This window comes from Rhinatrema bivittatum, chromosome 13, assembly GCF_901001135.1.
Source record: "Rhinatrema bivittatum chromosome 13, aRhiBiv1.1, whole genome shotgun sequence".
In the NCBI taxonomy this organism is placed as follows: Eukaryota; Metazoa; Chordata; class Amphibia; order Gymnophiona; family Rhinatrematidae; genus Rhinatrema; species Rhinatrema bivittatum.
This window is the reverse complement of record NC_042627.1, coordinates 64,976,708-65,037,054: the sequence shown is the minus strand read 5'-3', so window position 1 is coordinate 65,037,054 and position 60,347 is coordinate 64,976,708. Positions and strand designations below refer to the sequence as shown.

Sequence of the window (60,347 nt, the reverse complement as noted above, 5' to 3'; positions counted from 1 at the left end):
TGTCCACTCAGATGTTGAGAAATAAAGGGCCACGCTCTCGCCAGCCAGTCACAAATATCTTTCAGCCACTTTGAGTCCTTATCTCCCATCTCCCCCGCCCCAGCGATGAAACGATTTCCCAACAGGTGCGAGATCGTAAAGGGGCCGTCCCAGCAGCGTCAGCCGCCACGCCCCCTCCGAGACTCCTCCCACTCCCTCCCCTTGCGCGAGCTCTCCAGCCCCCTCTTGCTCCCCCCCCCCCCCTTTCTATTTTCCCCAGGTCGCTTCTTCTCTTTCTACCCGGTTCTTTTTTTTTTTGTTTCCTGTCTCCCCCCGCCCCATCTCCAGCACTCCCAGTCCTTTCCCTTCCTGCTTCTCTAGGGTTCCTCCCAGTCCCTCCTGCGCCCCTCCCCACCCTTCCCGAAGAAAGGCTCTCATTAAGTAAAGCGGCAGGAAAAACAGACCGACAGCACATCACTTCCCCCTTTATCTCTGCCCCCTACTCCGGTCCTTCCCCCTGTGGTCTACCCCAACTCCTGCACCGGTCTTCCTCACTTGGTCATGATGCCCAGTCCCCCTTCCCGCATCTTCTGCCCCTCCTCTCCCAGATCCCGCCTTCCCCTTCCCGCATCCTCTGCTCCTCCTCTCCCTCCTGCGTAGCCCCTCCTCTTCTTTCCCGTATCCTCTGCTTTCTCTCCCCAAGTCGTGATCCCTCCTCCCTCCCCTCCTTTCCCGTACCCTCTGCTTCCCCTCCTCGCGGTTGGCAGCCCGGGAGGCGGTGGGGGAGGCCGTCACTGTGCGCGATGTCGCGGCCGCGGGAGGAGCTGTGCGGGCGGCTCTCGTACCGCACCGAGCCCCGCCGGAGCCCCCGGCTCAGCCTCTTCCATCTGAAGCTCACCGACTCCGCGCTGCGCTCCCTGCTGGACTTCCAGCGCATGCAGGTGAGTGCGGGCCGCCGGCGCCCGGGCGTGGTCCCTGCCGCGCTCCGCTCCGCGGGGACGTGGGGCTGCCACGCGTGGGCTCTTAAAGAGGGGACGCGCAGGGCGATTGCGGCTTTCGGACAGCGCGGTGCTAGGGTCGACTTGAGGTGCAGTTTCGTTTAGTGTTTGGGGTGGCCGCCGTTAAAAAAAAAAAACAAAAAAAACCCCAACAAACCCTGGAGAGGGAAGGCTTCCGTTTCAGCTCAGCTGCAGGGGTCCCTTTAGTCAAAGTGCCCCTGCCGTTTTCTAGGGAGTCTCTTCTTCGGGGTTGTGTTTGAGAGTCTGCTCATAACTAGGACATATCCTATGCAGGTAATGAAATAGAAGGTTTAGCAGAATTCTGCCAGTAACCTGTTTGTCAGCTAGTCTGGTAATGGATTTTATAAGGAAGATTTATTTCCTAGAAGGGAGTTACTTGAGCATTAGGTATTCAAGGGGCATTAAAAAAAAAAAAACCAAACAAACATCGATTTGGTGTATTTCTGGATCTAAGCTGGTTTATTCTGGAGGTGGTGCATGGCATGGGGATAGTTTTATAAGGGGGATCCGAAACCAATGATTCAGATATTGTTTTCAGTCATGAATTAACACACTCCAAGTCTTCCTTAACAGTTTCTTGGTACAAAATTAATAATGGAGGCTGTGGGATAAAGGAAAAAAAAAAAAGAAAATCCAAAGTGGTTCAATTACATAAAGAGAGAGCCGTAGAATAAATTCCAGACAAGGCTCCGCTTTCGGATCTGTTACAGCGACCCCTGCTGGGAGAAGCTGGAGCTGCAGGAGCTTGGAACCCAAGCACGGTGCCTGCACCTGCATCTTAAGGCAGCTGGACCTGAACTGCAGAAGCTATGAACTCCCCTGGAGGCAATAGGGAGATAAGCGTAGACACCCCAATATACTTTATTGCTACCATAGTCCCTACAAATGAGAGGGAGTGGGACTGTGTGCATTGGGTTGGAGTGGCAGTAAACAACTCAGTAAGTGTTTTTCTAATTGGAGTGGTGGAAGCAGGGACAGATGGATTCGTGGTCATGTAGAAAGGCTGCAGGGTTCTATTCAGTGGCCTTCCAAACATGTTTTCTTCTTGGGTTTTAGAAGATTCCCTGTCACTTGTGAGTTTGCATCTGACTGGTTCATCAGTCTCTTACTCAAAACGAGAGTGTGAATTAATAAGCATTACACTTTCAGTATCTTTGAAAGAACATCAGATTCCACATGCTGTGTGGTTTGTTTACTGTAACTTGATGTCGTCTGTCAAATTGGTGTGTTTTTACAGCTGGGTGTATTTTACCCCATGATTGCAGGGTACGGTGTCTATACTAGGAACATAAACTTTGCAATGTACATTTTACAGCTCTCAGCAGCAGCGCATTTCTCAATGCAGTCGGTTCCTGAGACCAATCCAGTATCTGCTGGGACCTGGGCAACTTCACCCGCAGAGTGGCTAGACAAAGAGGGGGAGGGGGGACAGGGAGGATGCAGAATTGCTTTGCTGAGGAGCCCAGCAGCAGCAGTCACCGTTGGTTTCTGTAGTAAATTTTGTGAAAAGGAGAAAAGGCAATGCAAGAAAACTTTAATCCAAAACCTCTGTGTAGTGGGCCAACCAGATCAAAAAACCCATTTTCTCCCCATTCCAAAATCAGTAGTAAGGACAGGGGCAGCTGTTGTATGTTGCTTTCAGAGCTTGTGCTAGGCGAAGGAGTTGCAGGCAAGTGCTTAAGTTTCAAATTTAATGCGAGGCACTCATCAGGTGGCTCTGAGGGTGAGGGAAAGATTTCACCTCACTGATCATCAATTAATGGTCAACCTCCAGGACACTGCAACCAGTGATCCTATATAAAAAAAACCCAACAAACAAAAAAAACCTCTTGAGGGAGTACTCAGAATGAGAACATGGAATGATGAACTGGATTTGTGTTACCAGTTGCTTGTTACATTCATATATTCCTGGAAACTATAGTCCAGCCAGTGTCTACGGTAAAGGTTTATAGAACAGGGCAAAATTGAGCAAAGATCCTTCATTTCAGGAGACCCAAAGTTTTTATAAAGAAAATAGAAAATCATTTATTTAATGTTTTAGTCTAATGAATGCATTTTGGATTATGATTTATTTTATGTTGGTTTACTGTTTTCAAGAATTAAATGGAATTCATTCATGCCATTTTTGAGAGCCTTTATTAAAAGCCCCCAAGCAGCTTACAGATTGGCAATATAATGTACAGAAAACCAACACATTAGCCCTAAAATTCACATACATAATCCAAATAGATAAAATAATTTAATATACAAATAATAACCTTGTTAAAAGTTCAGAGTAGGGATGGACCCAGAAAACAAGTCGGAAGCCGATCCAGTTGCCTGTGTAGCAGTAAAGATAATGAGAATCGGGTAATGGAAAACGTCCTTTATTGAATTTGCCCGAGTCTGGCCGAGTTTCGCCCTTTAGTCGAGCGCTGCCTCGGGGGCAATCGGCGTTAGCAGGACTCGTTGTGCGCCTGCAGGGCAAATTCAATAAAGGGCTTTTTCCATTAAAAGTTCAGCGTATTCATGCCACACATTTTAACACACACATTAACACGCATTAAATAAGTAAAAGTAAACCCCAGTGGTTATTTTCAGTCTTTGTTTTGTTTAGATTAACACACCCTTGTGACAAAACTGACACACACAGAGCAGTAGAGGAAAATGCTCTTCCTATAATACTAAAGGCAGATAACCCCTGTCCTTAAAGCCCACCCTGTCATTAAAGCTCCAGGAATAGGTCCAGCTTGACTTGGCAGGCCTACCTGTGGTGACTACGAAGTCGGGGGCCACGGTGCTGGGTAATTCCAGTCATCTGGGAAAACTACTGCTTGGAAGAGACTTAATGTACAGAGTGTGGCTGTACCAGCTTCCCACAGCAGACGCGTAAACATGCGACCACATAAACATATATTTCCCTCTACTGTGAAAAAGCTGGTGGCTTGCTGTGAAGGGTTTATGTGGGCTTAGGCACAAAAATCCATCTTCTTTTCAAGTTGCGCAACGTGGGCCGTCTTTGCTGCTTGGCTTTCGTTGTTTTCTGTTGTCTGGGGTCTGACATTCTGCTGCGAGCCCTGCTAACGTGTCTGGCTTCATCGGTGGCCCCGGGTTTGAAAGCTTTGCACGGTGCGCTCTGCTTGGACGGTAATAATGCGGTTTCCCTATCTGCATTTCGTAGTGACCTAAGTACCTGGCCCTTTACCGCCCTGGCTGGAAAGAGAAGCAGAGAGTTCTGTGAGCAGGGCAGAAAGAGGAGGAACCAGTTTACCTGAGGGGGGGGGGGGTGAAGCTGCTGTGACCGTCCCCTCCCCACTATATCTGTGCTGCAACACTCGGGGCCCAGGACGTATGTGAGACCCATTAGATTGACTTGTGAAAAGGAAAGGGAGCTTGGGTTCTAGCAGGAGGAGGAGGTAGATACCTAACGGAGCTTTTGCAGTTGTGCCCGGGGATTAATGTCCGCGCTTCCTTACCTTTCTTGATTGTTCCCTTTTCAGGGGTCTGGATCCCAGCTGTTGTGGCCAGTGATCTCCTTCCAGGGCAACCAGGGGGTGAGTAAAGAGGAGACGAGACTCAGAATCTGAAAAATCTCAAGTGCTTGTGCATGTTTTTGGTTTTTTTTCCCCCAGTCTCTCTCCTTCCTCTCTTTTTAATTATGAGAGAGCACGGGAGTGAGAGTCTAAGCTTTTGGGCTCCGCACTCACCTTTTCACTCATGCTTAGGCCAATGTAATGAGGTCAAGGTGCGCTTGGCTGTGATCACATTTTAATGCATAGCTGTGCATACGATTTTGCACGCACAACTTTATACTCCCAATTTAAGGAGGAGTATGGTGCACAAACGTGAGTAACACTGCACCCAAATTAGCCCTGCTGCATGCAAGGCATTAGCTGTTACTCTGTGCAGAGGTGTGGAGGCTTAGCTCATGTTTAGTTAATGCTGGGAACTGAACTCCTGGTCAGAGGTGGAGTAAGGTTTCTCAGGTCGGTGTTAGTCTGTGAGGCTGAGCCTGAAATCTGTGATGTAAGGGGTTCGGTACTCTGCATTCGTGTGCATAAAACATTATCGCATTTATTTGTCCAATACAGCAAAACACAGCATGTTACAAATTCAGCAGCATCTGGACATTAACACATTGAGCAATTCTCACTGAAAAGGCATTAAACGTGGACATTACGTTTTTCCACCTTTTTCCTCCCTGCTTCACAGTTGAGCAATAGAACTGGCAGAATGGGGTCACTATGCTCAGAACACAGTCATTGCCCTCTGAAATCTCCCCACCATCTACCCCTCTAGAAAATGTCATGAATCATGTTTTACGCACAGAGAGCTTGCTCTGTGCTCAAATCGTGCTTTCAGCCCAGAAAATATAATTTGTGCAGAAAACATGGTTTATGCCTCCTAAGCATATTTCTGTGCACACAGTTTTAGGTTAGCATGCTTTTTATTTTTAAAACTCCCGATGCATTAGCATATCATTAGCTTACTGCATCAGGACTTAAATCTTTTTTTAGCATGTGAATAATGAAAATGTTCATTGCAGCTCAGCACGCATTTTTTACATCAGTGCCTCTGTGACGTTAACTTCTCCTCAGAAAACCAGTGTAGCTCCGAAAACAAACCTGCAGGCCAGGGTGCATGATTAGCCATACAATGAAAAAAGGAACCAGGTTGGGGGAGGAGTGGGATCTGTGCTGACTCTTTCCCTCCCCTGCCTGGCCCAGACCACCTTCTTCCTCCTCTTCCCCCCACCCTTTTCCAGGTCTATCTTCTCATAAGGTTGGGTGGGTAGTGGCCTCCTCCTTTGGTGGCTGGGGGGGGGGGGGGGGAAAGGAGCTTCGCCAGCTGCCACATGGGACAGGAGAGTGGTGGACAACTGTCCCATCTCCGGGCTGCAGGCATTGTGGAAACTCATGGGCCAGTTGCTGAAACTTCCTGGCTGCTGATTTTGTGGATCAGCAACCAGGAAGTGCTGACATCCTACCCCCTCCTGGGTGGTAGGATGTCAGCTGGTGGTGCCTTAAATATGTTGGACTATGGCAAATTCATGAAAGATGAATCTGCCACAGTTTATAAAGCTCCCGGGTCAAGAAAATCACCTTTGCAGCTACCCCAGAAGTGATTGTGTAATGCGTACACGCTGTATATGCTTTTCAAGTGACATCACTATAATTAAAAGCCTTCTGGGATCATTGGCTGGTAGAAATGCTAATCAGATAGTCAATGCAATCAATGAAGAAAGTATAGACTCGGAAGTTGACTTTATCATCCCACTCGGAACCAATGACCTTGCTAGAAACAACATCCAAGCGGTACAGAGAGATTTCCAAACTCTGGGGAAGCAGATTAGTCACACGGTGAAGACCATTGCCTTTTCAGAAGTGTTACCTGTTCATGGAAAGGGGAAGGAGAGGCTAAGCCATACAGAAAACTTCAATCCATGACTCAAAACTTGGTGTAAGGAAGACAATTTTTGTATATATTGGGGGCGGGGACCATGTATGGAACAGTAAAAGGTTCTATGTCAAAGATGGCGTACGTCTGTACCACAAAATCAACTCAATCGTACCACTGGTAAATCTATCAACATTCACAGGTCAATGCCAAGTACTATATGTAGGCCTCTCACTCACAGGGTCTGCATAATGCAACAGACTCCTAATTAGGTACAAGGCCACCTTGCTTTAATTATAAATATTTTTGTTAAAGTTTTTATTTTTTTGTATATTAAAACTGCCCCATATCGATTCTTCAATAATCCTCTTAATTTTCACACTCTGTACTCCAAAGATACGAGAGAAACGATCAGTACTTATCTTGCCAATTTTGGTCAGTCACCCGACACGCGCGTGTTTCGAACCAACGGTTCTTCTTCAGGGGAATTTTCTTCCGTATCCAATCTCAGAGACGAACTTCTGAACTTCAGTTCCACGAATTTGAGGCCTCCATATCTCTTCTCCTGGCTCAATTACCACAATTTTTAATCTTGCCGCGGCTCCCTTACGCCGCGTCCATCTTTGAATCTTTCAAAGATGGCCTCAAATTCGTGGAACTGAAGTTCAGAAGTTCGTCTCTGAGATTGGATACGGAAGAAAATTCCCCTGAAGCAGAACCGTTGGTTCGAAACACACGCATGTCGGGTGACTGACCAAAATTGCCGAGATAACTACTGATCGTTTCTCTCGTATCTTTGGAGTACAGAGTGTGAAAATTAAGAGGATTATTGAAGAATCGATATGGAGCAGTTTTAATATACAAAAAAATGAAAAACTTTAACAAAAATATTTATAATTAAAGCAAGGTGGCCTTGTACCTAATTAGGAGTCTGTTGCATTATGCAGACCCTGTGAGTGAGAGGCCTACATATAGTACTTGGCATTGACCTGTGAATGTCGATAGATTTACCAGTGGTACGATTGGGTTGATTTTGTGGTACACATTGACGGTACACTGGAATACAGTTGTAAACGGGTAGAAGGTTGTGATTGATATCGTACATCTGTCTGTGGCAGGAAAAAGGATCCTAAGAGAGAAATTCAAATCCTGTGCCTTAAGGCATTTAAACTAGAGGATGAGGGTGGCAGAAGGAAATTGGAATGTCACCTGTGACTTCTCTAAGAAATGGGTGAAGAAAATAACAAAAGTCAGCTGAAAAGGCAGAAAAGCAGTCCAAGCACAGCAGTAACCTGAAGGAGAGAAGCTGGAAAGCTATGAACACAATAAAATCCTAGACCTGCAGGCTGTAATGGTGGAAGTGGACCTGGACATCGTTGCCGTTACAGAAACAAGGTTCACAGAGTCTCATAACTGGGATATGGCCATTCCAGACCGTAACTTATTAAGGAAGGGCAGAGAGGATGGGAAAGGGGGAGGAGTAGCACTTTATATCAGAAACAATATCCAAGCAATTGAAATGCAAGGGACATGGGATAGAGAAGAAGCATTATGGGCTATCCTAAAGAAAAAAATGCTTCTGTTTACATCAGTGTGGTCTACAGGACTCCAGTTCAGGCAAGAGCTGGACAGAGATCTAATTGGAGACATCAAAAAGATGGGGAAGAAGGGAGAAGTGTTGTTCGTTGGAGATTTTAATCTGCTGGATTTAAACTGGAGAATCCCTTTTGTGGAATCTGAGGAGTGGATGCCTTTCAAGGGACTCTGCTCAAACAAATGGAAATGGAACAATTGAGGGAGGGTGCAATACTTGACTTAGTGCTCACAAGTGGGGGATAATGTCTCTAATGTCTGGACAGGTATCCAGCTGAGTACAAATGATCATCAGATGGTAATGATTTGATATTGCAAATAAGATGCAAAAGTCACAAGATGAAATGCGTTTTGAATTTAAAAAATGGGGATATACCTGGAGGAAGAACTAGAAGACTGGAAGACAATGGATGAGGTGGAACAACGGTGGGCTAAATTAAAAGGAACTATTACAAAGGTAACAAATCTATATGTTAGAAAGGTAAACAAAAGTACAAGGGAAAAGAAACCAATTTGGTTCTCAAAGGAGATGGCTGCAAAAATAAAGGCAAAAAGATCAGCGTTCAAGAAGTATAAAGGATCCCAAAAAGAGGAATACAGGGAACACTACCTGGTGACACTGAGGGAGAAGAGAGAAATCAAAAAAGCAAAAGGTCACGTGGAAGAAAGGATTGCCAAAGAGATAAGAGAGGTAACAAAACATTTAAGGTGACAAGGAGCAATGTGTCGAAACAAGACAAGGAAATGGTGGAAATATTAAACACATACTTCAGTTTGGAATTCACTACAGAAGACCCTGGAGAAGGACTGTTGCTGGTTGACAAGACCCTAGAAGGGAACGGGATAGATACAACCCCTTTTTTACAGAAGAGTATGTATGGGAAGAGCTAGGAAAACTGAAAGTGGACAAGTCCATGGGGCCCAGATGAGGTACATACCAGGATATTAAGAGAATTCAGAGAGATCCTGATGGGTCCGCTAAATGACCTGTTCAATAGATCCCTGGAAAACTGGAGTGGTGCCATGAGATTGGAGAAGAGCGGTTGTGGTGTCGCTTCATAAGAGCGGTAGCAGAGAGGAGGCTGGACACTACAGGCCGGTTAGCCTCAACTCAGTGGTGGGAAAATTAATGGAGACTCTGCTGAAAGAAAGGATACTGAACTATCTACAATCCGGTAAGTTGGCAGCTTGGATTCCCCAGAGGAAGGTCCTGTAAGATACATCTGATTTTTTTTGATTGGGTGGCTAAAGAATTGGATCGAGGAAGAGCGCTCTTCCATCATCTACTTGGATTTTAGCAAAGCTTTTGATACCATCCTGCATAGGAGGCTTGTGAACAAGATGAGAAGCTTGGAAATGAGTGCCAAGGTAGTGGCATGGATTATAAACTGGTTGACTGATAGGATGGTAAATGGAACCTGCTCTGAAGAGAGATCCATGTTAAGTGGCGTGCCACAGGGATCGGTGTTGGGACCAGTTCTGTTCAGTATCTTAAGAACATAAGAAATTGCCATGCTGGGTCAGACCAAGGGCCATCAAGCCCAGCATCCTGTTTCCAACCGAGGCCAATCCAGGCCACAAGAACCTGGCAATTACCCAAACACTAAAAAGATCCCATGCTACTGATAGACGATCCCATGCAATATTGGCCTGCCTGGAGTACCCATATGTCTCAGTCCAATCCTGATCACACAGGTAAATGTTCAGAGCATGAACTGGGGTGTAGGCTCAGGGTAGAAGAGTTGCAATTGCTGTTTTATTTTAGGTGTGTGTTGTATTTTTATATGGCTGTTTCTCTTATTGTACACTGCCTTAGGCTCCTGGAAATGTGGCATATAAATGTTAAATTTAATGGAAAAAAAAGGGTGTTACCATAGTATTTTTAGTAAGTAATGTATAAACCTTAATCTCTAATAAATCAGATAAACAGTTGGATACGAATCAAAAACTGTATATTGTCGGAATAGATTTTGTATCCATTGCAGAGGGCTGATAAGATCTTGCGTATGGGTGCCAAATAGATATTAAACGGCACGAATGATAACGCAGAGCCTTGAGGGATGCCAGTATTTACACGTGACCTCTGTGATTGCAGCCCATTCTTACTTGATGAAAATGCTCGGATATGTAGGAGCCGAATCATGCAAATCCAGGGTGTTGAAAGCTGATGAAATGTCAAGTGAAAGCAAAACACAGCCTGCACCACCGACCAAGCCTCTCCTTAATGTGTCAAGAAGAGCAACCATAAGAACCTCTGTGCTCAGTATTTGCCTAACCCTAACTGATGGGGATAGAGTATCTGATATTCTTCCCTGAGGGCCTTACTAAGGCTTTCTTAACTGATGATGGTACTGAACCCTCAGCCAGTCCAATGCCAGCGATCGAGCAATAATATATCTCTGGATGCCTTTTGAAATAGAAACATCTCAGGCATTCAAAGCATAAAGCTCTTTAGGATTATAGCCAATGGCTCATAAATTTAGGAGAATAGGCTTTTTGGCTTTAATAACCTTTAATTCTATATTCACTGAGTAATCGGGTGCACCTTCAGTTCTAAATCAGTTTACAAATAAAAATACACGGTCAAAATAAAGGAGACTTGGGGATATGACCAAGGGTGAAAGCAGTAGACTCGAAAAATAGGCACATGTACAGGACATACTATAGCCAATCATTCCATCCTTTTAGGAGCCCTGTGCTAAACTTTGCTAGTGGTGTGGATGAACATTGAACAACCCACCCAGCTCTATCTGATCAGATGCTCCGAGTCTCGTACTGAAGGAGAGCGTACCTCCCGAAAGCTTGTCAAACTCATGAAGTTGGCTCTGTAAATAAGGGATCACCTTATGTTAAGAACATAAGAAATTTCCATACTGGGTCAGACCAAGGGTCCATCAAGCCCAGCATCCTGTTTCCAACAGTGGACAATCCAGGCTACAAGTACCTGGCAAGTGCCCAAACACTAAATAGATTCCATGCTACTGATGCCATCAATTCAAGTGAAGTAACACGGCAGTTGCATCACTTTATGCACTAAGAATCGCAGTGAACAAAATCCACTGGAGATAGGCTTTGACTTCAGGGACGCTGACCACATCAGCCCTGTTATTTGTAACACCCAGATTTATAAAGAAAAATTGACTCATTTCATGAGGTCAGAAGATCCAACCATAGATTCATTGTGCTATTGGTCTTGTAAAACAAATTCCTCGTTTTTGATTATGGGGTGATGATCTGAGCCTGATGTTTGTTGTCATAGCATTCGGCTTCACATTACCTCTCTATGCCTGAGGTTGGTAGACAGCGATGTGTTGGCATGGGTTGACTTAAGTCACTTTATCATCAGTGCATCGTCCTCACCTTTATTTACTGGTTGACTGTGATGCTGTGGTTGCTGGAAGTCAAGCTAACTTCTTGTTGGGCATAACATACAAAGGTGACCTGGAGGAGAAGATACTGTAACAGAATGTACTCCAAGCCATTTGAAATATTGGAATCAATGATTTCAATAAATGTCAGCCATACGTCTAAAATTGAATTACTAACTCTGACTGATATTAAGTTTGTTGTAATGAGATGAAATGAAATTGCAGACTTGCTATTGGAAATTTGTAAACTATCAATAACATCTATGGTACCTGAAGACTGGAGGTTGCCCATGTAATGCCAGTTTTTAAAAAGGGATCCAGGAAATTACAGACCAGTGAGTCTGATATCTGTGCCAGGCAAAATGGTAGAAAATGTCATAAAGAACAAAATTGCTGAACATATAGATAAGTATAGTTTTTAATGGGACAAAGCCAACATGGATTTAGCCAAGGGAAATCCTTGCCTCACGAATTTGCTACATTTTTTTTTTTGAGGGCATAAATAAATGTGGATAAAGGTGATCCAGATGATATAGTCTATTTGGATTTCCAGAAAGCATTTGACAAAGTCCCTCTTGAGAGACTTCTTAGGAAATTAGAAGGTCATGGGATGGGGGCAGTGTCCTATTGTGGATTGCCAACTGGTTAAAAGAGAGAAAACAGAGAGTAGGGCTAAATGGTAAATTTTCCCAATGGAGGTAGCTGAATACTGGAGTGCCCCAGAAATCTGTCCTGGGACTGATGCTTTTTAATATATTTATAAATGACCTGGAAATGGGAACAAATGAGTTGATCAAATTTGCTGATGACACAAATTATTCAAAGTTGTCAAATGACAAGAGGATTGCTAGAAATTGCAAAAGTGGGAGATTTGGCATGCAAATGGCAAATTCAATTTATTGTAGACAAGTGCAAAGTGATGTGCTTGGAGAAAAGTAATCCAAATTATAGCCATAAAATGCAAGGTTCCAAATCGGGAGTCACCGCTCAGGAAGAGGATCTAGGTGTCATTGAAAATACGTTGACATGTTCTGTTGAGTGTGCAGCAGCAGCCAAGAAAGCAAATTAGAAAGCTAGGGATTATTAAGAAGAGAACACAGAATATCATATTGCCTCTGAATCGCTCCATGGTGCGATCTCATCTTGAGTATTGTGCTCCGTTCTGGTTACCACATCTCAAGAAAGGTATAGAAGAACTTGAAAAGGTACAGAGAAGGGCGACCAAGACAATAAAAGGGATGGAACAGTTCCCCTATGAAGAAAGGCTAAAGAGGTTAGGACTCTTCAGCTTGGAGAAGAGACAAGCTGAGGGGGGGATATGATAGAGGTCTATAAAATGAGTGGAACGAATGAGTAAACAATCAGTTGTTTACTCTTTCAAAAAGTGCAAAGACCAGGTGGGGCACAATGAAGTTACTGGGTAATACATTTTTTTACTCAAAGCATAATAAAGCTCTAGAATTTGTTGCCAGAGGATGTGGTGAAAGATATTAGTATAGCTGTGTTTAAAAAAAAGTTTTGGACAAGTTCCTGGAGGAAAAGTCCATTAACTGTTATTAAGGTAGTGTTGCGGAAATCCACTGCTTATTCTTGGGATAAGGAACTTGGAATCTCTCTACCCCTGGGGATCCTGCCAGGGAGTTGTGACCTGGGTTGGCCACTGTTGGAAACAGGAGACTGGGCTTGATAGACCCTTGGTCTGACCCAGTATGGCAAGCCTTAATTTCTTATGATGTGATATCTTGGACTGATTATTAACACCAGCCTTCCAGTTAAGAATTTTTATTGCATTCTCTGTAGAGCTGTTTAATGCTATCTAAATACTCCTCTCAGTATCTTTCCTGCAGTTTTTTTCCCGCTCAGCTTGTTAAACTTGACACCAGTGATCTTCATCTTAGCTTATCTGAATCTGTGACTTTAGACTCTCAAAGCCACTTACATAAAGCACACACACACACTGCAAAGTATCCCCAGACAATTGTTTGAATCAGGAATTTGGCTTCATCTACTCCATTCTTTTATTTCCCGCTCCAAGCCTATGCCAGCTACTTTTGCGTCCTTGAGAAAATAATGTAAAGCTTGGCCATTTATTTTTAAGAACACATGTGGCGTTCTACCCTGGACAAATGAGCCTTAGAAAGGCCCTTGTGGAAGAATATCAGAAATTCGATCCCCATTCAGTTAGGGTTTAGGCAAACCCTGAGCACAGAGGTTCTTATGTTGGCTCTTCTTGACACATTAAGGAGATTCCTGAAGCTGACCAGGGCCTCACCTGGGTGAGACGGTACTGAACGTACCATGATGCAGGGGGTGGTGCTGGCCTTGCTGAATGTTGAATCGGTGCCTAGAATGGTGTAAGGGCTGTGCCATCTTTCACCCAGGGGTTAACATGAGGTCCATAATTGGCAGTAGTGCAGCCACGGCATTTCATGCAAGAGCGAATGTTAGTCACGGTGTCGTGGTAGAGTTTGGCCTGCTACAATTCCCTCTATAGAAACAACTTTCATCTACTTGCCTAAAACTCTGCCCTCTCTCCCCGCAACTGCATGCATGTTTTTTATTTTATTTTATTTCTTGATATATCATAGGAAACAAAAATGTGGGAATGTAAAAAAAAATACAATAAATGTAATCCTTCAACTGTATCCTGCTCTGGATGAAATAACTATATGGAAGGTTTGTTAATGCAGGAGCGATTTGGTGACCATGGGGTTGCACAAACTGACTTATTGAAATGCTGGCACTCAAGAACATTTTTCTTTATTTAATTCAATGTATTTGATTTGGTTTTTAATCCTGTCCTTAGGAAACCCGCCCGGGGCAGGAAACATTAAAATCATAAAAAAATTTCAGCTGACATACAGTAAACACAAAAGCAATAGTGAGCCAAGCAGCACCAGAAGCCTTGACAGACTGTGCATTCCCCAAAGCCGCCCCTCTCGCCCAGCTTAAACCCAAACGTTGGTGAACACGGAGAGAGGTCTCCGGGTGCATTTGCAAGTGTGCGTTGTGCCCTGTAGGTGTGCATGCTTGATGGGGTGAGATTGATCCATGCTATTGCTACCAGGTTTTCAGCATCAACGTTTTTGGCTATGGGCTTTTCCTTCCCGGTTAAGATGATTCATGAAGGTCGCAGGGTCAGATGGCACTGGTGTCAATGCTGGCCTCTTCCTTCTGAAAGCCAAGCACTACCCAAACTGTTCCTGGGTACAGAAGCGGGTGCCTGTGGTTCTGTACAGTATTTAGTATTCAGTAACGTTTCACTCTGAGGCATGGAAGTGCCGAGGAAGGTGCTCCTCCCGCATCCTATTTCTCTCTCTGCATTTTTTTATTTTTTGCTGACTAAAGACATTTTTAAAGCTTACACTTTCTATCATTAAGGGCTGTATTCAAAGAGGATTTTTCCCCATTTGGGTGCTTGTGGAAAAAACTCTTTATTGAATCGGACACTAACTTTTTTTTGTCAAATGCCTGAGGCTTTTGAGGGCAAGGTTCCAGAGAGACCTTGGAAATTTTAAATCAGGAGGATCCAGAATCTCAGCTGAGAGGAAGCCATGTGCACATAATGTAAGTGAGCACACGGTTCAGGATCCTAGTCCCAAGTGGCACTTTGTGCTCTGTCTGTGCATGCCCTGCATTAGTGAGAGCCCCCCCGTCTCTCGGAAGTACTGTTTTCGTCAACACTTACATTTTGGGAACTCAACCCGGAGTGGCTCGAGCAGGCCTGCAAGTAGTAGCTTGTACACTTGTTATAGCGATCAGGATGGTGTAAGAGCCCTGAGCATGGATCCTGCCCAGGCCTGAATGCCTCATTTGCAGCCTTGACAACTGAAGCTCTCCTTGATTAGGAGATTAAAGCAGGGCTGGTCCATACAGATCCACGTGGAGACGCACACACAAGAATCCTATTTGTATTGCAGAGAGCGAGGCTTATGGGCTTCTTCTGCTTGTGTACACTCCCATGCACTATTTTACACACACATACGTGTGTGCACCCAGATAAACCGTGTGTACAATCCCATGCACTCTCACAAACAGAAGGAAAAAAAAAATGTCTGTGCAGACTTCACAAACAGAACCTGCAACACTGATGCATATGGTTAGAGCCAGGGGGTGAGAACCAGGGCTCAAATCTTCCGTCCTGCCCCAACAGTCCTTGTGACCTTGGGCAAGTCACTTTGTGTCCTCTTGTTTCAGGAATCAGGTTGTAAGCTCTTTGGGCAAGGACGTTTTGTAACCCGAACACTAATAATGCTGTAAGCAGCCTTGAACATGAATGGAAAATGTGGGCCTACGGTGCAAAAATGATTCTGTTGAAGGGATGGGCTTGCATCGTGATCCGCACATCCAGGCAACAGGGCCACGCTCTGCCGCGGAGCCTGGGAATACTTTTCCTTCCCACACACCTTTTCCAAGGCTTGCATGTGTGTGAGCTGCAGGCCCGGAACAGCTGGGCCTCAGACCTTGAAGGAGGGGGCGATACTGTCCCAGCCTGTCAGAACAGATTGTTTTTCCGCTGTATGCTTATTTGCCCTCTGCTCAGGGTGGGGTTTTTAAATGCCTCGTTTCTGTTTCTTTTTCTCAGGGTCCTGCTGCTCGGCTGTGGTACAGCTAAACCCCTCAGATAGAGCTTTCTGGCTCAAACAGTCACACTTTTGGGCTGTTTTCTGTCCTTTAATCTTCTCCCAACTGGTGGCTCCCTGGTAGTGGGGGGGCGAGGAGGGGGAGGGTCAAAATAATGGGGCTTTGCAGGAAATCTCCAGAATAAGGACATTTTAAGGATTAAGGGGCTGAAGTACTAATCCAATCAATGTTTGTTTTTCTCCAATTTATATCTGTGGGATAAATGCATAATATGTTTGGCTAAAAATGTTGAGTTGCTTTCCTTACATACAATGGGTGAAAGAATTAGAATATAATCAAAAGAGCTCTGGTGCAGTCAGGAAGTACAAATAACCAATAATGCCAATCAAATGGTCTCATACAGACTGCAACTTGAGTCTGTGAGCAGCAGCCTTTGCTAGTGATTGAATGCAGCTGGTACCATATAGGAATTTCTTAAAGAGCACAATCTTTTGTGTGTGTGTGTGTGTCTGTATTTTCTTGCAAGTAAAACAAAGTGATCAGTGCAGAAATACTTAGATTTTAAAAAGCTGAAATCCAGCAACACCACCAAGAAAGGCAAGCCTGCTGCTATTTCCCGACACTGACGGTGTTTTGGCATGCAATGCCTGCTTCAGGGGCTTCTTGACTCCTATTCTATAGGGATCTATCCAACCGGTCACACATCTTTGCTTATCAAACCTTCGGGAAAATATACTGAAGTGCATTAAAATCAGCTGTTTAATCAGTGTAGACATGTGTTGTTTTTTTTACATGAATATTAATGGCCAATGTTGATCTGCAGATGAGGCAGGTGGTAAAAGTGGACGGTAACACAAAAGAAGGTGTAGTTTGTAGTGCTAGTGCATCTACATTACATTTTGCATGTTCTAACCCATAGAAATTTTCACTGTGCTCATAGGTAATGAGCTGTTTTGCATCTCATTCCCTCATTGGTGGTATATTTCACATTAATACTAACACAAGCTAGTTTACAAGCGTTATCTGCTTGCAATTGATAATGCAGGCATTTAATACACATTAAGGCTCTTGAATACACTGGCCCCACAGTAGCTACCATTACATGGATTTTCCTTGGAGAGCTCTTGTCCAAATGGACAGCTTACATAGAAGCATCCAACATGCAGATGTGCAAGGGGAGGTAAACTTGTAATCTGCCATGCATGCACATGTATGGAGCCGGCATCCAAATTCAGTTCTTCTATACAAATACATCTGTTGCTGGTACAACCTATCTTGCTGAGATGTTGTATATTTTACTGAGATGTTGTATGAGATATGTTATGTACTTTTAAGTTTAGTCCTGTTTGGTCCTTATTCTCCAACTTCTCCTTCAAATTAGAATAAAGTTGCTACACCTATAAGGTTGTTGTATTTTACCACACTAATATGTTGTACTCCACCTTGGGTGAATTTCTTATCCAAATGTTCCAGAAATTCAGACCGGGCCATGTTCTAATACCTTTTTATTGGGCTGACATAAGAGTGATACCTATGAAAAAGGTTTTAATATGGTCTTAAAAGCTCATGTCCAGGAACAAATTTATGTAATCTTCATGACGTCCCAATTAATGATGCCACGACCTGCAAAGAATGTTTTTTTTCTAGGACTAATTCAGCAGTTAGAATTGTGCATAGCTCTTGGACACACAAAAGCAAGCACTCGTCCTCATCAGATGCCTCTGTACCCGAGGGGGAAGAACACGAATCAACCATCAACTCTCTCAATATGCCTGAGCCTCCGTCTTTCTAAGCTGTTTAAAAAAAAAAACCAAAAAAAAAAAAAACCCCAAACCTGATCGAATTGTCAATTAACAGAGGTCAGCTCTGGCAGAGCTTCGGGACCAGCTTGCTTTTGCATACAGCTGGTTTCTGCACCCAGCTGAGGCCCATTTCGGAGATCTCATGGCTTTCCACAGTTGGATTAATGCTTCAGAGGGTGACGGCTTTGAACGCGTCAAGAGGTGAATAACTTGGTTAAGATGATGAGGGCCAAGGGGGCATTGAGGTGAGTGAAAATGCCAGGGCAGATATTTAGGGAGTCAGTTTAAACAGAAAGAAAGCACATTCTATAGGTTCTTACCAAGGAGTGGAAAGGTTGGAGATTTTGTGCTGCAGCGATGCCTCCAGTCTCAGCTGTGCACCCAACTGGCAGCTGTATAGGCATCCGTATCGTAAATAGTAGATGATGGCAAATAAGTCTGCCCACTGAATATGTGCTGCTCCAGCGCTTGGCCATGCAATGTTCTGCACATATTCTCAGTTTGCACACACACAAGGTCAATTTCAAAGCCATTTCCATGGGTAAAAGAGGAATTTACCTATGGAGATGGGATTTTAGAAAATTGCCTGCCCTCTGTGCATCTACAAATGTGTGCATAGGACTTCCATGTGCCCACTTTTGCCCACCGTGTGAAAAGGTGTGTTTTTGTTTGCAAGGTTTGGATGTATGTGCGTACTTTCAGTGTGAAAAAAAAGTGTAAAGTGTGGTGGTTAAAAAGAAAAAAGTACCGGCAGACGCTGCCCATATGTGGGAAGTTTAAACATTACCTCCAGAATGCGTGCCAGATGTGCCTTGCATGCAAACATCTGCACAACTGGAAACTGCAGCATTGGGCACAGAAATGCGGAACTGAAGCCTGCATGAGAGACACATCTGGCATTATTGGAAATTCATAAAATTAGCAAAAAATGTAGTAAAACTATTTAAAAGGAAGCCCTTTAGGAAGGTAACTAAAAACCATAGAGTGATTTCCCCTCTCAGGTAATTCCTAACACTGGAGAGCATCTTGAGCTAGCCTAGCTGTTCAGCGTGACAAGTATCAAGGACATCCCCTTTACATCTGGGCGCTAAGGTTGCCAGCTAAGCCAGGTTACCCTGAACAAGACAAGACTGATCCCAGTCCTGGCTTTTATTTTGTTCTTTTTCCTTGTTGCATGCAGGGAGGTGTGGTTTTGCTTTCCCCGAGCAAAGCAGAGCTACATTTCCATGCCTGCAATGGGGACATCTCAGATTCTTGAAATTTTCCATTGCTGGCAGCACTGATGTTTGTTTAATTTTGGTTTTGCATATTTCGTGGTAAAGCTGGTAACCCCGTGAGCTTGCCAGCGTCCCAGGCTGGTGCCCAGCAGGTGCCGAGGCCCTGCTGCTGTTGCTGCAGTGTGAGGCGTATTCTAGGCCAAAGGATCACGTTGGACTGCAAAGCACGCACTTGACGACAATTGCTGGAGGACTGTGAAATGCTGGGGCCGTTCTCCAGAAATCGGAGGATCCTTCAGAATGGGGAGAGCCAGTCCCTGTGACTCTCAGGTTTCAGAAGCAGAGGAATCAGGAAGAGTGAGCAGGAAAGAATCAGCTGTTGTAATCTGGGTGTCGCAATCCAAATTCCCACATGTCCACAAAGGAGCTACCAGCCGGCAGGTAATTATTTGCTATTCTAAAACAAACTAATTGCTTTCAAAATTACTTTAGATGACCTTTAAAAATGTATCTGGCTTGCAGCAGCTGTGCTAGAGAATCTGCACTCCAGCCTATTGGGGAAAGACTTGCAAGGTGCCCTATAAGGGAGTGTTTTCAAAACGGATTCTTATACAAGGTAGAAAGCTGCTGCTGGAGAGGTGTTGACTGTGCCAAAAAGGCAGTCTAAAGGTCTAGATCCTGCTGTTTATCTGGCTGTCCAGTTCCTATAGCAGAGATAGTAGTAGTAGTAGTAACAATCTCTCAGCCATATCCCCAGCTCTGGGCACACAGCCTTGCATGGTGTCCCTCACACTTTAGACTTTCTGTACTGTTCTCCTTCCACCCCTGGGAAGGGTCAGGGAAGCGTAGAAAGCAAACAGTGCGCCGGGGAAGGTGCCAGGGAGGTGTGCACAGACCCAGGTGTACACGGAGTTCAGATCCGTCGCGGCACGAGGGAGGAGTGAAGTCTGTTCAGGTGGTGGCTGACCATATCCGTCTGTGAGGGGATGGGAAGTAAAGAGCAGCTGCTGTCTGGACGTCGGTGAATAAAGCAGTGTGGCCCTGCAGCAGCTTGAGCAGTGATGGGGTTTACCAGCCTGTCCGTGGGCAAGCTGCAGAGCCACGTTGCTGGCGCAATAAACGGCTTTTGAAGAAGATGGCCAGATAGCTTTGTACCCCAGGGACAAACCGAGCCAGTCCCAATCCCCTGCTGCATCTATGGGATTTTAGATCTTATTTTTCAAACAGAGTCAGGACCTTTGTGTATGAGTGCTATACACAGGATGAGGAATCTGTCAGCCACCTGAAGAACGTGAATAATGCCCCTTGGATGCTTTGCACAACAGACACAAGGAGGTCTATATTCAGCGCTACTCAGCCGGAAAAGTAGCAATTTATCCATCTAGCAGCGGCCGCTGAAAATCTGGCTTCGTTCAGCGGATCAGAAGTGGTGGAACACCAACGTCCATATCGGAATTTCCAGGAGCAATCAAGAGGGATGGGCCAGCAAATGGCAGGATTTTATTGAGCAATTTCAGGATGGCGGTGCGGTTTTACGTAAGTCTTGCACTGTCCCCCCGATACGGAACTGTGTTTCAGCAAGCTGCGTCAGGAGGGACCAAAGGCTACAAAGAAACACAGAAACTTAAAATTGTAGGTGAACCTGGTGAGGCAAATCAACAAAATATACTAGAAGAGAGTTACCCAATACAGCAAAGAGACAGATGCACTTGCCCGAGCAGTAGTGCCTTCACTAGTATTGAATGGTACATCAAAAGCGGAAGTTACGGCATCAGAGATTAAATGGCCAGAAAGCATGCCAAAAGTATAAATGTAAAAGAGTATCTCATATGAATCAATTGCTTAATGCCAACAATTCAAAAACTGAAAAAAATAATACAGAAATGTGATGTGTGAAACACATGAAATGTCAACAGAAGTGTATATAAAAAAATAAGACAAATATATCAAAGAAATTACATACATATAAACATGTTGAACACAAAATACATATATACATGTAAAACACAAAAAGTGAAAGAGAAGTTTCATAGCGTGTAGCCAGATGGACTCAGGACCAATGGGTTATGCTCCCCTGCCAGCAGATGGAGAGACAGAGTAAGGCTGCAAAGCTGACGTCGCAGTACACATACCCCTGCCTTAACCTCAGCCATCCAGTATTCTCTATCTCCAGCATATGGTGGTCGTACCTCTCCCTATGGGGATTGCTGTACTTTTTGGAAGGAGAAATTCTAAATTGGAGAAAAGATTGAGCCCCGCTTTCCTGTGGTGATACCTAAAGGTCCCTCCCCCAGTTGAGAATTCCTGAAGCAATTTCTGAGATCTCTGAGGTGTGCGTTGGTCCGGTAGCCGGTTCTTGGCGTGGACTTTGCTGCTTGTGCAGGAAGCTGAGCGCAGTGCTCAATAGCAGATCTAAACATAGAAATGACGACAGAAAAGGACCAAATGGTCCATCCAGTCTGCCCAGCAAGCTTATAGTAGCACCAGCCGCGCCATACAGGTCTCCCCTATAATGGTATCATCAGGGGGTGGCATCTGCCATCCATTTGTTACCCCCTTACTTAGTTTCCAAAACCATCAAAGTCAGGGCCCATGTTGTTTGCTGTCTGAGTCCATTTATCTATTACCTCTCTCCATTGAAGCAGAGAGCAATGTTGGAGTTGCATCACAAGTATCAGGCTTATTAGTTAAGAGTAGTAACAGCTGCATCAGCAAGTTACCCCCGTGCTTATTTGTTTTCCCAGACCATAAAATTCAGTGTCCCTGTTGGTTGCTGTCTGAAACTAACTCCCCTTTTCCTCTTTCCCCCCCTGCCGTTAAAGCAGAGAGCAATAATGAGTTGCATCAACAGTTTGAAGGCTTATTGGTTAAGGGTAGTAAGCGCCGCACCAGCAAGTTACCCCCATGCACTTTTTATTTTCATCCTCTAGCCTTTAGGGATCCACAGTGTTTATCCCATGCCCCTTTGAAATCTTTCACCGTTTTTTGTCTTCACCACCTTGTCCGGAAGGGCATGCCAGGCATCCACCACCCTCTCCATGAAGAAATATTTCCTGATGTTGGTTCTGAGTCATCCTCCCTGGAGTTTCATTTAATGACCCCTAGTTCTACTGATTTCTTTCCAATGGAGAAGTTAGCCACAAAAGTTATCCGGCTGACTTTATTAAACAAACAGTATCTGGGTGTGTAAGTTAGCCGGATAACTTACATAGCCATTTATCTCTGAAAATGGAGGCCCTTTAAGACAGAAAATAATTGCTGGTGTAAAATCACCAAGGTAAAAATCACAATTGTTTAGGGTTTTAATGAAGCAGTAGGGGTTTTAATGAAGCAGAAGGGTCCATTGCACCCTTTGATCTTCACCGCTTTCATCACTAATTGGCCATCAGATACCTGAGAGTCACAAAGCCAAATAGGTTTGGGAGTGCAGGACTTGGGTGAGGAATGTGAAGTGATGCCCTGCTAAAGGTGCAGGAGAATTGGCATCATGCGCTGGCATTCTCAGGCAGCCAGAACCGCAGTTAGGAACATAAGAACCTGCCATACTGGGTCAGACCCATAGGTCCATCAAGCCCAGCATCCTGTTTCCAACAGTGGCCAATCCAGGTCACAAGTACTTGGCAGGATCCAAAGAGGGTAGACAGATTCCAAGCTGCTTATCCCAGGGATAAGGAGTGGGTTTCCCTAGGTCCACCTTAATAATGGTTTATGGACTTTTCCTCCAGGAACGGAACTCATCCAAATCTTTTTTAAATGCAGCTGCACTAATAGCTTTCACCACATCCTCTGGCAACGAATTCCAGAGCTTAATTATGCCCTGAGTAAAAAAAATACTCTCTCATTAGTTTTAACTTCATTGTGTTCCCCCCCCCCCCCCCCCCTGTCTTTGTACTTTTTGAAAGAAAAACAACCAGTTTTAATGTTTCCTTATTTTATAGACCTGTGTCATATCTCCCCTGCAAGCTGGAGTCCTTCAGCCTTTCGCATCTGACTGATTTCTTACAGTTCAGTTTTCAACTCCCTCAAAGACCAGCGAATGCCCATCTTGCCTATCGGCTCCCTCTTTTTTCAAATTTCCTCTTTTGTGATCCACAATCTGGAAAGGGATTTTTTTGGTCATTCTTGACGTAGCCCTTTTGTTGGAGCAGTGGTACTCGCTTCCAGTCCTGGAGGACCACAAATGGGTGGGGTTTTCAGGATCTCCCCAGTGAATATGAATATGCATGAGATGTGCCTGCGCATTGCCTCAGTTGTATGCAAATCTCTCCTGAAATTGGGAATGAGAGCTCGTGGTACCAGGATCCTAGACCTCGTTCCTATTGAGCAGGAGGACATTGCTGGGTGAAAGGAATGTCAGAATAAAAAATGCTTACAGCCCACACATCCAATACATCCTGTTCTGGGCAGGTAACAGACTCCACATACATAGTAAATAATAATAATATAAGATAGATACAAACAGTGAATCAACAATGCCAACTGCTTGTTTCTTTTGTATGGTTTGCTTTTGATTCTGCCCCTCTTCTATGTGAGTCTGTTGTAAAATCTTTTGTTTTCCGGTGGTTTTACAAACGGCGTGGCCGTGGTGGCTCTGCTGCTGACCCCATTCACAGGCTTCGCTCTCCTACCCTGAGGATGGTCCCTTGGTTCATTTCTGGCTGGGGTCTGTGGAAGTCTAGAGCGGGTGAAAGGTGGGGATCTAAAATAACTCTTCCTGTTGTGGTGCGGCTTGTGAAGGTGATTCGTAGCTGCTTTGTGCTGTTTTCTGTGTGGCTGGCACAAGCACACGTTGGACTGTGCAGCCAGCTGTGGCTCCCTACCTTTCCTTCCTCTCTACTCCGTGTGTAGAAAGCGAGTGTTCAGGTTAAGTGAGCGAGTGTGCTCAGGTGAAAACGAGGTGACTTGGAGGAACTAAAAATGACCTGCAGTCTCAGGAGAGCCCATCCAGCTGAAGCCCCTGATAACCCGACAATTAGGCAGCTGAGCTTCTGGGGCCCTTAATCAGTAAACAGAAGAGTCCCCTGGGATCGTGCACTTTAAAAAGGAAGGAACCCAGTGGAACTGAGCTGGAGAAGTAAAGCATGTAACCAAGATTTGTGTAGATAGCAAAATTCACAATTGCCTGCTTACGGTTCACCTCTTCCAAGCTTTATTTGGCGTTTGGTTGTCCCTGTGCTGTGACCATGATCTTGTGACCATGACAGAGAATGGAGATTTTATAAAGAGATCCAGCATTCAGAACTGAGGTTCATGGAATGGCGGGCGATGTTACCAAATCCTTGGTTTAGTGCCCTCAGTCACCAGAAACCCGACGTGCATACGCGCCAATAAATGGCGAGGAAAAGAAATACATGGGAGGGAGTGGTGCCAACTTCACAGTATGGGGGATAGTAAGAATTTTTGATTTGCAGTGTATACATTTATTAAAATAAATAATCTGTGTATGTATGCAAAGCGTTACGATAACAATCAAACTAAAATAAAAACTTGAAATGCCTTCAGAAAAATCCCACCGTTAACATACAAAAATGTTCATAAAACAGATGACATCAAAGCAGCAAATGATGATTGAAATGTTAATTGCTACAAATGGGTAGGTCAGAATCCTGCTTTTAAACGGGAGATATTGTCTAGTATAGAGTAGCTCTATTTCATTGTGATGTTTTATTCCCAGTTTAAATGATCCAGTTGCTCTTTTGGGTCTCCCACCTGTGCTGAACCTTTTGTCGAGAAGAGAGATTCACACATTAGCCTTTGTGGCATTGAAGAACTAGTGCAGTTGACACTGAGGAGATGTCACTTGCAATTTTGAAGGAACATTGTTGGAAATGCTATTACGTTCATTAGCAGGAAACACCAAGAATGTTAAGGCACTGATCCAATTCAAAACTTTGTACCCAGAACAGAATCACAGGAGCTGAAAACCACATGCTAACAGTGGCATGGGGTGGGCTACCAAGGCCATAGCTTGGCCAATTTTCTGCCCCCCCTACAGCATCAGCAGCTATGGAGCTTGGAAGGGCAGGTGGCTGAGGTTGGGACTTTTCTCTAAAGTATTTTTATTTTAGAGAAAAGTGCAGTTTCCATTCCTAAAGAATGGGCCAGTGGGGTCCCTTGCCTCCTTATCCCTGCCCCTGGATAATTCAGGTGCAGTCCCTGGGGTCTAGAACATTCTCTCATCAGAACTGCGTTTCATTCTACTGCTTGTCTACGGCCAAAGGTGTCCAGACCATATCCAGGCGTTAGCGTTACCCTCCTACCTCCAGGGCTGTCTCCACTAAACCCATCTTGTACTGTCATGACCCATTGCTGTCTTCTCCTTTTATTGAACTCATGGATACTCTCCCTTTTCTCTGTAGTACATCAAAATTCCCTCTGCAAGCACCACCTCTGAAGACGGGGTTCGTATCTTTGCCTTCTACCTCTCGCGGGAGAGTAAGGATAAGCCACAGTCCAGCTTCGACTGCGTCCGGCAGGGGATATCTAGGTAAAGCCTTGCTAAGCGCCAGCTTTGGGTTGTCAAAGGAGGTCGAAGGGGAAGCTAGAGGTGAGGCATGGTAGGATAGATGCTAAAGATCCTCACATAAGACATGATATTAAGGGCTCTGCGGTTCTCTGCTATGCCCCAGTTTCTTTCTATACAAATATGAATGGATCCACAAATATCAGGAAATAAATGACATCAACAATTTATAAATGATTCCTGAAATAGAAGAGCGGTGGGAAGCTCATGGAGACCTCATATATTAAATGCCCAAAAGTTAGGCTAATGAAAGCTTATAATGGCGTAAGCTTGTCTTTATTTATAATCATCGGTCTCGATGAGCACATTTGAGAGGGCGCCATATAAAGTATAGCTGCCCCAATTATGCACTTAGAGTCAATTGTACTATCATAGTACAATTGACTCTAAGTGCATAATTGGGGCAGCTATACTTTATATGGCGCCCTCTCAAATGTGCTCATCGAGACCGATGATTATAAATAAAGACAAGCTTACGCCATTATAAGCTTTCATTAGCCTAACTTTTGGGCATTTAATATATGAGGTCTCCATGAGCTTCCCACCACTCTTCTATTCCAGTTTCTTTCTATGCATTACTGGGAGGTTCTATCTTGGGACTACCCTGCTCATGCACATTTCTGTTGACGAGTTGCCTAAAGCAGGCTGTTCCAGAAAGTTTCAGAAGACCTCCAAGTTCTGCGGTCCCAGGCCAAGTCAAGAAAAGGTGGCTTTCAGATACAGGAGTCCTACTTAGTATTTCATCTCTCCTTCATAGAGCACTTGGGTCATGGCGTTTAACATCGGAGTGCTTTCAGTACCTGTGAGCTCTTCTTGCTTAGGAAGGTGCTGCTACTGGATGAAAAATTGTAGTATGGGATAAAGCCAGACGTTTTTAGTAGAGCGAAGGTGACATTTTGCGGTATGTTGCCGAGATAGTGATGGTGGCCTTGGAGTGCCTTCAGAGATGTGAGGATGGCATTAAAATGCTGATAATATGTGAAAAACCTATATTTCTTGGGAAGGTGAGGGTGATCTTAGGGTGCTGTCAGATCTGGGGAAGTGAGGGGAATATTAATTAGAACATTGATTTTAACTTAAGGTTCCTTGTCTTCTTTTCCTTGTCTAGAAGGAGGATAATTCTAACGGAGAAAGTTCCAGCAAGTATATAAATTGCAATAGTACTCAAGATGTTTGCTTTCATCTATCTTAGGTTGGGTCAGAACCAGCTGGATTGTGTTGGCAACATTCAGGACAAAATAACCATTTGTGCCACAGATGAGACCTACCAGCTGACTCGTGATCGAATGTCCCAGGTGGAGAAAGAAACGTGGAGTAGGAGTGCCATCGAAATCAAACCCGGAGCACCATATCGCGGTAAGGAAGAGCTGGCATGTCTGCCTGTGCCCTGGGGCTGTCGCCACGCCTCACATGCTGCAGCCAGTGCTTTTGCCTAAATCTAGTCCCTCTGCGAGTGCTCTAGGATTGGTTCATCAGCAAGTGCACCAGTGCATAGTGTGCAACTGGTATATTTTGTAGACTAGAACTATAATCTATTGCAGAGTAGCTGAGTTTTAGATTTTTGAAACATAAGATGCAGGTTACTGTGTAAGTGGCTGGTCTTGTGGGAGATGAGACATGGCACAGTTGCCTATTTGGTGGCCTCTAGGAAAGTGGGGGCTGTTCAAAATGTACCATGCCAAATGGAAGTCTTTTTCTGTAGGTGGGGCGATGGGGATTTTATTTACGGTCTAGTCCCACCTGGCCTCTGCATCACCGTGTACAGGGTCATCTATGCCAGGAACGTGGGGCTTCCTTGCAGCCTGAAGGAGGAATTTATTCAGGACTTATCCACATCAAGACCTAGCAACAAATTAATTTCTGTGGTGGTCCCGTAGTGCTGACCCTAATTAAAACTGTAGTGTAAATGACAGCAAAAACTACCCTTGGAATGCTGTAGTGCCCAGCTGACTGTGTCATGTCCCAGAGTGATACTGCAGGTCTCATCCTTATACTACTGGGTACCCAGCAGCCTCCACCCTGAGAGAGCCTCCTTGTTGTAATATGGCGGTCAAACCCTTAGGTTCTCAATAAATATCTAAAACTCAAGTGCCACTGCATGATTTATTACAATAATTGGCAATGTATCATAAAAGTATTTTGTAAACCATTTTGGGTTGAAATATATGTAAGAAAGGTGGTATTGAAATATAACAATGTGCTTTGTGTATACTGTGCACATAGAGGTGTGCATATAAAGTGGTTGTACATGTAAATGCTCGAGAATGTGATGAAATTGTGTCTGTACAGCAGTATTTATTGGGATTTAGCTAACACCTTTTCATTGGTAGCTCAAGGCAAGTTGCATTCAGGTACGGTAGGTATTTCCATGCCCCAAAGAGCTTACAATAAGTTTGTACCTGAAGTGACTTGCCCAAGTGGGAGAAGTGGGATTTGAACCCTGGCTTCTCTGGTTGCCCACTGCTCTAACCAATAGGCTCCAGCTCCACTCCACTAGTTGCAAATTTGCTTGAAAAGGCTCAAATTCAACAATAGTAGTAATCTAATTTGTGCACATTTGGTGCATTCTGAGTTTTTTTGCTAGCATGCTGTGTGTGTGTGTGTGTTTTCCTACTGAGAGGTGGAGTGCTAGGCAGGAATGGTGTCAGATCTTACAAACACATGAATGTGCTCAGCAGGTCTTCAGGTTCCCGCAGCACACCTGGCAGGTTGTTATGAGAAGATGTTCTACCTCTAAGGCATAGATACCATCTGGTGACATCTGTCTCGGGGGAAGGAGGAAATGGAAGGCGGCAAGTAGTTACAGCAGCAGACAAACCTACCCACATTCCTACAGGGAACATGGCATCATCTCCAGCAGGGTCCTTAATGTGCACGTCTGGCTGTGTGTACACTTATTGGACTAGTATATGGTTTAAGCTGTGTTGTGTGTGCATGTATTGACATGTGCTTATGGATATGAATACTTGGATTTGTACCTGTGATGTGCATGCACATTTGTATGTATGTATCCGTGCATGAGTGTGTAATCGTAATATACATGTGTGCATGCTTGCTTGGATATGTGGGTATTTTTATGGCAATATGGGTATTTATACTCTTAAGACTGTTATGCTGGGGTGGTAGAGAAGTTAAATTCTCACTGCCTATAGAATACGCCAATGATGAGTGTCTCATAAGCCTCTTACAATCCAGCTTCTCCCTGGCCTGTATGTGGTGGGGGTTGAGAGAGGCAGATTCCTGGCGTCTTAAATCTGTATCTTCAGCCTTGAATGACTCCATTCTTGGCATACCAGTGATGCCAAGAACGGAGCCGAGTGGCACAAGACCTCCACGTCACCTCGCCCAGGCGTGTACCCTGGAGAAGACCATAGAGGAGGCATATTCATGGTCTCTTGAGACTGAAGGGAGCCTAAGCAGTATTTAGGTTTGTAAATATGTGTGCCCATGTGTGTTAGATGAATTATTCATTGTGTGTACATAAAGTGTTGATTTGGATACACACGTGTGCTGGCATGCTTTGGTGTGTGTGATTTTGTGTTTGTATGCACTGGAAAAGAAGACAAATGTCAGGTACACCAGTATGCACCAGGGCTTTTGAGCACCCACAGTGAATCCTTCATAGGAGAGCCACCGAGCTTCCTCCTATTTGTGTGCTCTGGATCATGCTTGTACTGGACAGCGGACGTATGCATGTGTTTGCGTGTGGGGATGTGTGTTTGTACATGACTCATTCCTGAGACAACTATCCAGCTGTGCACTCTGGTCAAAGTCGATACAGTATCACCCTTTTATGAAATATTTACTGTGGTCTCAATCAGCTATTCTGAAGCTCTAGATGCAACTGGATATGTGGCAGGAACATAGGCTTATAAAAGATTTATGAATCAGTGGGAAACAGAAGCAGAGAATATGACAGCAGGTAAGAACTGGTAAGGCCCATGCAAGCTGCCCATCTTGCTTCATTCTGCAGTGTCCAGTTTCCCTTCACTTCTGTGCAATTTAAGGAATCCTTTTTTGCTTATCCCGTGCTGCCTTGAATTCTCTTGCTGTGTCTGCCTCCTCCACCACCTCCCCTAGGGGATTGTTACATGCATCCACCACGTTTCCATGAAAGAGAATATTTTCTTCTGCCACTGCTGAGTCTGTGCCCTTTTAATCTCTCATCATGACTGCTTGCTCTAGAATTGCCTTTCCACTGAAAAAGGGCTGCTTCTTGTGCCTTTCAGATAATTAAATGTCTCTCTCACATCCCTTAATTCTCTCTTCTCCTACTGAGGTAAAGTCTCTTCTTATAGAGCTATGGGTGCAGGCCCTGAAAAGGGTTACTGGCTCTTCTCAGGGAAAACAGCATGGACACCGGACGATACAGGGATCCTTCTGAACTCCCCTTCCCTCTTTCATAAAAACATAAAATATGCCATACTGGGTCAGACCAAGGGTCCACCAAGCCCAGCATCCTGTTTCCAACAGTGGCCAGTCCAAGCCGCAAGTACCCAAACATTAGATAAACCACAAGCTACTATTGCTTATTAATTACTGTAATAGCAGTCTCTGGATTTTTCCTCTAAGAACTTCTCCAAACCTTTTTTTTAAACCTAGTTACACTAACTGCTGTAACCACATCCTCTGGTAATGAATTCCAGAGCTTAACTATGCACTGAGTGAAAAAGAATTTTCTTTGATTTGTTTTAAATGAGCTACTTGCTAACTCAAGTAGGAATACGACGAGTGAGGTTATCAAATTTGCAGATGATACAAAATTATTCAGAGTAGTTAAATCACAGGCAGACTGTGATACATTGCAGGAGGACCTTGCAAGACTGGAAGATTGGGCATCCAAATGGCAGATGAAATTTAATGTGGACAAGTGCAAGGTGTTGCATATAGGGAAAAATAACCCATGATGTTAGGTTCCATATTAGGAGCTACCACCCAGGAAAAAGATCTAGGCATCATAGTGGATAATACTTTAAAATCGTCGGCTCAGTGTGCTGCGGCAGTCAAAAAAGCAAATAGAATGTTAGGAATTATTAGGAAGGGAATGGTTAATAAAACGGAAAATGTCATAATGCCTCTGTATCGCTCCATGGTGAGATCGCACCTTGAATACTGTGTACAGTTCTGGTCGCATCTCAAAAAAGATATAGTTGCGATGGAGAAGGTACAGAGAAGGGCAACCAAAATGATAAAGGGGATGGAACAGCTCCCCTATGAGGAAAGGCTGAAGAGGTTAGGGCTGTTCAGCTTGGAGAAGAGACGGCTGAGGGGGGATATGATAGATAGGTCTTGAATGAGTAGATGTGACTCGGTTATTTTCACTTTCGAATAATAGAAGGACTAGGGGGCATTCCATGAAGTTAGCAAGTAGCACATTTAAGACTGATCGGAGAAAATTCTTTTTCACTCAACGCACAATAAAGCTCTGGAATTTGTTGCCAGAGGATGTGGTTAGTGCAGTTAGTGTAGCTGGGTTCAAAAAAGGTTTGGATAAGTTCTTGGAGGAGAAGTCCATTAATGGCTATTAATCAATTTTACTTAGGGAATAGCCACTGCTATTAATTGCATCAGTAGCATGGGATCTTATTAGTGTTTGGGTACTTGCCAGGTTCTTGTAGCCTGGTTTGGTCTCTGTTGGAAACAGGATGCTGGGCTTGATGGACCCTTGGTCTGACCCAGCATAGAAATTTTTTATGTTAACTTCATGGAGTGTCCCCTGGTCCTTCTGTTATCTGAGAGAGTAAATAACCAATTTACATTAACTTGTTCAAGTCCTTTCATGATTTTGTAGACCTCTATCATATCCCCCTCAGTCTTCTCTTCTCTAAACTGAGCAGCCCTAACTTCTTTAGTCTTTCCTCATAGGGCAGCCGTTCCATGCCCCTTATCATTTTGGTCACCCTTCTCTGCACTTTCTCCAGTGCAGCTATATCCTTTCTGAGATGCAGTGACCAGAACTGCACATAGTATTCAAGATGGAGTCTCACCATGGAGCGATACAAAGGCATTATGACATCCTCAGTTTTATTCGCCATTCCCTTCCTAATAATTCCTAACATTCTGTTTGCTTTTTTGATTGTGACAGCACAGTGGGCCGACGATTTCAATGTATTATCCACTATGACTCCTAGATATCTTTGCTGGGTGGTAACTCCTAAGATAGAACTTAACATTGTGTAACTACAGCAAGGGTTATTTTTCCCTATATGCATCACCTTGCACTTGTCCACATTAAATTTAATCTGCCATTTGGAAGCCCAGTCTTCCAGTCTCACAAGGTCCTCTTGCAATTTATCACAATATATTTTGAAATTTAACTACTCTGCATAATTTTGTGTCGTCTGCAAATTTGAACAGCTCACTCGTTGTACCCCTTTCCAGATCTTTTATAAATATATAAAAAAGCACCGGTCCAAGTACCCTGAGGCACTCCACTATTTACCTTTTTCTAGTGTGAAAACTGACCATTTAATCCTACTCTGTTTCCTGTCTTTTAACCAGTTTGTAATCCACAAAAGGACATCGCCTCCTATCCCATGACTTTTTAGTTTTCTTAGAAGCCTCTCATGCAGGACTTTGTCAAATGTCTTCTGAAAATCCAAATACACTACATCTACTGGTTCACCTTTGTCCACGTTTATTAACCCCTTCAAAAAAATGAAGGAGATTTGTGAGGCAAGACTTCCCTTGGGTAAATCCATGTTGGCTGGAACCCATGTCTATCTAAATGTTTTGTGATTATATTCTTTACAACAGTTTCCATGATTTTTCCTGGCACTAAAGTCAGCCATTCATTCTCTCTCATCTTCCTTACGGGCCGATACAGTGCAGAGTGCACTGTTAACTCGCGTTTGGACGTGCGTTTTTGACGCGCTAGCTTTACTCCTTATTCAGTAAGGGGTAATAGCACGTCAAACGCGAGGCCAGCCCCCTCGAAACTAATAGCGCCCGCAACAAGTGTCCATTTTCCTAACCCATGCACAGCCACCTCTCCTGGGTGCCCGATGCCATGGATGTGCTAGGGACGCACAATTTATCCCTAGTGCGTCCTCTTGCCAGGTGTGAGGGCTCTTCCAGCTGTGCAGGTAACTTGCTGCAGCAGTATTTTGCCAGGAAAGGGTAAATCCTGATCAGGAGCTTGTTGTCCTCTGAGGGGCGTTTCAGTTTGCTACATTGGGGGATGAAATGATTACAGCTTCTTTCTGAGAATTGACTAACAAGCCTCCAGTCGGAGGATCCTGTCCCCTCCGTCTATTTACTAATTACTCTTTGAAAGGCCCAATTAGTGTGTTTTTCTGTTTTATTTTGGGGCACAAGCAGAAGGTGGGGGGAGGGGGAAGGAGAGGGTCTGCTGTTAAGCACAGGAATAGAAGCTCTCTACCTGGGTTTTGTTTGTGCAGCTTAAATAATTTCTGGTAGTGCTTGAAAGGTTTGTTTTAGAATTCGCTACTGCAGAGTCACCACATCAGCAAACCTGATTCTCCTCCTCTGTCATCAGAAATATTCCCCTCAATATTAGTCATGTGACAGCACCAGCAGAACTCTATAGGATTGGACTCCCATACTGGAACAGCAGGAGGCGCTGTAGGACAGGACTGAGGTGCTGTGTAAGGGGTGGAGTCCCATACTGGAACAGCAGGAGGCGCTGTAGGACAGGACTGAGGTGCTGTGTAAGGGGTGGAGTCCCATACTGGAACAGCAGGAGGCGCTGCAGGACAGGACTGAGGTGCTGTGATTTCGTAGCAAGGGGTTGGAGTCCCAGTACTGGAACAGCAGGAGGCGCTGTAGGACAGGACTGAGGTGCTGTGACTGCGTAGTAAGGGGTTGGAGTCCCAGGACTGGGATAGCAGGAGGCGCTGCAGGTCAGAATGAAGGAAAGAACAGAATGGAGGCTACTGCCTTCCCTTTTCACTGTCAGAACAGCAGTGAACCTCATAACTCGTTCTCTCCCTTGGCCTTTCCTCTAATTGTTTTTCAATCATGAATTCTCTGGAACCCAATAAGGAATGGCTTATCTTGCATCTATTTATTTATCGAGTTTTATATACCGTCATTCGGTTTTGCCATTACAATGGTTTACAAAGATTCGATGTTTAACAGAGTGTTCAGAAAGTCATACGCTTGTTAACATAGTTATCTTATTCGTTATGAACATAGCTTGGTTGTAAATTGTGCAGGTTAAATTACGTGTTTTGGGTTGGGTCTGCATGTTTTTGCAGCCCGATAGGGAGGGAGGATGTAGTATAGAGTCATTGGTAGGCTTTGGTGAACATCCAAGTTTTTAGTTCTTTTTTTTTTTTAAGGTTTTTATATTTTGTTGTGTTCTCAGTTCGTTTGAGAGAGTGTACCTTAGTTTGGGGCTTCTAGGGATATGGCTCTCTTCCAATTTGAGGTAAGTTGTTTGTGACGAGCTGGTGGACTTTTTTAAAAGACCTTTGTTAGCTGAACGGAGATTTCAGTTTGGTGAGTGGAGTTTTATGGATGCACTTAGCCAATTTGTTTTTCATATATTATTTTGTGTATTATGGATAGTATTTTATTGTCTATCCTGTATTTTATTGGCAGCCAGGGTAGTGATATGAGAGTTGGAGTAATGTGATCGTATTTTTTTGTTCCTGTGGGTATTCTGGCGGCTGTATTTTGAAGGATTTGGAGCGGTCGGATGGTGGAGAGAGGTAGGTTGAAAAGCAGGGAGTTGCAGTAATCAGGTTGGAGAAGATGAGTAGTTGGAGGTCTGTTCTGAAGTCGTTGGGGGAAAGGAAGGGTTTTAGGTGTCATAGGGTTAGGAGTTTGTGATATCAGTCTTTCATTTTTGCGGAGATGTGGTTCTTGAATGATAGCTCCTTGTCAATTATTACTCCTAAGTTGAGGGCATGGGTGACAGGGGAAATTGCTGATTTCGTTATGTTGAGTGTTGGTGAGGTAGTTGGCTGTTTTTTTTGTAGGCGTCTTCCAGAGAGTTGTGTATTGGTATAAGTATTTGGATGTCATCAGCATATATGAAGTTAGCCAGTTTAAGGTTTGAGAGGAAGTGACGTATCGGGAGAAGATAAAAGTTGAAGAGTGTCGCCGATAGTGTGGAGCCTTGGGGAACACCAATCTGTGCTATTGTACTTGATGATCTGTCAGTACCTGATTTAAGACATTTCCACCTGCAGAAATAAGAGCACTGTACCTTAGTGCAAAGCCTGGCACAATACAGTATTTGCCGAGGATTGGCCACAACCTGATTCGGAGGAAGATGGTGCAGTTTTCATTGTTTCAGATCAGTGAAGCATCTGTCGCCACCCAGCACTGGGTCCTTTGCCTTATCAACTCCCCCATGAGTCGGCAACCTCTGGGACCAGAAATGATTGACAGAGCTTGCTGAGCGGCTGCCTCGGAAACTGCCTAGTTAGCAGCTTAACTCTAAAGAGTTGAATGATGTGCTCAGAACTATATCGCTGAACGAGACAGGACCCTGTTTGCATTCTATAGTGAGATTTTGGGTCATGCAGCTGAGTGTGTGTGATGAACTGCCCCGAGGCAGCAACCAGTTGTAAGTGAGCTGAGCAGCTTAACTGGGAGATCTTATAGTCAGCTCTTGTAGAAATACAAAGAGAGGCAGACTGAAAGCAGGTGGCTTTGGGTTTTCCTGAAATTAAGGCAGAGCAAAAGGGGAGGGGCAACTTACTCTGGACAGAACAAGTAGGGCAGGTTTACTGAGCCAGCTTGCAAGAGCAGAAGTGCTGTTAAGTCTCCAGGAGAAAGGTGGAAGCACCTGGGCTGTGTCTATGCATTAATAACTCGGGAGGGAGGGTGTGGATTCATCGTAGATCCTGATACTTTCATTGGAGCAAGCTAAGAACTATGCAGAGAGGCGGGTCAGGAGAAGGGGGCCTGTATAGACTCTTAAGCTCATGTACTTCATCATGTCTGGAAAACATTGTTACTGGCAGAAATTCAACACTAAAATGCTCAGAATTTAAGATCGGCTGGTGCATTTCCCACCCAGTACAAGCTGTAGATACAGCTTAAAAAAAAAAAAAGATGCACTCATAGGCCATTAATTGTCAAGGAAGAATACTTTAATTCTTCAACTGGGTCTTCCTTTTTATAAAGTCCTTAAAAAAAAAAAAAAAATAGCAAACCAAGTCTGTGAAGGAGCTCAGATTGTCAGACCTACCCTTGTTTGCATTTTGCTTCCAACTGTACACAGGTCCCCTCTTCAAACTCATGTGACTCATCTTCTTTGGATAAGTCTTTTGGTGCAATAAAAGCTATAAAGAAATATTTGAGCTCTGCACTACTTCTATATAAAAGGATGCAAGAGAGAAATCTTGTCTTCATGGGTAATCAGAAGGTCCAATGCATTTTTTCACAATTCTGTAGGACAGGAGTTTTCTTTTAGTGGAAATTTAAGAAGGTTTTAAAAAGCTCAATGGATTGTGAATGTGCTTGTTTGTTTTTTAGGTAAATGTGTAAAAATTCCAAAGAAACATGGACTGGATTCCTCTGGGGAGGGCTGCACTTCTAGCAAACGTTCTCGCGTCTTTTTAACACCAGCGGCCAAAAAAAGCCACCCTGCTCCCAGCCATAGTGAGCCCCGGCCACTTCGGCAATGGCTGCTGCATCTGCTGGCGCTGAGACCTCACCGGAAGCTGGAGCTTCTCGTACGCCTGGAAAGAGCAAACATCAACTCCCGGGATCAGGCAGAAGTGCAGGCTGCGCTGGAGGCGGTGAGTGAGAAGCCAGTCTGTGTCCAAGGGAAGTTTAGAGACGTTGAACAGAAGTTGAGGGAGCTGAGGGCAAAAGGGGAGCATCACACACAAGGGACACGCCATGAAACTAGAAACCAGCAGGTTTAAAATAGATCTTGGAAGTACTTTTTCACTCGACACAATCAAGCTATGCAATCTGTTGCCAAAGTTTGTGGTCAAGATGACTAATATGCCAGGGTGTGGACAAGTTCCTGGAAGAAAAGTTCATAAAACCTTATTAGCCAGGTAGACTAGGGAAAGCCATCTGTATCCCTGGGAGTAACTAGAAATAGATCTACTTCTTGGGATCCTGCTGAAATCTTGTGACCTAGACTGGTCACGGTCCAAGACAGCAAGCCGGGCTGAATGGACCTTGATTTGATCCAACATAGTATTTCTTATGTCTTGGGGATGATGGATACAACTGAAGCTCAGTTGTATTATAGAAGTGGTTCCTAAATGTTTTCATTCAGGACTCCTCTTGAGATGCAAAGAAATCAGAGGGACCCCATCCATCTTCATAAAATAAAATACAAGAGATATTGGGTGAGTGAGTAGATTCAGATGGTTATGCTAACACAACCCATGGACACCTTATCAGAGAGAATCCATAGACGTTGGGCTAATGAATGGCAGTCAGTCACTGTCTGACTTTTTTATTTTTTTAAGCATAGAACAGGTTTCAGAAGCTTGTTTAAACCTTATTTTGTACAACTAAAACCAAGAATAATTTGGCAAATCTTTATATTGGTCTATTCTTTACTTCTAGTTCTTGTGAACTTAAGTCAGTTTTCTGGAACTCTGAGACCAGATACCTTCACGCTTCTCATTCAGGTCTTGAAAAATGTTCCAACCCTATTTCATATTCATTAATACAGATACCAAAAAGATTTAGATACTTTGGACCTGATGTACAAATATTGGGACCTTTCTGAGATGGTTCAGTACTGGGACTATATGGCACATGGCTTGATTATTTTGAAAGCCTTATGCAACCCAGGGGCTTGTGTCCCGGCCTCAGCCATCAGAAGATACAGAAACAATAATAGTGTGAATATAGACTTCCACAGATGGCGCTCTCTTGTGCTTCAGGTAGGAAGACTCAGTCCCAGGGAGGGCAGCTATGTTTTGAAGGAAGAACTCTTCTCCCAGGTGCAGAAGGACTGGCTGGGATACACGGCTGAAGAGAAACAACAGGTGGCACAGATTTTGCTCAGGTACCTGGGAATGGATGGTGAGCATAGCGGAACTGTAAGATGCCTCTTGCAGATTGTCAGGAGAACTTGTGCTCACATTTCAAAGCAGTGGTGCATCACTTAAGGACCCACCTAGCTAAGCAAGAGCAGCGATGTGCTGGAATGGGCCAGTCGCTGAACTATTTTATGAAAACAAATAGTGTCTTCCAGAGCCGGCAATAAGAAACTGGTACCCTGTCATAGGACAGTAGGTTTTAAACCCAACAGGACTGTGAGCTTGCTGCTGCTGAGAGCAGCCATTTGTGCAGTAGAGCCAGTGGTGATGTCACCATACACTCTATTGCAGTGAGGTGGACATGCTGACATCACCACTTTTTTTTTTTTCTGCAGCACAACACGGCACCTTTCATCAGCAGGATTTTTTTCAAGATTTAGCACAAGGCTTGCTGGGTCAAAATTTTATTGTCAAACTCAAAAGGCAGGACAAGAAAGCTGTGTTTAAATTTTGATCACAAGAGATCTTATTAAATGTGACAGGACTTACTGCAGATTACCACTGGAGTAACTGAAGAGTGAACCCCAGTGGAGCATATTTTGCTGTAGGATTTCAGAACTGTAATAGTGAATAATTGAGACTCTGCTGCCATGGACTGTATAGATGGAATACAGTATTCCTGGATGGCTTCTCCTCCTTGTGCAGTTTTCTAGTGATTGTAAGTTTGACAAATAAGCAAAAACTTACATTTTCAGATCACTTAAAGGAATAATCCTAGTTACCTGCCAGAAAAGGAAACTTCCCTGAAGTGTTTCTCTTGAAAGTGTCTGGGGCATGGATCGGATGGGGAAGGGAGATGGCTGGGAAACCTCGTTATTGCTTTCATATTATGTTTTAATAAAACCACTCCTCCTCCTTCCAGATGTTAGGTTCCTTTGCCTGTGATTTTTAATCTGCGTTCAACCTCACTAGAACAGTAATAACTGGGGAGACAGCCTATCTCCTCCTTTTTAAACATGCAAATGAGTACCATATTAGCGATCAGACCACGAGAGTGAAACTATATAGGCAGGCATTGTGCAAGACTCCCCGTTTAGGTGTACTTTGCTGCTGTCTGAGGCATTTCCTGCTTTGCTAGTAATGCTTCCAACTCAGTCCTTTCCTGTAACACTTCCTGGTATTCCAGTACTTGGCCTTCACACAGCTTTTCCAGTGCACTTCAGAACATATCTGGCTAAGCAGTGCTCGAATAACTTCCTCCAAGCTGCCCAGGTCTTCCTCCATTTCAATTCAGACCCACAGTGTCCCCATGTTATATTACACATGTATGTGTAATATAACATGGGGCCCCTGTCTTTCACCTGCAGCACTGTTATTGCAATACAGGGCTTTGGTATACAGGTGTATGCAAAAGTTTAGGTACCCCTAGTCAGATTCATTGAAATATTGAATTTAAGTGAACAGAAATTGACACAACCACTGCATGGTACAAAGTTAAACAAGAAGACTTTCTGTAATTTTTTAATGCAAAATTAATATTTGCTGATTTTTTAACAGATTGAAAATAATAAAACTGTGAATTTGGACACCCTTCGTTGATACATTTACTATTTTTTTTAAAGATGTTAATAAGCTCCAAATAATTGAATTCTCTCAGGCTTTCAATTAGGTGAAGACAATTGGATTAATGAACAAATATTCTGACCCTTCTACTTTCTCAAATTGTGATGATTGTTCTGCCTACTTTCAACAACCATGGGTTTCCACTAAGTAGAAGCAATCTGAATATTTGAAAATGAAGTTAATTTACTCTCACAAAGCAGGGGAAGGCTATACATAAATGCTTTCAGCTAGCAATTTCAACTGTCAGAACCTTGTTTAAATAATGGAAGTTAGTCTCCTGTTTGGTTGTAGCCAAACAGTTCAGTTTTCATTTCATCAATCCCAAGCACTTTGTTGCAAACAGTTTAAAGCTTATCAAGGTTTTTGTTGGTTTTTTTTATATTTTAGATAACTTTTGTGATGAGGTAATAGAAAACATTTCCATCTGACAACTCTCCCATTATAGATCGGTGTTGCACAGTACAGCATTGTTTACTCATCTGTGGACAGCTACTCCAGTGTCAGCTAAACTTTTCAGCAGATTGTTTGCAGTGATCTGTGGCTTTTGTTTGGCAGATCTGACCAGTTTTGGGGCAGTTCTAGTCGAGATTTTTCTTGGACTTAACAGATCTTGCCTTAACTTACAGTGTCATGTAACATCCATTTCTTAACAATGTTTTTGACAGTTGAACTTGCTAGATGGAAGCATGCATATATATATATTTTTTTTTTATAGTCTTCCCATGCTCTGTAAGAGTGCAATATCTTCATTTCAAATGCTCAGACAGCAGCTACTTAGTGGAACCCATTTTTGTTGAAAGTAGACAAGAACAATCACAGCCTGAGAAGTTAGTAGTTGTTCAATAGTGGAATTGTCTTCACTTGACCTAATTGAAAACCTTCTTGTTCCAGGAAGCGTGTAATAGAAAGTAACTGATTGGTAGTGCAAGAATGTGATTGTGACTGAGAGAAACAGTCAATTATGTATGTGTAGATTTTATTTTTATATTTGTATTTTATTATGCTGGAACCTGCTTAGCTCAACTGGTTTTGTTATAGGCGGACTATAAATGTTTTTAAATAAATACAATTGAAAGCCTAATAAGTCAATCAACTGGGTGTCCAAACCTTTTTTCACAAGCCATATTCAGTTTTATTTTCAATCTGTAAAAATCAGCCAATAAATAGTAATTATGCATTACAAATTGCAGAAGGATGTTGTTTAACTCTTTACCATCTATAGGTTGTGTCAGCTTCTGTTCACTTAGTGACGGATTTAGGATTTTGCCAACCCTTAGGCACTACAGGTGCTGTCACACCCCCCCCCCCCCCCCCCCCCGGATAAAGGACAGAGCAGAAAGTCTAAGGCTCAGCCTTTTTTGCTCTGCTGTATCTGTGTCTCCCCTCATGTGTCTGAATGACAGGGAGGGAGGGACTGGTTTAGGGAGCAGGCTGGCTTTTTTTATTTACTCCCTGGATGGAAGTGAAGGGGGGGGGGGGGGGCATGGGTTGGTGGAGCCTGGAATAGGGAGCAGAGCAGTTTTTTGTCTTATTTTTTTCTTCTGTCCCTTCCAGCCTCACCACCGCTCCCCTCCTGTTCTCTGCTGAATGAGATTCTGTGGATCTGGTCGGCAGCTGCTCTGTTGCCCTCCAGATGTTTGCCGCCCTAGGCACAGGTCTAGTGTGCAATCCAGGCCTGTTCACTTAGGGATTCATTGAAACCTACAAGTTGACCTAGGGGTGCCTAAACATCTTTGCATACGATTGTAGCTTTGTGCTACAGCATTGCTATTCTTAATCTAGTACAAAAGGCTTTTGGTCTTTGTTTGACTTTTTCTCTTCCCTCCTCTGTCCCAGGAAACAATCCAATGGTGTATCGACTCGTGCTTTCCAGCCCCCGACACCTCCTTCTCCTCCTCCTCCTCCTCCTCCTCCTCCTTTGCGGAAGCCACAAGAGTTCCCTCCCAAATCTACAGAGGTGGTAATCTTTTTTTTGTTTCTTTTTTGACTTCATAATATCTGACAAGCCAAAATGCTGGTTGGGACTAAATTGTGTTTTGATGACGTGAGACGCTACCGAAGTTTGACAGAGGCGCACAGAACAGCGATCATGGAGGAGCTGGGCTTTGGGGGCAGTCGGGTTTAATGGCCCCGGAGCAGGGATTGCAGGGGAGAGGTGGGCCGAAAGTGGCTTTGGAAGAGAGAACACCGGGTGCAGTTTGAAAGGGTTACCCACAATTCGTATGCAACATGGAGAGACTACTTGATTTTGCTTTTAACCCTGTTGGTATTTTTTTTTTTTCTCAAAATTCAAGAAATAAGTATATTTTAGCCAGCACCTGTGATTCTTGGAGCCAGGATTCTGTCTCTCAAGCTGACATTATTCATGGTGCCTGCAACAGCCCTTAGGAGGCGCGGGCTTTCTGGATGATGAGTGCAGGCAGTATAGAAAAAATAGAAATGCCAATGAAGATCTGAATTCTGTTTTCGCCTTCCTGTTTTCAGAAATGTGGAGGATCTTTAGAGAGCAGAAACCGACACTCAAGCAAAAGACGGAAAGCATTAAACTCCCCTGCACAACTTGCTCCAGCCATTCCCAACTTTTGCCTTACTAGAGAGCTCCCAAGAGCCCCAGACTCTGTACCTAAGAGAAACAGTGGTTCCTTAAGGCTAAATGACAGGCAGCAGGGTGTGACGGAGCAGTGCCTCAAGGACAGGAACCTGAGGGAGGTGCACCGCCTGTCATCGGGAACACCAGACCCCCGGCCACAGGAAAAGCAAAGCCAGCTTTATCCATCACATAAAAAGCCAAAGAGGCACAAAGAGGAGGAGGAACGAGAGAGCAGTGAAGAAGAGGAGGAAGACGACTGGGAGGAACAAGCTCTTAGGCTGGAACGCTACCTCTCTTATCCAGAAGGTACAGACTGCAGTGCAGTTTAACAAGAACTAAATCGCATTCAGAAGGCGAAGCGTTTTCTGGGACAAAAACTCTCCTACAGGGTTTAAATTGCTTGAATTTCTGAAAGAAGTGCCCTAAAAGGTAGGAAGACCATATAGCTCCCTGTCAAGGGGGACAAGCTAATCCAGTCCTGGTTTTACCCCACCGCATTCATAGAAATGTAGTTCTGATTTCTCTATTGAGTTCCATAAAAAAAGCAAATTTACCTTTGCATGTAGAGTGACCTAGTAGCTCCTTGTCAAGGGATAAAAAAAAAACTGAACCAGCTCCTGGTTTACCCCAATGCATGCAATGAGACATAGTTCTGCTTTTCTTATGGAACTCAATAGAGAAATCAGGACTACATTTCTATGAATGCAGTGGGGTAAAACCAGGACTGGATTGGCTTGTCCCCCTTGACATGGAGCTAGATGGTCACCCTACTAAGAGGGTCTGTGCTACTTTGAAAGTTAAAAAGCTACTCAGCCTTAGTATTAACAAATTCAACGTTCTGGTCTTTTTTTTTTTTTTTTTTTTCCCCCTGCTTTTCCTCCTCCTCTGCTCTGATTGCCTTAGGGGTGATGTTCAGCTCTCTGTCAGAGCTGGGCGTGGATGTCTCTCCAGAGCACCACCAGCTCCGGCAGGCAGGAGAACCAAACCGCAGGCTCCAGGTGCTGCAGGGCACAAAGCTGTGACTATAGCTACCATCCCAGTCCAGTTAATTCAGCCACGCTTTGAAATATTTGTTTTGTGCTGTGGATTTGCACATGAGATGGCAGTTCTTTCATTCCCTCTTAATACAGACAAGAATGTCATGCTTTCAGATGTCGGCTGTCAGGGGTTCTCTCTGATCTCCTCCTGCATGTGGAGATACAGCAAGTAGCTCGCTTAGGAATCTCCAGTGTTCCCGAGCGATGTGAGCTCCACTTATCAAGAGATTTCTTGGATTTGTATAAAATAACTTCACAAGGGCCCCCTCCACCACATCAACTGGTATGCACCCTCTTTCTTTAGTTGGCACAGCCAGCAGGAATAGCTGACACGCCATGCACTCACCCACACACTGGTTTGAAATCTTTAGGAGTCATTTGGACACTCATTCAACAGGGCCCTGATATACTTTGAAGTTTAATATTTAACAGACTGTACGTATCTATATATATCTATAGCTATCTATGTTTCTGCTTATGCTAGAAAATTTCCAGAGGAAAAACATTTTTTCCCCAATTTATAGTTGGGTAGATTAAACCATGGGGATTCAGTGGCTTGCCCAAAGTCATTCAGTTAGTGGCAGAGAGGGTTTGAGCTTCCATCCCAGATGCTTTCTTCATTAGTAATTTAGTGCTGAAACCACTAGACCACACCTTAGACCCTGCAGTCATGCCTGTGGATGGAGCCACTAGGAATCGGTTGACCATTCAGGCTGTGCAAGTAGTGACCACTTCCGGGGCTGTACAAGCAATAGCCTTGTGTGCCACATGGTATTCTGCACCCACTTATCTTTCTATCAGGTTTCCAAGTTGTCTCTTTTTTAACAGAAGGTTTAATCATTCTGCTTTTGGCAGTGGTTCTAATATAATAATGTCCCCAATTGGGGGGGTGGGGGGTGGAAGGGAATTAGCATGTGCTGCCCCCCCTCCCCCCCAGGTATTGTACAAGTTCTCAATCACAGCCAAAAAGGAACAGTCCTCAGGTCAGAGCAGAGACCTTACATTCCATCTCAGTTAAAAAGAACAAAAGCAATATCATAAGAACATAAGATATTCTATACTGGGTCAGACCAAGGATCCACTAAGCCCAGCATTCTGTGTGCAACAGTGGCCAGTCCAGGCTACAAGTACCTGGCAATTACCCAAACATTAAACAGATCCCAAGCTACTGTTCCTTATTGATTTAATAATAGCTTATGGACGTCTCCTCTAGGAACCTATCCAAGCCTTTTTTTAAACCCAATTACACTAACTAACTGCCAAAACCACATCCTCTGGCAATGAATTCCAGAGCTTAACTATGCATTGAGTGAAAAAGAATTTTCACCAATTTGTTTTAAATGAGCTACTTGCTAACTTCAAGGAGTGCCCCCTAATCTTTCGATATCAGAGTAAATAACCGATTTACATTAACCTGCTCAAATCCTTTCATAATTTTGTAGACCTCTATAATATTCCACCTCAACCATCTCTTCTCCAAGCTAAACAGCCCTAACCTCTTTAGCCTTTCCTCATTTTATTCGCCATTCCCTTCCTAATAATTCCTAACATTCTGTTTGCTTTTTTGATCGCCACAGCACACTGAGCAGACTATTTCAATGTATTATCCACTGATGCCTAGATCTTTCCTGGGTGGTAACTCCTAAGATAGAACCTAACTACAGCAAGGATTATTTTTTCCTATATGCATCACCTTGCACTTATCCACATTAAATTTAATCTGCCATTTGGAAGCCCAATCTTCCAGTCTCACAAGGTCCTCTTGCAATTTATCACAATCCATTTGAAATTTAACTATTCTGCATAATTTTGTGTCTTCTGCAAATTTGATCACCTCACTAGTTGTACCCCTTTTCAGATCTCTATCTATATCTATATTAAAAAGCACCAGTCCAAGTACAGATCCCTGAGGCACTCCACTGTTTACCTTTTTCCACTGTGAAAACTGACCATTTAATCCTATTCTATTTCCTGTCTAACCGGTTTGCAATCCACAAAAGGACATTGCCTCCTATCTGATGACATTTTAGTTTTCTTAGAAGCCTCTTATGAGGAACTTTGTCAAATGCCTTCCAAAAATCCAAATACACCGCATGTACCAGTCCACCTTTGTCCACATGTTTATTCACCCCCTTCAAAAAATGTAGATTTGTAAGGCAAGACTTCCCTTGGGTAAATCCATGCTGGCGTTTCCCTTTAAACCATGTCTGTCTAAATGTTTTGTAATTTTATTCTTCATAAGTTTCCACAATTTTTCCCGGCACTCAAATCGGGCTTACCGGTCTATAGTTTCCCAGATCACCCCTGGAGCCCTTTTTAAATATTGGGGTTACAATGGCCACTTTTCAGTCTTGAGGTACAATGGATGATTTTAATGATAGATTACCAATTAATTGTAATAGGTCTGAAATTTCATTTTTTAGTTCTTTCAGAACCCTGGGGTGTATACCATCCGGTCCAAGTGATTTACTGCTTTTCAGTTTGTCAATCTGGCCTACTACATCTTTCAGGTTCACTGTGATTTGGTTCTGTCCATCTGAAACATCACCCTTGAAAACAATCTCCGGAATGGGTTTCTCCCAACATCCTCTTCAGTAAACACTGAAGCAAAGAATTTGTTTAGTCTTTCCATGATGGCCTTATCTTCCCCGAGTGCCCCTTTAACTCCTCGATCATATAATGGTCCAACCAACTCCCTCTCAGGCTTTTTTGCTTCGGATATATTTAAAAAAGGTTTTTATGAGTTTTTGCCTCTAAGGCCAATTTCTTTTCAAATTCTCTCTTAGCCTGTCTTATCAATGTTTTACATTTAACTTGCCAGTGCTTATTCTTTATCCTATTTTCTTCTGATGGATCCTTCTAATGTTTGAATGAAGATCTTTTGACTAAAACAGCTTCTTTCACCTCACTTTAACAATGCTGGCAATTGTTTGGTCTTCCTTCCACCTTTCTTAATGCGTGGAATACACCTGTTGCACACTCTTTAACCCTTTTTAGCTGCACCTTGGATTTACTTACTGTCCCCCTCCAGTCATTAATTCAAATTTGATCATATTATGATCACTATTGCCAAGCAACCCCACTACAGTTAACTCTCTCTCACCAAATCCTGCACATGACTGAGAATTAGATCTAAAATTGCTCCCTCTCTCATCTGTTCCAGAACCAATTGCTTCATAAAACTGTCATTTATTCCATCCAGGAACTTTATCTCTCTAGCAAGTCCTGATGTTACCCCAATATTGACTGGATAAATATAATCGAAATCTCCCATTATTACTGCACTACCACTTTGGTTGGCTTCCCTACTTTTTCTTAGCATTTCACGGTCTATCTCATCATTTTGGCCAGGTGGACAGTAGTATACTCCTATTGCTATACTCTTCCTCAAGACACAAATATTTCTACCCATAAAGTTTCAATTGTGCATTTGGTTTCTTGCAGGATCTTTATCCTGTTGATCTCTTTGCCATCCCGGACATAAAGCACCACCCTGCCACCAAGTTGCTCCTCTCTGTGATTGCGATATAATTTGTACCCTGGTATAGCACTAGCCCATTGGTTATCTTCTTTCCACCATGTCTCTGAGATGCTAATTGTGTCTGTCATCATTCACTGCTATACACTCTTAACATTCCCATCTTACTACTTAGACTTCGGATATTGGCATACAAACATTTCAAAGTGTCTTTTTTTTTGTTTGTTGTATTAACATTCTGCTTTTTAGTTGACGGGGATAAATTGGAATCTTTTAGTTGACGAGCCTTTATTATAGGCACATGGCCTACTTTTCTTATGGTAGGGCATTCCAACAGAGAAGTTCCAAACTCTAATGCTGCATTAGTATCCTTCGAAGATACCTCCCTCCGAACCATTCGCTGATGAGCAACTGTCTGCCTTCCCCTTTGTTCTAGTTTAAAAGCTGCTTTATCTCCTTTTTAAAGGTTAGCGCCAGCAGCCTGGTTCCACCCTGGTTAAGGTGGAGCCTGTCACTTCAGAAAAGACTCCCCCCCCCCCCCCCTTCCCTAAAAGGTTCCTCTGTTCCTTACAAAACTTAATCCCTCTTTCTTGCACCATCATCATATCCACGCATTGAAACTCCGGAGCTCTGTCTGCCTCTGGGGACCTGCGTGTGGAGCAGGGAGCATTTCAGAGAATACTACCCTGGAGGTTCTGGATTTCAGCTTTCTGGATTTCAGCTTAAATTTGGCTTCTAGAACCTCCCTCCCCCATTTTCCTAGGTTGTTGGTTCCCACATGTACGATGACAGCTGGCTCCTCCCTAGCACTGTCTAAAATCCTATCTAGGTGAACCATGGTGTCCACCACCTTTGCACCAGGTAGGCATGTTACCAGGTGATCCTCACGCCCACCAGGCACCAAGCTGTCTACATTCCTAATAAATGAATCACCAACTATGACGGCAGACCTAACCCACCCCTCCTGGGCAGTATTTCTGGGAGAATCATCCTTTGTGCGAGAGGACAATGCATCATCTGGAGAGCAGGTACTTACTACAGGATCCTGCTGCATCAGGTTGATGTTTTCCAACCAGGAGATCTTCCTCCAAGGCAGCACCAGGGCTCCCACACTGGGGTTGGGACTTGGCTACTATTTCTCTAAAGGTCTCATCTATGAACCTCTTTGTCTGCCTCAGCTCCTCCAGGTCTGTCACTCTAGCCGCCAGAGCTCGGTCTTGTTCTCTGAGTGACAGGAGCTCTTTGCACTGGGTGCACAAATACACCCTCTCAGAGGCTGGTATAAAAATCATAATTGTGACGCTTGATACAAAAGACTGGAAGGCTCACCTGTTGCTGCTGGACTGCTGACTTAATCTTAATTTTGTTCGGTTCCTAGTTAAGTTTAGGTTGGTATGGTAGAAGGAATGCATACAATTAGGGTCCTTTAAATGCATTAGTATAGTCACTATTTATCTGGTAGTGACCTACAAGGGAATGATTAAACTCTTCATGAGGCCTAGGGAAATCCTGAGTTTGTTAAAAGGCTGATTGTTTTATTTTATATATTTTTTAATATTTATTTATTTTATTTGCTTTTATATACCGATATTCAGCAATGCCATCACGTCGGTTTACATATAACAATTTTAACTAAAAAATGGATACAATGTAATATAACAAATGAGGGGAAAAATGGGATATGTATTACAAAATATAATTATCAAATGTGTTAAAAATCAATGAAAGATTGGGGGTTGAGAAGAGGGAGAAACAAGAGAGGGATGGGAAAGAGTGTAGTGATTGATAAAATAGAAGGAAGGGGGGTGAAAAAAGGGGAGTAAAGGGGAAGGTATAATATGAAAGTTTCACCTGCCTATAAATCAAAGGATGAGCTAGGGGTGGGTGGGTAGGAGGGAAAGACAAACACACAAACTCCTGGTTTTTGCCTGCCTTCTGACTAGCTATCTAATACAAAATACACAAACTCCTGCAGGCCCATGATCTATCTTGCGCTGAGCCTAGTGCACAGTCTAATAAGCTCTTGAACTTGTGTTTTGAATACGCTAACACCTGGTGCAATAAGGAGATTAGTGCGTCCAAAACATGCATCCAAACCAGTGCATAGCTAATAGAGCTCATCACGTGCAAATGCATGTAGATGAGGCTATTACCCCGATGCAAAAAAAAATCACCATGTGCCCGATTTAAAATGGAAAACAATGCCAGCCTCACTCCACACTCCAAGCTATCTAACCCCTCCCCCCCACCACCAAAGCCACAAAAAAAGCCAAAATACTGATTTTTCTATGGTTCCTTCTACTACTTATCGTATAGATACTAAGTAGGAGGAAGCACAGGAAGCTGCATGAAAAAAAAATTGCACCAGTGGTCAGGTTAGGGAAATGGACACCCATTAATTGTGCATCTGTTTTCCTAACCGGTGCACAGCTGCTACTTCTGCGCGCCCGACTAGCAGGGTTGCACAATTTATCCTTAGCACATCCCTTTTTAGCGTGACCCCTCCACTTAAATAATGCATTGCGCACCCAGGAGAGGTGGCTGAGCATGTGTTAGGAGAGTAGGCGCTCAACAATGAGTTCCCATTTTACGCAAGCCAATATTGCATCAGCCTGCTGGTTTTTGCCTGCCTTCTGACTAAAGAATATGCCCCAATAGTTGACTTCTCCCCAAAACTTTAAGTTCTAAAATTTCCCCGAGTAGTACTTGGCAATTCTCTTCAGCCACCAGCAATGTGCTCCTCTCCTCTGTGCTCCCACAGGATATCAGGCCTCTGCTGCAATTCTTTATTGTATGTCACAAATGACTATCATCGGTACTTGCTGCACTTATCACATTTCTGTCCCCAGGGCTGATGGGAAGGGCTCCGAGTGAGGCTCTCCTCCCATTTAAAGAGAGGGGTTAGGTGATGGGATTCTCCCTGAGATTAAAGAGAAAGCAGGTGCGGTTATCCAGCATTATCTGCTGCTGTATCCCTATCTCACTGTAGGATATCGTAAGAAGTGATATCGGAGTGCTGGGGCAGGGACTCAAAGCCCCCCCATCCCTCTAATATTGCACCCCCTTAAGAGGATGAAATCAGTGTAACTGCGCTGGGACCCATGTCGTTTTCAAGGGGGGGGGGGCATCTTAAAACCAGCCGAGTCATGTTGGGATTTTGTTTGCAGATCAGGAGCAGCGGACAGAATCTCCTCCATCCTCAACCGAAATGCCAGATTATTTCCTGTAAGTATGCATCACCTTGCAGTGGCGAGGGGAATACTGTGAGATCTCACCTATTTGTTTCTTAGCTCAGCGTCTGATGCTAGCCGCTCTCATTCCTGCTTGTGCATGTTCCAGGGAAGGCGTAGTTGACTTGCACTGTCTACAGACGACCTCATGAACCTTTCTTAGCCCTTCTATAATTTTGGCTGCCTTATTTACTTACCGTTACTAATTTTGGCATCAAGGTTACCATCCCAGCAGCCAGTCTGCCTCCGTCCACTCCAGAAGGGAGTGCAAAGTTTATGCTGAAGCTCTCAGGGAGGATAGGATGGGAAAGACGCCCACGGGCAGCTTCAATATGTACAAGAACTACAGCAGGCTTCAGCAGTCTGTGTGGCTTTTTGTATTTTTTTTTTCTGGTTCTTAAAACTGCATAAAGGTAGATTTGAAAAGCCTTGTGCGTGCAAAAAATGGCCACATACGCGTGCAAGTGTTCCGTGCGGGCACCACGAGAATTTATAAATAGCTGGGAAGGGTGCGCCTAAAGTGAGGTACGTGGTCCCAGATAAAGTAGGCAGAAAATGGGCAGGCCCTGGCATATTCCAGAGGTGGGGCCAGCACTGACAGGTGAAACTCCCAAGTCATCCTCAGCCGGCACTCTTGCCACTTTGCTGCAGCTCCTCGTGAAAATGAGAGGGAGCGAGAGCACCTCATTATAGGGCTCAGTCTGATACACTCTATATGGACCAGTGTAAGGGGGACACTGATTCGGGGTGAGTTTTTGGAAAGGGGTGGTGGTTTAACAGACACATGCATAGATATTCATTGTAAAATTGACATCATTAAAGAATTTTTTACCTTTAGTAAGAGATGAAAAGGAGTTGATTTGTAAAATGCAGCTAGCAGAGGCTGTGGGTGTACAAATCAACTCCTCTTTTTAGAATTTCACTTATAAGGTCAACAGTTCTTTAATGATGTCAATTTTATAATGGATGGCCCCTGAATGTGTCTGACACCACCCCCAATCCACCTCCCAAAAACTCACCCCAAATCAGTGTCCCCTTACGATGGTCCACATATAGAATCAGACAGAGCCCTATAAAGTATCTCATGTTCGCTGGGACTCCTGTGCCCAATAAGCAGCTGATATCTTACGTGACGCACGTAAGATACGTGCAGACCTATAGGCGGAGGCTATAAAATAGCGTACATTTTTGTGCACAGCCAGCTACACATGTTTATATGGGTGCACATGTGGCCCTCTTAAAACCTACCCTCTAGTGCTGGTTTCTCTCAATTACACGCTTCAGGCTTGTGAGATTTCAGCAGATTTCCTGGTCATAGATTTTTTTTTTTTTTTTTTTTGCAGGTTCCACTTTAAGCAGAACTTGAAAACAATGTTAGCCCCTACCTTCACTTGGTCCCAATGCATGCTGTCCCCCGTGTCCCTCCCCACCAGAACTGGTGCTGAGGGAGCAGTTTGTGCAAGGTATTTGTGTGCCTGGTATTCCCTTGGTACTTCACACCATACCAGCTGCTGCCTCCAGTGAGCTGAATATTTGGAGTCTTTGCAAATGAGATCATGTGAGAGGACCAGCTCCAGCTGCCACAGCAGTGCTGCTAAGCCATACTCCATCTAGTGCCTTTCTATAACATGTTTCTCTTGTCTTTTATCAGGAAATATAGTCCAATTTCTTCAGTGGAGCAGCAGCAAGCATATGAAGACGACTTTAGTGCGGATTACACAGAATACCGAAACCTTCATGCCAAGATTGGCAAAATAACAGAGAGATTCATGCAGCTGGGATCTAAGCTAAAGAAGCTGAAGCCAGGGAGCATGGAACACAAGGTGGGGGAAAAGGTGGCAGGGCAGCGGGAGGGCCGGCGTTGGGGTAATGCCCGATGGGCATTCTTCATGCAGGTCACCATCCCAACTTTCATTGCAAGTTTAATCGGAGGGCCGTAGACCCAGGGAGCTGCGGGAAGCCTCTCACTTTTGTGCCTGCCATTGAATTACTTCTGATTGTGTGACTTGCATTTTAGGTGATTGAAGACAAAATATTAACAGAGTACAAGAAATTCAAAAAGGTAAACACTCCTCCTTGCTGTACATATGAATTGCTGTAGCCAGTTGTCAATCTTCCCCACCCTAAGCATCAGCAGCAGCTTTAGCAAGCCATGAGCAATGTAGTCCTTAAACCCCCATCATCATCCTGCCTGACACAGAGATGGTTTGTCCCTCAATTCGCCCATTATCATATCCATTCAGTGACTGTTTTATTTTCACTTACAGACATATCCTGGCTACAGAGAAGAAAAGAGACGCTGTGAATACCTCCATCACAAGTTATCACATATTAAACATTTAATTGTCATGTATGAAGAAAAGAACATGCCTCTGTAAGGGAGCCTTGGCAGAAATGGAATGAGCCTGTTTACATTTTGCTTTACTAGTCAGTAGCACTACCCATGACCCTAGGGGGACGTAAGGCCTTCTGAAAACCACGTTGTGAACTTTTTGGAAAGTGTCTAAGCTCCTACCATAGGCTAAGGTTATCTTCCTTTTCATAGACGTAACAATCATACTGAAATCATGGATTCTGGGGACCATGGTTCCTACCTACAAGCACCCTTGCTTGTGAATTTTTGCCTTAATTCTGGTACCATGACCTATGAAAGCAGTGTGTGTGCCATTGTGGCTTGGACATTCTTCAGCCTAAGAAGCCACCTAGTGAAAGGGACTGAGCAATAATGAATGGGACCAGGATGCCACAAGCACTGAATGCAATCCTTCCCATCCTCTGCTTGCTTTAGTGGCATGACAACTTTACCGGTGATGCCAAAGTACGATGCAGCAGCAGCATGAGAGGTTACTCGAAAGGCAGTTGCCTTACAATCACAGTTGATACCAGTATCTAGGACTCTCTAATAGGTAGCAACAGCCACATGTCAGACTGAGCCAAAACTCACTGGCTGTTTAAACCTGGGCCATAGCACCACCCTAGCGTGAGGAGGAAAATGTTTTAGATTAGAAAACAGAAGTTACAGTAGGGAAAAATACACTGAGGGGAAAATCAGCCGTTGAGCACTATGCTCAGAAGTGACCAGACTTCTGACATAAAAGTGACTTTAGGCTCAGCTTTCTTAATAATATAAATGCTATAGACAAATCAGGCTCAAGCTTAGCAAAACAAGTACTAGAGCCTTTTGTAATTAAACCAGCCCAGATGCAGCACACTGTGTCTGAAGCTCCCTCAGTGCAGTGCAGTCAACAAGAGAGCATAGGCAAAAATAACACTAAGCCATACCACATTTAAACTTTGGTTTATTTTATGGCTTTTTTTGTAGTTAGACATACACTGTTGTATGTAATAAGGGCCAAATCATTTGCTTATAGGATCTTGGTCCAATCTGTTAGCTTAACTACTCCAATCAACTGACCCTTCTATGATTTTTGCACACTGTTTACCAGCTTGCTTGTCCCAGTGTCTGCACTGTTGCACATTGATGTTACTTCCCTCCTTTTGCCATGCCAACTGTTGGAGCAGTTTAGAAAACCAATAGCAGTGACATCTAAGGGTAGTTTTTCTGTTCCTACAGTGACAATGTACAGTAGTTTGATCTAGTACACATACCTTATTCTCTTGTATAAAGCAAGCATTACAACCTTGTCCTTTAAACAAACCAATTGTAAATTAAAGATTTTTCAAAACAATCTTAACTTTAGATTTGTAAGGAAGGAGTGTTTTTATATATTTTATTTTTACTATAAAAAAAAATTAGTAATGTTAAACATTTCTACATCCATCCTTTTCCCTCAGTTCCATGCTATTTTTTCCACTTTAAACAATAAATTTTGGTTGGCATTTGCCAGTGTTAGCTGAAATTCTTTGCAATAACCTTATCCAACAGCTATAATTGCTATGGGAAACAGTGGATAGAGCCCACAATCCTGTGTCCAACAGTAACTAGTCCAGCACATGTGGAAGTATCCAGTACATCTCACTAGGGAGAAATTAATTGCCAGAAAGTTTGTGGGTCCAGCCAGACCAGTCCAGCTGAATGGGTTATGTCTCCCAAACAGCAAATGAAGTCAGATTAAGAGATTTACTGATGTCACCCCCTTATAGGCTCCTGTACTGAAATATTTAAATACAATACACTTTTCCCTTCACCCCCTAAACAAAAACCAGTGTTAAGCACAACCTATGCTTATATCCAGGGATCGAAGAACTTAGATTTTGTAGAAAATATAATTTTTATTGATCAGTATAAGTATTCTTGGGAGATACTGGATGCCCTTTCTCTGACAAACTGACCAGCATCTCCTTGTAGACAGGAATTAATCCTTCTGTTATAGGTAACATACAGTATAATACTAGGTTAGAAGTTCTAAGAGTGCATGACTACCGAGCGAATAATTTACATTGGTAGTCATGTCAACAGCATGATTTGATTATCCCTAAACGACCCTGATTATTTCTCCAAGATGGGGCCCATTTACCATCAATCTTTAGATAATCCTTTGTTCTGTTAGAATCTTGCTGGTCAGGGCAATTATATCTTTAGGTTGTATTTACAGATGCCCCTGGAAATGGTGCCTCTTATTGTGACAGTATAGGCTGAAGTTTCCATCCATTGCCGCCTCCTTTTGTGAACCTATAATTAGGCATCACAATGTGGCACCAGCTTCAACTGCTGTCCAGGTGCCCTCGGAATTCCTGCAGGTCAGGCTCAGCAAGTCACTGAGTTCACATAGGCTAAGATAGCAAAGGATTTTGGGTCAGTCACCTTCTCCATGTTGGTTTCCAGCTCAGGCATACATCACCAGAGGGCTTCCAAGGGAGAAAAAACAAGAAATAGACATATCTAGCACAGTTATCCTGAAAAAAATTGAGAATACAGTTGGCTGCACTCAAGGAAAGGAAATTCAGAAAGCTAAATTTCTCCTTCCTGTTCAGCCAGAAGAGTCCAGACACATAGGAAGCACTTGAGCTATGCCTCTAGTGGGTGGGACATTGGCAAGGTTGCTAGGACTTCCAAAAGCCAAAAAGCCTCTATCCTAGCTTGAAGGTCAGGATATATACAAGAATATATTACACCAATTCTCATCTCCTTAAACTGGCTCCCAATAAAATAGAGAATAGACTACAAAGTTTTATCAATCCTCCACAAAATAATCACAGGACAACAAAACTACTGGCAAACCAAACACATTGAACTACATGCACCAAAAAGAAACCTTTGCTCAATGAATAAAGGCCTCCTCAAAAATTCCTCATGCAAAAACCATGCATCTATCATCAACCCGAGAGAGTGCTATATCCATTGCCAGCCCCTCTCTATGGAACTCTTTACCCCACAATCTAAGAATTCAATTTGACACAAACATTAAAAAAAAAAAAAAAAAAAAAGTTAAAAACTTGGCTTTTTACCAGAGCCTTTTCAGATGTACTTAATCATCAACACTCTCCCACCCAGACAACACCAAGAAAACAGAGATTCCACCCATGAAATCTCAACACAACCACGAAACCTACAATAGTCATTCAAGAACGTTTTCCTATATATAACTAACCCTACTATTATGTCCACCAATGTTACCTAACTTTTTCAACTATGATACTCTGTTAAAATAAATATACAAGGTGGACCATGTCACCAATCTCCATGGTGACACCAGATGCAATTCTGCATCCTAGAAGAGCAGGTCCTTAATTTCTTGTGAAATGACAATCCATTAGATATGAAAGCCTAACATCACTTCCTTACCTCAACAAGCTATTAACCTCTTTTATGGCTCTAAAAGGATCAGAACAGCATCAAACTGAATAAACATTTCTCCAAGGTTCTGAAACTATTACTAATCCTTAATTGCATAAATAACTTTCCCCAACCTTTAATGGATGAAAATGAGTGTACTCCCATTTGAAAAGGGAGTTAAATCTGGATAAGACAAAAAAAAATGCAAAGCCATTTTAGGAAGTAACAAGAAACCATGTGAACCCACAACACCTTGGTCCAACGAACCTGAAGAGATCTCTGTACCATAGAACCTGTCACTCGGAAATTGGCAGAACAGAATGCTACAGAAAAACACTGCTTTAAGAATAATCAGCTTAAGAGATACCTCATGCAAAGGCTCAAATGCTTCTTTAAGTGAAGTACAAGACACCTCTAAATAAGATGATCAAGGTTTGCCCACTAAGACCTCCATAGTAGGAGGTATGTGGCACATGCATCTATAGGGAGAAAAGGCTCAAGTCTGAACCAACCTCCTGCAAAACTCTTCCTTTAGTCAAGCTCTTCCTAACCAAGCCCCAAGCCTAAAAAAAACTTTCAGACTCGCATATGCTAAGGATGTGGAAACTTTCTTGGACCACAAAAGGGAATTTACAATTGTCTGAGAATCTGACCGATGAGCCTTCACAAGGGCCAAGCTGAAAGAAAATAGACAATAACTACTGGCCCCTGAATAGTATGCTCCTATCCTGCCACAGCCATGATGGATCCTGTGCAACATCCTCATATAAAAAAGTCTGCATGACAACATCTTGGCCAATTGAGAGCTAACAATACTATTAGTTCTCTATGCTTAAGAATTGTCTGCAAGATTCTACCCACCAAAGGACACAAAGGGAACCTAAGGAAAACTTGAACCAGCCAGACTTGAATCAGAACATCAACACATAAGAGGTCCATCCAATGTGGACACTGACCACCAATAAATCCATCACTAGTTCTTCCCATTTTAACAATCTGGAGAACACCTCTTTCAACAACAGACTGTATCCTCCAAAACTGAGCCTGGGGCAACTAAGGAAGTCCACTTGTACAATCTCTATTCCTACTAAGAGTGGTGTAGAGTTCTTTACATGCTTCTCTGCCCAGACTAATTACAGACTTACTAGTTCTGCCATATGCCATCTCCTGATCCTTTCTCAGGGAATATATGCTACAGCTGGGATAAAGGTAAACAAGATCCCGACAGCCTGATCCTAAAGAACAGAAGCTAACAATGGAGTGCCTTCCCTATCACTCTGGTTTCTGATGGACCACTTTGCTTCTACCAGATTCCAAGTTTCTTGAGCCACACTACATCTCTTCAGTGAGCACCCCAGAGAGGACACTAGCATTGAAAAGGATATTTAAGATTTGAGATCCACTTCCATTATCAGATACTTGTGGACTAGCTATCAAAGCAAAACTGTGGCTTATATAGTCAGATTGAGTCATGAAATAAAGCTGGGATTGACTGCAAGCCCGTTTGGTACAGAAAACTGCCTCTCAATCCTCTGAGTGAGGATCTCACTGGAACAGCAAGGCTTTTGGGCAAGGGACCACATCCAAAGTTGTCACCATAAAACCCAAGAATTGCAGATAACTCAGAGTGCTTCTCAATGTTCAATAATGCCTTGTTGCATCTAAATCCCCTGTAACAATAGACAGACACAGCCCTCCTTGTCAAAACAAGCTCTCGGATACTTTAGGAACTGAGTAGACTGCAATCTGCTCTACATAAAATTCACTACCTTGGTGGGTGCTGTCTCACTTACCTGGGGCAATTTTTGCATAAATTAGCCAATAATTCAGATAATGATTAACCAAAATCCCTTTGGGAAAGGGCCATCACCACTTCTCTGACCTTGGAAAAAGTCCTTGTGCCAGTGGACAACCCAGAAGGAATGGCCCCCAAAACTTGACATCCCCCCCCCGTATTGCAAATTAAGATACCTATGATGACTTTCTTGGATGGCGATGTGTAGATACCTTTCCCACAGAACTAGAAATGTTAGGAATTCTTTTTGCCTCACCATTACCATGACACATCTCAAGGTTCTTACCTTGAAGTGAAGGACTATTAAGATCTGTTTTGATCAGATTAGGTCTAGAATAGGTCAAAAAAGATTCTTCCTTCTTGAGGACCACAAATTGACTGCACGGAGGAACTGGAACCTGTATTACTGCCTCATGTCTATCTGATGATGGTTTAAAAAAAATTGTTTTCTATCTCCTTCTAAGCAGAATTAATCTGAGAAAACCATAAATGTGTCTAAAATGAGGTGGAAAGACTCTCAGACATAACTGTCTCAAACTAAATCCAAGCTTCATTGGTCTGAAATGATTTGGACCCCATGTCTGGTAAAGATCTGATACTCTCCCGGTATCAGAAACTGGAGCCAAACACCTGCATTGGAAGTTGTAGGAGGCTCCTGTGATCCTAACTGCCTCTTATGGAGCTACAAAAGGAAGATCAATCACTGAAGGGTTTAGATCTCTGGTCCACAAGACTTGCCTGGATTACTTTGATTAGAGGTTCCAAACCAATTTCTGGACTTGAGTTGATGTGAATATCCATTAAGCTTCAGAAGTGTAGAGACCTTGGACTGTCTTAGCCACTAAATAAAAGTTTCCCTATCAAGGGAAGCTTAACTAGATTAGTTGGATGTGATCTACAGAATCAATCTAAGGCCACAATAAAGACATAGTTACCACTGGAACTGCCATGTTTCCTGCCAGCATGCAAACCAATAGGGATGTGCAGGAGCAAAAGAAAAGTTTTTGTTTTGTGGAGCCCCCCCCAAATGTCAGTGTATAGCTTGTGTGATTTGTTTAATTCGTGAGACAAAAATATCAAACCAATTAAGAAGCCCCCCCCCCCCCCAAAAAAAAACACAAAATGAAAAGAAGGCCTCTTCCCTGAAAAAAATGCCACTAGCCCCCATTTACCCAGTCTGGAGCAGATCTACTGCGGTCTCAACGAGACCCAGAGGCTGGTTCCCAATACCAGGGCCTCAGCCTAACCCAGAGATCAGAGCCTGACACCACGACTTAGAGAACCCACAGCAAAAGAGAACAGGAAGGGGGCAAACAGACTCGGAACATGGAAGCCCTCTAGTCTTTACCCATGCTCAGCCGAGGGAGGGAGTACAAAACTTTCACTCCGGGCACTGCTCTGTCTAAATTGGTTTGCCAGTCTTCATCTGGCCTAATCAGGCCTCAGCTGCCAGCACAGATGCTTGCTTACCATCTGCTGAGGCCAGTATGGGAGCCTGCAAGGGGCGGTATCAGCAAACCTGTTAATCTGTCTCCCTCTGCTGGGTGGAGGGCATAACCCACATCTGGATTCATCTGGCTGGATGCAGAAGATGAAAGTTTGATTGCTTTCCAAAGAGTAAGCAGAGAAAGCACCTGATTAATAGTTTATGGACCCTGTTTGCCAAAGAACTTGCCCAAATCTCTCTTTTATATTACTCGACCACAGTTTCTAGTCACAATTCCATAACACCCTAAGTTTTGTTCTATTTTTAGATTTTGTATGTTCAAGTAACCCACCATGCACTGTGGATATAAGTGTAATAAATTGTTTAACATAGCTAGCCTCATTGCACAGTAACTAAACTCAAACATTTGTTTTATAGCAGGGAGTGCTCACTAGTCCTAGTTGATTAATCATTTACATTTGTTTCTATCGTTTTGCCTGCCACTGTCAGGCTTACTGGTCTGTTTCCTGAATCATGCTGAAGCCCTTTTAATAGCTTGGTTATTACATTAGCTACCCTTTCATCTTCAGGTACAGTCTAATTTCATATTTGAGCAGAACTCAATTGATGATCAGGTCCTGATAATTTGTTGCAATTTAGCTTATCACTATGATTTAATACATTGCCCCACTTTAAATCATCACCTTTAAAGAACAGTTCTGGTGCTAGTATATCCCCCACTATCCTCTTCAGTAAAGACCAAAGCAAAAAAAAAATTTTGCCTCTAGGCAAGTTTGTTCCTTGCCTGTGTGTATGCTCTCTATTTTCTTTCAAACTTGCTTACCAAGTTTTTAAAATATTTTAATAGCCTCTTTCATAGCATCATTTAACCCTGGTGGCAGTAGTTTGGTTTTCCTTCACTCTCTAAAGGTATGGAATATATTTACACTAAGAACAGCTGTTTGTAGGAAAAATGAATTTTTGTAAGAACAGTAAAAGTAAGGAGACTGCAAGGGAGGCAGCTGGACCCCTAGATCACCTTTTTTTTACTCTTTACGGAGCTGGGATTCCCAGAGGGTACTTGTTAAAACATGCTCTGTGCTTTGTGCTGATTTTTCACTCTTGCATCTGCCACACAATCTTTTTGACTCTTATCAGTCTTTTTTTTTTTTACACTGGATGCTCCCGCAGTTACAACATTCATCCAGTGGTTATGATCACTAGTGCCAAGCAATCCCACTGCTGCATCAGGTCCTGAATCCTCCAAGGCGCAAGTGAAGGAGTTGCTGCTCCACGAAGCAGTCATAGGATATCAAAAGTTAATCGCGCGTGCATGTTTTGATGGAACATTTACCCAATCAATATTGAGGGCAACAAATCACCAGTATTTGTACTGGCCAAATGTAGCTTAATCGCGTTAGCATTTCAGGAACAGGAAACTGTTATACTCTCACACGTCACAGATGGAATTTCTATCCTTAGATTCAAAAGGGCAGTTTTCCTGTTTAGTTTATCTTTCTCTGTTCTGTGTTACTGTTGACATACAGTGTCATCCCAACCCACTTTGATTTGGCCTGTTGTGTTTTGTACCCATTGGTTATCATCTGTCCACTAGGTCTGAGATACCTACCTATCCCTTAACTTAGTGCTATACATTCTAATTCTCCAGTTTTAGTTTGTCTTCAGCCATTTGCATACAGACAAGTGAATAGGTTCATCCCTTACCACAGCCTGCTACTTGGTAGTTGATTCAGGTAATTTTGAAGTTATTTAAATGCACCTGCACTACCTCAACTTGTACTGCTTCCTCTAGTGGGAAATTCTGCCTCTGTCTGCATTCTGGCAGGGTGAGCCCCATGAGTGGGTTGTGCACCTCTGCCAGCAGATGGAGATGGTGCAAAAGCTGACACTTCAGAAATACAGTCCCACCCCATCAGACTACCAGTAATTCTCCATCTCCAGCAGCTGATGGACATGCATTTCCCTTCAGGGGCTTGCCTGTGAGGGAAAAAAAAAGCATCAGAAAACATTTAGAGCAGT

General features: G+C 43.5%; 1 protein-coding gene across 3 annotated transcripts; it reads left to right on the top strand.

Annotated features, from left to right (window-relative positions):
• Nucleotides 1-342: 342 nt before the first annotated feature.
• Nucleotides 343-53,196, top strand: ELL3 (elongation factor for RNA polymerase II 3). Of its 3 annotated transcripts, none has more exons than XM_029574999.1 (12): nucleotides 343-920; nucleotides 4,478-4,531; nucleotides 25,298-25,425; nucleotides 26,654-26,817; nucleotides 35,914-36,179; nucleotides 37,293-37,417; nucleotides 40,851-40,974; nucleotides 41,499-41,910; nucleotides 49,287-49,344; nucleotides 51,001-51,172; nucleotides 51,367-51,411; nucleotides 51,617-53,196. In XM_029574999.1, exons 1-12 carry the CDS (start codon nucleotides 783-785, stop codon nucleotides 51,725-51,727), a joined length of 1,797 nt encoding a protein of 598 aa, XP_029430859.1. In that variant the 5' UTR covers nucleotides 343-782; the 3' UTR covers nucleotides 51,728-53,196. The 3 variants fall into 3 exon arrangements, with proteins under 3 accessions (XP_029430859.1, XP_029430860.1, XP_029430861.1); XM_029575000.1 differs by having other exon boundaries at nucleotides 346-920; nucleotides 40,851-40,971; XM_029575001.1 differs by lacking the exon at nucleotides 343-920 and adding an exon at nucleotides 1,109-1,271.
• The last annotated feature ends 7,151 nt before the right edge of the window (nucleotides 53,197-60,347 follow it).

Coding starts and splice junctions, on each gene's coding strand:
- ELL3 (XM_029574999.1), top strand. CDS start 783: ATGTCGCGGCCGCGGGAGGAGCTGTGCGGGCGGCTCTCGTACCGCACC. Junction 25,426..26,653: donor GTCCGGCAGGGGATATCTAG/GTAAAGCCTTGC, acceptor CATCTATCTTAG/GTTGGGTCAGAACCAGCTGG. Junction 49,345..51,000: donor GAAATGCCAGATTATTTCCT/GTAAGTATGCAT, acceptor GTCTTTTATCAG/GAAATATAGTCCAATTTCTT.